This window comes from Gossypium hirsutum, chromosome A01, assembly GCF_007990345.1.
Source record: "Gossypium hirsutum isolate 1008001.06 chromosome A01, Gossypium_hirsutum_v2.1, whole genome shotgun sequence".
Classification (NCBI taxonomy): domain Eukaryota; kingdom Viridiplantae; phylum Streptophyta; class Magnoliopsida; order Malvales; family Malvaceae; genus Gossypium; species Gossypium hirsutum.
In genome coordinates this window covers 6,824,782-6,896,870 of record NC_053424.1, presented here as the reverse complement: position 1 = coordinate 6,896,870, position 72,089 = coordinate 6,824,782, and the positions used below count along the sequence as shown (strand labels likewise).

General features: G+C 30.7%; 3 protein-coding genes and 1 long non-coding RNA gene across 7 annotated transcripts; 3 read left to right on the top strand and 1 right to left on the bottom strand.

Annotated features, from left to right (window-relative positions):
* Positions 1-20,253: 20,253 nt before the first annotated feature.
* Positions 20,254-21,067, bottom strand: LOC121204716 (uncharacterized). The gene is made up of 2 exons (XR_005899914.1): positions 20,920-21,067; positions 20,254-20,638 (listed from the first exon to the last, which is right to left on the bottom strand). It is a non-coding gene; the product is annotated as an uncharacterized lncRNA (long non-coding RNA).
* A 17,408-nt stretch (positions 21,068-38,475) lies between these two features.
* LOC107917954 (transcription factor GTE4) lies at positions 38,476-42,013 on the top strand. 4 transcript variants are annotated; one of them, XM_041075128.1, is made up of 5 exons: positions 38,476-40,505; positions 40,601-40,646; positions 40,762-40,878; positions 40,959-40,988; positions 41,761-42,013. In XM_041075128.1, the coding sequence occupies exons 1-4, from the start codon at positions 38,844-38,846 to the stop codon at positions 40,982-40,984; spliced, it is 1,851 nt and encodes a 616-aa protein (XP_040931062.1). In that variant the 5' UTR covers positions 38,476-38,843; the 3' UTR covers positions 40,985-40,988; positions 41,761-42,013. The 4 variants fall into 4 exon arrangements, with proteins under 4 accessions (XP_040931062.1, XP_040931058.1, XP_016702885.2 ...); XM_041075124.1 differs by having other exon boundaries at positions 40,959-41,026; XM_016847396.2 differs by having other exon boundaries at positions 38,482-40,505; positions 40,765-40,878.
* A 764-nt stretch (positions 42,014-42,777) lies between these two features.
* On the top strand, positions 42,778-46,143 carry LOC107917736 (UBP1-associated protein 2C). The gene is made up of 2 exons (XM_016847025.2): positions 42,778-44,193; positions 45,865-46,143. The coding sequence occupies exon 1, from the start codon at positions 42,876-42,878 to the stop codon at positions 44,190-44,192; it is 1,317 nt and encodes a 438-aa protein (XP_016702514.2). The 5' UTR covers positions 42,778-42,875; the 3' UTR covers position 44,193; positions 45,865-46,143.
* Positions 46,144-49,687: 3,544 nt separating this feature from the next.
* On the top strand, positions 49,688-52,923 carry LOC107917950 (malate dehydrogenase, mitochondrial). Its single transcript, XM_041075118.1, has 7 exons — positions 49,688-50,176; positions 50,611-50,784; positions 51,128-51,296; positions 51,552-51,613; positions 51,754-51,875; positions 51,992-52,109; positions 52,521-52,923. The coding sequence occupies exons 1-7, from the start codon at positions 49,943-49,945 to the stop codon at positions 52,659-52,661; spliced, it is 1,020 nt and encodes a 339-aa protein (XP_040931052.1). The 5' UTR covers positions 49,688-49,942; the 3' UTR covers positions 52,662-52,923.
* The last annotated feature ends 19,166 nt before the right edge of the window (positions 52,924-72,089 follow it).

Sequence of the window (72,089 nt, the reverse complement as noted above, 5' to 3'; positions counted from 1 at the left end):
CCACTATGTGGGAAACCCATAATTTCTGCCACATTTTATTGTCTCTTTTTGGTTTTGTCAAAAGCCATTTTTGGGGGGGCTTTTAACGGGTGATGTGGGCAGAAATTTTTGTAAATCTAAACAAAAAAAAAATCTCAAATTAAAACAGAGAGAAAGAGAGAAGAAAATTTTAGTTTTTCAAGTTTGGTGCAGCAGTGATCAACTCTTTGATCGAAGGTTCATCCGTGGTTCGATTGAGCTGATTTTTGGACAGCAGCTAGGCGATAAGGTGTTCTTGACTTTGTACGATCGAATTTTTCATCCGAGTCTTGTAGCGTCGGAAATACCCATTTTTCAGCAGCTACGTTTTTGGTGATGTTCTCTCATTTTTCTCTCTTTTGCTAAAGATTACATATTGTTAGCCTTTGTCGGAGTTGAATGCTTGTTGTAGGCTTGATATTGTGATCTTGTAACCGAACATTTGATGATAGTGGAGCTCTTTATCGGACTCTAAAGTCCCGTGGTTTTTACCCTTGATTTAGAGGGGTTTTCCACGTAAAAATACCGGTGTCTCTATTTATTTTTATTGTGGTTGCATTAGTTGATTTGTGGTTGATTAAGGTTGCTGGAAAACATATCTTGTGCTATTGTGCTTGCCATAATTTTTGACAGGAGTTATAGGGAGAGAAAGAACACCGGTTGTGCTTTCGCTTTGTTTCGGTTGTTCGGTTTCTTCCCAACAGTGTTGTTGTTCATCATCATTGTATCGATGCTTGTAATGAAAAACTCTGATCTCGCCGGGAGGACCGGATACTAAGCATTATTCTTAATCAGCATGTCATGACCTGACCTATGGGGTAAGATGTCATAATTTGAAATTGTCCTTTTTGTATACCCACATTCCTCCTTTGACGTAGGTTCGAATCCGTATTTGCACGTCTGAAAGTGACAAAAAAGAGAGATCTATGGGTACACATCCTCTCATTTAAACTTGTAAAAGATGAACACTAGAGCTCCAGTAAGGATGCCGATGCGAATGAGATTTAAAATTTCGAGCACTACGGTGCAAATGGTTCCCCGTACAGCATGGACAGGTTACTTGATGTCTTTAAGCTTCTTGTGATTATTTGGTGATGAAACCAGTTCGCATGGAAGTTAATCCACTCTTGCATCTGCTTGTGGTAGAGAAGGTGTTATTCGGATCGGACATGGAAATCCATTCAAACGATTTTTTTAACATAAAAAAGTGTTAATTCTTTTTGGATAGTTCTTTTTTTCTTATTAAATAAATTAATTTAATATTTTTTAAAAAGTATGAACGATTTAACTGTAAAAAAAATTAAAAGAAAAATATCACACTATACAAAATTAAATATTTCTTTTCAATATGCAAAAAAGAATAACTAATATATACTAATAATTTCATAAATATCATTATAATTCCAAAAATTAAATTAAAAAAACTTAGCATTAGTCTTATTTCTCAACACTGGCCATCTTAAATTGCACCCTCCGCTTTTTCATAAGCTTGTACTCATCAATGATAGAATCTATTGAAAATTCTCGAGCTCTCTCTTTTTCAATGTATGCCACCAAGTAACTTGAAAAAAAATCATCCTTCATTCTATTGCGAAGCCTTGTCTTCACAATTTTCATGGCTAAAAATGTTTGTTTGATTGTTGCAGTAGACACGGGAAGAGTTACCACAAGACGAATTATTTTATCCAGAAAAGGATAAATATTTGACTTATTTGTCTTAGCTAGCACTTGATAAATGCCAAAAGTAACATGTTTTAGCCTCGTTCTTGATGCATTTTTGAATAATTATTCAATTTAAATGGTGAAATTTATGCTCCTAATTTTTTAAATTCATGTTTCTATACTTAGGAGAGCTTCTGGGAGCAAAATGAGTGAAAACTGAAAAATCAGAGTAGGTTTCAGGAGCCACACAGGATGGACATACGGCCGTGTGCGCTACACGAGCTGCAACATGACCATGTGCCAAACTATGTGGATTTCGTGAATCGCACTCCAAACACGTGGAAAAATGTAATTTTTAATTTTTTTGGGCATTCTAAAACCTATATATGAAGAAAAATAAAAAGATAGGGGAGAGCCATCAATCAATAAAACAACTCGGAAAATACCATTGAAGTCGAATCTAAAGTAGATTTCCATCAAGATTGAAGAATATCCTTTTGATTTCTTTGAAGTTTATTATGAGTTTCTTTATTTCTTATAGTTATACTGTTTTTAAGATGTTTTTATCTATTATCATGATCTAAATACCTAGGGAGATGAACCATAGGATGTATTCTATTATTTGATTTCTATTTTTACACAATAAATACTTGGGTTTTGTTCTCAATTATATGTACTTAATTCTTGGTTTAATATTTCTAGACTATTAATCCATGTTCGATGTACTTGAATCAGAGAAGGAATAGACCATGTTTAAGAGTAGATCTAGCGTAATTAGTGGAGTTGCATGTAATCCTCGAAATAGGACGACATAAATCTATCGAATTAGAGTCAAATCTAATAGGAGGATCTATAGATTGAGCTAATATGACAATAGAGGTTTTAATTAGAAATAAATTTTGATTAATCAACCTAGAGTCAATTGCTCTTGGTCTTGAAAAGAGATATTAATTAGCATAATTTAGAAATTTCTACAGATCAAAATACTAAGTGAAGAAATTGCGTAATAAAAATTGATAGTGACAGATGAAATCTAGGTGAATTCTTTTCTGAGTATTGTTTCGCTTCTTGGCTGTTTAACCTATTATTTTTCTAATTTGTTCTTTTTTTAGTTAATTTAATTAGTTAATTTTAATTTTTAATCAATCACTCCAATTTGTCAAATAAATAATAAAAAGACAGTAATTGTTAGTACTTTTAGTCTTTATGGGAACGATATCTTTACTCACCGTAGTTATACTATTAATTGATATGTGCACTTGCCTTAGTCATATTTTAGTTGGTTTACGACTGCAATCAAGATTTTGGCATCGTTCGAAGACTAAAATATTAAGAAAACTTTATTTCTATTAATTTAGCTATTTTTTTATTTTTATATGAAATAAAATTTAACTAAGGAGAGTGAATGTTATACAATATGAACACAAAATTTAAAAATACATGGTAATTTATATATAAAATTCAAAAATTTGAAAATTTCAAAGGAGTGTAAGTAAATCTATTACAGGCTCTTTTAGGTGATATATGGTTTTTTTTGGAATATGCTAATCGCCTGTAAATAAATTGGCAACGATGGTTAATGTTGAGCAAATCAAGCTATTGTACATATTAACAGTATTGATTTTTCGTCCACTGAATTGTTGTAGATGTGAGTTTTGATCCGATTCTCTGAGTTTCTTTTAAGAGTATCTATGCTATCCTCTAATTGTGTAATTTTGTTTGGGCGATATTTATTATTAACATAATTTATTTTATATATATATATATAAGACCAGCAATTTGGCGGCTCCAAGCTGGTGAAGATGAAGTAATTGAGTATTATCAGCAGCAAAGCAAAATCTCAGTTTCCTTTTTTATTTTTTATTTTTATTAAATTTCATCATAACATGCAGAAGGCTTTTCTTGTCAACTTTGATGCAATAGTTTATTTGGTAACAAAGAATTGAAAGTGGTTGATATTATTATAAGAATTAGCACGATTTCTTTTCGCAAGTCCTCAATGTAGTTCAATTGATTTATCGTGTAGAAATTTTTTTTTAAAGTAACAGACCATGGACATAGAGTATTTCAGAAGGAAATGGAAGTGCGTATTATATGAAAAGATGTATTCGGTGGCTAAATTAGCAATCACCCTTTGTTTGGCAAGAACGAATCTGAAAGAAAATGGAAATCCAGACCACACTGCTTTTCAACTCGAATTACCATAACCTTCATACTCACCAAATGGTCTTAACTAGGTGTTAACGGAACGGATCGGATCGAATTGGGTTCAAGTCAGATCTTTATAAAGAATCAAAATCAATTTTTTAAGTTCGTTCGAAAAATGAGCTAATTTTTTCCCGAAATTCGATCTAATTTAAGAAAGCTAAACTAGGACCCAGCCTGCCTATATTTAATTTTTTTAAGATTAATTTTTATTTAAAAAATCAATTAATTTATAAATCTAAATGCAGTAAAAAATGTTAAAATAAAAGCTTTCTAAATTCTAACATATTAAAAATACATTAAAAATTATTTATATTAAAAAACACTATCATAAATATAATAATTATTTTATTTATTAAATATAATTTTTAAAATTTAACATTTTGGGTTGGGTTATTTAGTTGGGTAAGTTTTTTTTTTAAGTTTTAGGTAATGAATTTAATTGTTATTAGGTTAGTGATTTAATATAAATATAAATATATAATTATTATTTCACATATATAGTTAATATAATATTCTTATAACATAATATATTCAGGCCGGGGTTAGGCCAAAAATTTTGCCTAAGGCCCAACCCATATAGAAAACAAGCCTTAAATTTTGCACAAGCTTATTTTTTGGGTCTTATATTTTGTCCAAACTCATTTTCAAGTAAGCCTTCAGGTCTAGGTGAGTGACTCAACTCATGAATACGTTTAGTCTAAACTTAACACCTCTATGATTCAAGGTTTTGTCACATTAACTCAAATCCATATCTGTAACAACAAAATACAAGATTTCTAAGAGGAATTCTAAAAATTACTCAAAAGAACCTTAATACTAATAGATGTCAAAGTCAAAATAATATCACATCAACAACAACAAATGATTGGATAACATATTTTGCTATTAGTTTTCAACGTTTATAAGAAAACTCAACATCCATGGGTGTTGAGTACCCTAAAAATGAACCTATGCTAAGAAATAATTTTAGACTAGACTTATTTTAGTGGGAATAACTTAAATTATAATGATATTAAAATATATAGTTTTTAAGTATCAATAAAATATAAATAATGTCATATTATTAATTTTTAAAGATATACAAATATTATTCTACACTCAATCACATACGAAATTATCTCTAATTTAATTTTATTTTAATTAAAATAATTAAATTTTGGGGGAAAATGTTGAAACTATTTGTTAAAAAAACATAAATAAATAAATAAAAATTTAAAATGCTTAAATCAATAATTAAAAATGAAAAAATTGATAAAAAAATTCACAAGCATAAATTGAAAAAAACTAAAATTAACCATTAAAAATATAGAAAAAAACACTAGAAAAAAAATCAAAATTTGAAAATTATAAGCACCATGCATGGTTTTATCAAATTCTGAAATTTGATTAAAAATTAAAAAAATTGAAATTGAAAAAGAAAAAGAAAAATTACTTGCCTAAAAATTAAAATAAATAAAAAAATTACTGTAAAAAAATAAAACACAATCTAAAAGCAAAGAAATAAAAGACGATTAAATTTTTTTAAAAAAACTAAAATAATTTAAAATTTATAAAAGAATATATTAAATATAGATGAATATATAATAAGAGTTTTACATTTTTAAAAGTTAGAAAAGAATATATTAAATATCGATAATGGATAAAATATTGCGTAAATCGATTTTTCATAGCTTACCAAAGTTAATCTAATAATATATGTATATGATCAGATTCATCCAAAACCTCAAAATTTGTTTTCCCTCAATTTTACTAATTCGACTAAAGTTACATTTAATTTTCATATATATTTTTTAAAATTTTATTGTACAATTTTTTTCACCCTCATCATAAATATACTATATACTAATATATATAATTTTTTTAAAATCAATTTTAGATAATTTTTGAAAAAAAATGGAAGTGGTGATCCATGCGAAGCACTAATTAATGTAAATTAATAAGTTGAAACGAATGACTTTTTGCAAGTATAAAACAAAGGGTTGAAGTGGGAGTCAAATGAAGCAAGCAAGATCCACATCATCCAAGCACATAACGACCTATTAGCATCCGTAAACTGTGACGGCGTGAGGTGGCAGTCAAGTGATTGGCCAATTGTGAGATCATATACTCCACCATCCCTTCTCTTGTTTTACCCTCCCCTTTTAATTGCCCAAACATCTCATCATCCAATTGATTGTTAAGGTGAATCCTTAAACCTTTTTCATATGCTTAAGCAATGAATTAATCATACGAGACTTGTTTGTTTCGGTAGAGCCAAGTTTGTACCCATCTGGAAGGATTAAGTTGCAAAATATTCAATAATGTAATATACATAGTTGCAGAGGAACTGTTCTACTTTGTTAATCTACCAAAATCACCGATGTTTTAAATGGTTAATCACATTAGTTGGTATCCACCATCAAATCTTTCCAAACCAATTGATGATTAGCAGCAATTTGATGATGAAAATTGGCGGCTACAAGCTGATGAAGATGAAGGAATTGACTATAATCATCAGCAAAGCCAAATTTCATTATCCTGTTCTGTATTTTTTATTATTTAATTGCACCATCAAGATTGGAACATGCACTACCCTTCTCTTACCGACTTTGAGGCAATAATTTATAGTTTTTTTTTACTTGAATTTTTAAAAAAAATTCAATAAATTTTGCCTTATTATTTAATTCACCAATTTAATTTGTTTGCTTTAAAAAATCGATTGAGATATTCAATCAATAATAAAATATCACGTGTCTTATTTCTCAATTAATTAATCTACATGGAATTATTGGGTAGACAAATGGATATTGAAAAAACAATTTTTTTTATTTACTAAAAACAATTAAACTCCATAAATTGCAAAATTATTGACTTTATTCTCAACATCAATCAATTTCATTTCTTATGATCCATCTTATTTACAAAAAGTTGTCAACGCTAAATATAGCAAGTTATAAGGTTAAATAGTGACGGGCAATATTGGACACTACTCGTAACACTATTTCAAGCATTTCTCGTAATTACCTCAAGATAAGAGAAGAAGAAATATTATGTGAGAAAGAGAGTAATATTAGAATATTAAGAAGATTTAATAAGAAATTTAGTTTTCATGAATATGGGGAATGTTGGGGTGAACTAGAAAAGTAATGTTGACCAGGTAAGCATCTTGTAGTAAGAGGAGTAGTTATGAACCTTGTAGACCATCCCCATGGGGGTAGTGAAGGGAGGGCTCCAATTGATAGAAAAAAACCCGCAACCCCTTGGAGTTATCCTGCAATTGGAAGAAGTAGAAAAATGAATAAATATAGTGATAATTTGATTCTTTATCGACAGAGTAAATAGGAAAGATTATTTCTTTCTTTGTCTTTACAAAAACAAATATATATATATATTTAAGTAAAGAAAATGGCGCGTTCACTAAAAAAAATCATTTTGTAGCAAGTCATCTATTAAAAAAAATTAAGAGGCTTAATACAAAAGCAGGAAAAGAAATAATAATAACTTGGTCCATTATACTCACAATGATCAGCTATATACTATCGCTATCCATAATGGAAAAAAATATTTACCCATTTATATAACGGATCGTATAGTAATGTTAAAGAAAATTATTAAAAATTTATAAAGAAAATAATAAAGAAAAATACGTGACATTTTATAATTGGTTAGATATTTCGGTCGATTTTATAATGTTAATAATGTTAGTTCTTAATCCGAAGAAAAAACTTTAAAAATCAAAGGGAAAAAAGCAAGATAGTTTAAGGACTAAATGATTCATTAGGCCATAATTTAAGTTGTTTAAACAGCATTGTGTATTTATTAAATGGTAGGACTGTGGAGTGGGAGAGAGTTGTTTAAGTAACAGAGCATGAATAGTTATTTGATGAAGAAAAAAGTCTGTATGTATTACACAAAAAGATGCATTGAGAGGATAAATGTTCTGCCATTTAATATAATTTCTTACTTTTTTAGTGGAATCAATTAGCATTCTTTAGTTTCCACAAACAGGTTTGTATGAAGGAATGTTAATTACTCGCCTGCTGTGTAAGTCAACGTCGATGAATTGAATTCCCTATATGAACTTAACATATTTGAAAGCAGGTTTACGTAGAGAAAAATTAAGAACACAATTTACGCAATCTTAATCTTCCCTCTGCCGGTTTTCATCAAATTAATAATGTTAAAACAGGGACTTATGAAATAGCAGAATTTTTTGTTTTTGTTCAAGCTCTTCTGATATTGAAGAAAAGGAAAAAAGGGCAATGGGAAAATGAAAAAGGAAAGAAGAAAAAAGAGAAGAGAGTAAATTAGCAATGACCCTTTGTTTGGTAAGAAAGAATCTAAGAGAAAATGGAAATCCAGACCACACTGCTTTCCAACAAATGCTGATGCAAAATGCCAAGCCCCATGACATGGAACACTTCATTTTTCCTTTTTGTCAAAACGCTAGAGGCTAGATGATGAAAAACTAAATGGATTAGTGGGGCATTAATATTATCTTCAAATCCGGTAATATGCTTTGGCAAAGTTGAAATAACTTTGTTGGTTAATGTTCATCTTCTTCATATACTTTAGTGTTGATTTAAGAATAAGTCAATGAGCACTGAAAATTTCATCTCTAGACCCCTCAAAAAGAAAAGAAAAGATCATTGGACTCCCACTTGACCAAACTTAACATATTCTGGAAAAAAGATGGCTATGAAGCTTATATATACTCTATTCATGCACCCCATGCTATGCAACTATCAACCCTGAATTTGATAACTCTCAATGGCGAGCTTCAAAGTTTTATTCTACCTTTCCCTGCAAGTTTTGTTCTTGGTTTCGAGTTGCGGGACTCGGTTGTTTCATCCGTTTTCGACTGCTGATCCGGCATTGGAAATGGAATCAAAATCACAGTATAAGGCTAGTAGTACACATGATGAAGTAGAGATAACTTATAGACATTTTGAATCCAAACAATTTTCAGGCACAGACCAGTTAGCATTGGCAGTTGCTGGCAAACAACACTCTAAAGCAAACATTATTGAAGCCAAGCGTCCATTGATCGAAGAAGGCAGGGAAGCCATTAAAGCAAGCATTCAAAGAAATGGCGGAATCCCATTCGAGTCGAAACGACTTAGTCCAGGGGGACCTGACCCTCATCATCATAAATAATCATGTGTTTTGTTAGCAGCCGGTGATTTGCACCATAAAAAAAAAGAGAGAAAAATGTTAGAAATTTCATTTTCCATACATTTTCTTTTACTTGCTTCTAGTGTAGATCATTTGGTGTGTGGATGACTGTTTGTACAATTGTTCTTCAATTACTTAGCTATTGGAGATCAAAATAAGGTGACATAATTTGACCAATAATATATCAGACTTCAGTAATCTATATATCCATCATTTTGTAGCAATTCAACTATCTGAAGCTTTTATTTTCTATGGATAGACTTCTTTTTGACATTTTTCTGGCTAAACTACTTTGGAGATGGTGGGATATTCGGATATCTCCATTACACTTACAAATCAGCAAATTACGACCACCTTCGTTTCTTTATTTTGGGGAGGGGGGGGGATCCATCTGTCTAGCTGCACTCTGCAGCACATGCATTTGCCCTTGGTGTTAGCTAGATTTTTGCTCAAATCATTTTTCACCACAAGTAAAATTAATATTTATTGATATCAAAAAGCACTTTTCTTTATTGAAAGTTGGATTCATGTCATGATTTTAAGATTCTTTTCATTGGATATAATACGATTATATTATTAGAAAAGATAATTAAAATAATACAAGATAAATACTAAAAAATGGATTGTATGTATATTGCACTGTTTAAACTACCAACCCACCTATGAAGGCAGGTCCAGTGTATATACTCCCAAGTCCCAACCATATTTTGTGGGTAAGTGTCAGCTTTCAAACGATTAAACATCAACTTTTGTTTCTATTTTGGATTCAATTTTCAACATCGTCTTCCTCGAACTCAAATTAGGAATAAGTTTTGACTTCTTTTTTGATATTATCCAATGTGAAAGAGGACAGCATTAACATAGATTCTAATCGTCATATTGATTCATTGATATGGTTGTTATTGTAATAATTAAAATAATTTTTTTAATTTAAAGATTAAAGATGAATTATGAATAGAAAATATGCTTTATATAAAAAATAGTTACACTAAAATCTGATTAATTTCGAAGTCAAATAAAATTGAACTCTTAAATGAGAGATAAACTCTTCTAATCAGGAATAGAATCAAAAATTTTGTTTAGAAAGAGTCGAGATAAAATTATAAAATTTCGAGAAGCAAAGCTAAAATTTTTATATTAAAAATACTTAAATTAAATTATATATCTTTTTTATTTTAGAAAGGTTAAAAAATCTAAATTGAATTTTTTTTTTAATTTTAAAAAAGAACTATAAAGCAAATTTTCCTTTTAAGCCAAGCAAGGCTAAGATATCTGTGACCCCCTTTAGCTATGTCCCTGCTTCCAATGTTATTTTCAATCATTAAATTTGAACCCAAACACTTAAAAAAGTCAAATTCCTTATACTCAATTAGATATTAATAAATTTTTTGATGCAATACTCTTTTAACGCATTCTAACTTATAATCTTATCAATCTTATCAAAAATATATTAATAATCTTAAACTTTATACTTATTTCATATTATATTATTTCATATCTATCTAGTATGAGTCACAATCGTCATGAATCCAACAAGGTTAATGAAGTGGGGGGTTAACTGGATCCTACTAAAGAAATCTGATAGAACCAAAAATAAAAAAAGTTTAAGACCAAAATCGTCTGAATGAGACCGACCAGACCCAACCAAGGGCCAATAGTATTCTTTACTTTTTCTCACATTTCATCATTTGATAATAAGGGGGACTATTCAAAACGGGCAAACGGTTGCCCTAATTTTAATTAGAAAGAAATTATTAACTCTTGAGATGGAAGGGCACAAAAACCTGATTGAATCCACCCTTTCAACATTAATCCACAAAATCATAACCTTTTTCTTTTATTGATAAATAGAGGTCAAGATGGGGGATAGTCTTCTCGCTCAGAAAATAAAGTGGGAACTTCCCTTTTAAATAAAGTATATGACGTTACGTAAACTATAAATATGTTAAATTAAATCTCGAATCGAGTTATTATATATTTTATTATAATTATATAATATTTTTAAATTAATTTTTAATCATTTGAATCCCTTCATTTATTATAAACTGTTTCGAGAACATAATGCTTGGATTTTCTAGGTAATTTAGTTTTTACATGAGTAAAACATGGTGTTTTAGGTTTGGTATACCAACCAATCCACCAGCAATAAATTTTAAAGAGTTCACATTAATTTTGCTAAAAAAGGTATTTGTAAAATCAATTAAAACTTAATTGCATCCTTAATATAAAATAAATTTAATTTAATTGAGGTCTGTCAATTTAAATTATGTTATATTAACAAATATTCGAAAATTTCAAAAATTCTATAAATAAAAATTCTGATTTTTAGGATGTTTAATTTTTTTTTAGAATTTATGAAAAATCAATAACAACTTACTTTTTTATTGTGAACGTGATTAAAATCTAAAAATAAAATATGTTTTCAGAACACAAATATAAAAAATAATAAAAATTATAATTGCTGGTAAAATTTAAATAAAATAATTATAAATATTTTTAAAACTTTCTTTTAATTGTCATATTATCTATAACATCATTATCGAAATAACACAAAATTAAATAATGTTAAAAACTTCCAAGAAAAATTTTAAGATTGTTCAATTAATACCTCAATTAATGTGATTTTAAATAAAAACTGAATTGAAATTTCATTAGTGGAAAATCTCTAAATAAAATAGCAATTTTATGAATGTGAACAAAGGTATAGGCGAATCCAGATGGATATTGAGCGTAAGGATAAGATGAAGACCATAAGAGGGAGGAATGATGCCATGAAAAGAATTGCAGACATTCATAACATCCTACATATGATGTCAGTGGATAAGATACTGTGATGAATGTCAAATCCCAATTAATGCCTACAATTTCAATGCGCAAAAACCTGATGAATTATTATAACTTTACATCAAGTAGTTGTTTTTCAGATATCATTTCCACCCATTGTTATACGGAAAAATTAGAATTTGATGGATTATTTGAAATCGATTAAGTCATTCCTTCGTTAAATTGCTAATAAATATTTACGTGCGTCTTTGAGTCATTATTCTATAATTATATTCGATAAGTTATATCTTTACATACTGTATTATTAATAAATTTTTATTTTATCATTCAAGTATAAGAAGTTATAAAATAATCATTAATTAATTAATTATACGGCACATTAATTCATAGTCTTAATAATTAATATGAAAATTATTTTATTTTTACTATAATGTTAAAAACATTTGAAATCTAACCTAAATTAAGAAGAATACCTTTAAAGGACGAAGGCATAATTTTAGAATATCTTATTATAGATTCTAACTATATCTGAATTTTTTTTATTGATACAATGTCTAAAACTACTCATAGTCCCTTTCTAATCCATAAATAGGAAGATAATGCGCTTGAACACACTCGAATCCATGTCCTCATGTATTGACAATAATATCCATGTCAATCGAACTAATACTCAATTAACATTTTTAAGACATTTTTAATATTTATGTTGCTTATTAATGAGGTCATTTCTTATCATTCATTTCTCATATATAGGTTTATAATAAAGCATTAAATATTCTAAATTAATAATGCAAAACCCATTAAAAGAGAAAATAAGACTCATATTATGCATTGATATTTGCAAACAACCTCAAACAAAGATAATTTGTAGAGTAAACGGTCACAGTCAATAGGAAAAAAAATTATTTTTTGGGGGAATTTAAGGAATATTTTTTATTTTTTAATAATTTTATGACATTATTTTTTGGCATATTCATACTTATAAGTATTATCTCCTTTGACTTAAAATCTCGTAATTTTGTACTACAAAAATATTCTCGTTAAGTATGAATTTAATCATTATATATTCTTATATTAATTTAATCATTTCCAATTTATATGACAAATTCTCAAATTTTCTTCAATCTTAAAATTTTGATTATAGAACTATTTTGGTGAAAGCATTTGTAATATATTTTTATTATAATTTTTTATTATATGAATTATTAAATGGATTAATTTAATTTTTTACCATTAAAAAATTAAATAATGTCAAATTGTAATAAATTTAACATTTATGCTATGTTTGATAGGAGTATTATTTTTCCACATGTTTTAATACATGAATTAGCAATAAACTAACTCCAATTGGTCATCTTTAGCCACTCACATGAGTTGTCATGGCAAAGAGAATAATTTTTTTTTTGCTTATTTTAAAGATGTCTTATTTTTTTACTACTCATACTTCTAATTTTAAGTTTAAATTTGTACTAATTATCTTTTATATTATATCTAAATATTTCAAAACATGTATATTAAATAAGTTTCTTTATTATGTTATTACACTAGTAATCAAATGGGTCATTATTGTTTGAGAATGACATGATTTTTTTTTTCATTTGTAAAACTATTAAAAGCTTTTAAAATATAACTCCATTATATGATAAATAATATTTTTAAAACAATAAATGTTAACACGGATCAAAATTAATCTTATTTAATTTTTTTAATAATATAATAACTAAATTAATTTATTTAATAATAGAGTGATTAATTTAATTAAACTTCTATAATAAAGGGATTTACCAAATATATTCACAAATATATATATGTTATTCCAATTTTTCATTCTCTTTAAAATACTTTATTCCTAAGAATCACTCTACATGTATATAGAGAGAGGCGGACCGTAATAGTGGCCATGGGTTAAGATCGCAAAATCTTTTAAAACTTTTCATTAGCCTTCGAAATTTTTAATTAAATCCTTAATTTTTTAAAATTTTTATTAAGCTGAATAAAAATTTTAATTAGACCACTTGAAAGTTGTTATTAAATCCTCGAATTTTTTAAATAAAAAACGTATTTCACACTTTTCTCAAATGTAAATAACATAGGTTTCATAGAAGGTGTAGCTAAGGGTAAGCGTATTCAAACGGTTAATTGATCGGTTAACCAAAACGAACTACTGTTAATTAAATTAACCAAAATTTTTTAATTCTTTAACCGTTAATCGAATCAAAATTTTTTCAAAAAAAATTAGCAGAATTGAAATATTTTGATTAATCCGGCCGGTTAACCGAATTAAACAAAATTTATATGGTTTTGCTTTTTTGGTTAAAACGAGTATAAAAAATAAATAAATAGATAATGTTCATTTGACTGAATTAACCGAATTAAAACTACATATAATTTGTATTATTAATTATTAAATTAGGTTAATTTGGTTAATTACCGATTTCAAACCGAATTAACCGATAACTAAACTTCCAAAAAATCATCAACCGATCTCTAGCCGAATTAAATCGATTCGGTCGATTAATTCAGTTTTAACCGAAATTTGAACACCCTTAGATATAGCCTTCACCTTTTTTATTAAATGATACAATCGCAATTTCAATCACTTCTTATATTAATTATTTATTTTAATCTATTTTAACCTCTTTGTTAAATGTAAAAATTCCATTTTTAACTTCTCTCAAAGGTTGAAAATTTAATCTAAGTCATCTTGATAAAAATTTAAGCTTTGGCTCTCCAAAATTCTTTGATTTTATCTCCAAAAATTTAGCTTTTTCCTTCTTGTATATTATGTGAAGTAATACGTGTTAAGATATTAGAAGTGTGGACAAAAAACTTTTTTCAATGGATCATGCATGCGTGCGGCTTACAAGTGGCCAAAGAACAAAAGAGAAACAAACAACCACGAAAACATTAAAAAAAAAAAGTAATATTTACCGTATTCATGCATAAGGACAACTTGAAATTCTATTCCTCTCTATTGGAGAAAAAAGTCTTTGGAAAAGACAAAACAAGATTGAATGTTGTATTGTCTTCATGAGCTTTTTGACTCAATTCTGTAATAATGTTAATAGAAGATAAAGCACTTGAGAGGAAGAACGACAAGATTTCCGAGTTGCCACAACGTAAAAACAGTGACCGCCCCCTTTGGCTGTTTATCATAGGCAAAGAACATCAACTTTGATTACGACATTAAAGCATCGTCATCATATTTTTTGTATCCCTCTCTAACGCTAATGGTGGTGAGTCAGGAACGCAGAAAATCAACTGTGTTTGTGGGGTTAAGACAAACATTTCCTGTCAAATTTTATCTGATTATACGTCGATGTTCCAATATCCATGTCTTATATTGAAGAAATAACGGACTTTTTTTATGGTAAATGTCATTTCAATCTTGTCCCATTGTATACCACAGTTTCTCCTCCGATATATATAAGCTTATCGACATGTTTATTGATGTATAACTTCGTTTCTCATTGTTAAAAAAAGATCGTATATTCCATGGCTATCGTTGGTTCAAGTTCTAGGCTGGTGGTGATGCTGTCGTTCATCATCATTGTATTGATGCTTGTAATGAACACTGAAGCGAGGCCTTATGGTCATGGACCTCATGGTAACCCAACAATGGCGGAAAAGATTGATGGCATGACTATGTTGGAGAAACTTGGTTACGATTTATCGAAAATCGACTATTACAGAAGGATGCTAAGCAGTAGCCCGGAGAGAATCTCGCCCGGAGGACCGGATCCTCAGCATCACTATTAATCAGCATGTCATGACTCGACCTATTGGGTTACGTGTCATAATCCGATATTGTCCTCTTTGAATATCCAAACTTGACATACACGTATTCAAGCTCGATAGGTCATGAGACAACAGCTGATCAGAAATTGCAGAATGTTATGTAGGGAACTTAGTTCTTTGCTCCATTGGATATGAAAATGTATAACATGAAGAATAAGTTAATTAATCCTCAAGTACTTTGAGATTTTCTGTTTTTGGTAATACGTATGAGTTGTAATATGTATGCAGTTTCATTTAAATAACACAGATGTTTATTTTCACCAGATTATTATCTTTCATGAAAGTTGTGGATATTATTAGATAATTACTTATCTAACTGAAAAAGCAAAAAGTTTGGATTACGTAGGCAAATGTTATCTGATAAAAACATGTTGCTTTCATCAAATTTCTAATCGACTCCTTGGCATAATAGTACGTGTAAGTTGCTGAATTGATGCTCTTTGCGCACCAACTCTCAAAACAGCGTTTCATTCATCTGCAAATGTCTTACAATAATGCTTTTTATTGGTGATTACACCAGCTTAATGCTACCAAGTATAGCTTATTGATGCTTCTTACAGCTGTTTGCTGAACATGTCAGCTGATTCATAAAGATTCTCCATAAAAACTTGAACTCGAGTGTGAGTTTCAGATACGAGGACGTTTGTAACATAGATATATTCATTTTTTTCCCCATTTTTTTCTAAGTTTTTGGAAGGTCCCCTTACCTATACCCAGTTAGTGTAAGTCAGAAAAATGTGTTAGCTTGTCTTCAATCAAGGTATAAGATCGAGGCCTTGAGGCCTCAATGTCGGGTTCACAAACACGTCGAGGGCGTTGTCAGGGGCAAAGCTAGAAATTTTTTTAAGGGGAGCCGGATAAAATTTTAATTTTTTATAGATTATATTTTTATAATTTATAAAGAATTAAATTAATTTTTTATAATTTTAGGGGGACTAAAGTAAATTTTACCTTTACTAATTTAAAATTTTTAAAAAAATTTAAGGGCCAAAATAATAATTTTACATTTTAGGGGGCTGAGCCCATGCCAAGTTAATAATCACCGGCTTCTCTTTCTCAATGTTTCTAGAGAATTCTCAAGCTTATCATCATCTATCAGTATCTAAACTTATAATTATATGATTTTATCCACAATTAGATAATGATATAACGATTCAATGTATGCCGACTTACATAAACCGTCATACAGAGCTTATAAATAGGCTGAATCCTTTCCATTTTGTAGGCGTGAGTTAGAAAAGAAACAAGTGAAATGTTTCCTTAAAGTTTTGGCATCATTGCTTTTTTGGCATTAAGTAAGCAAGTTTTGTTTTATTTTTAATTTGAGTCTGTTGCTTAAGTTATTTTACATTTGCTTCTTCAATTACTTTAATAAGTAGTATTAGAGCTAGTTAATTAATGGTACTTCACGACTATTATGAATATCAGTTAGCTTGATTATAGAAAGAATTTGTTCAAGTACCAATTAGGGATTACTCAGAAGAAGAGGTGCTGCTAGTTTTGCAGTTCAAGGTTGCAATAAATTTTTGGTCTAGGACCAAACATAATTAAGGTAGCACAAGACGTTAAGAAGTGTACATGGCAAGTTTTGGTGCACCAGTCAGCACAATTCAAAAGCTTAGATGGAGCAATTATAGCATTTGCAACCTTCAGATGAAATTTTATCTAAAAGGGAAAGAGTTGTGAAGCATAGTTGATGAAAATGAGGTTGAACCACCAACTCAAGCTAATGACATGGAAAAGTGGGAGGTTAAGGTTGCAAAGGTGATGTTCAGTCTAATCGTACAATCTTAAAATACGATGTTGAGACTCCAAATGAAGAATGAGATATTTTGGCAGCATTGTTTGGAAAGACATATAAGGCAAAGTTAAAAACCTTGGAGAATGAGCTAATGACTTCGATTCAATGGAGAATATCGGTAAGTCAATACTTTACCAAAGCTAAGTCGATTAGTAGTGAAATTGTAGAACTAGCTCCTGATGAGATGCCTAGTGAAGCCATATTACGAAGAATTAGAATTAATAGCTTAAATCCAAAGTATAATTGTAACACCCTCTATTCTAACCCTTATCCGATACCGAAATAGGGTTACAAGGCATTACCAGACAGTTCAGAACAAGAATGAGCAATCACATATTTGTTTAACATATACATCATAATTTAATTACAATGCTCCTTTAATGAGCTCTCGAGGCCCAAAATACGTATTCGGAACAAATCGGGACATAATCAAAGTCTTAGAGAATTTTTCATGAAATTTCAAAAATTTTCCTAAGTGCAGGGCTCACACGCCCTTGTGACCATAAACACACCCATGCTTTAGACCGTGTCCTACCCTGTATAACTCTCTGACTTAGGCCACACGGCCAGCCACATGCTTGTGTGCAGAGCCCGTGTGCCTAACACAGCCGAAACACACGCCCATGTCTCTACCCGTGTGCAAATTACTGAGCATTTTGTTTTGCATTTTTAAGGAGTAGGGGACACACGGCCTAACCACACACCCATGTGTAAGCCGTATGTCTCACACGGTCCCGTCACAAGCCTTTGTGCTAGGTCGTGTCGACTCAAAATGAGCCTTATACAACAAGTTTACCAACCTTACAAACCTTGAACAACAAGCAACTTAAAATCTAGTCTTTCAACCAATCCACAACATGATTAAATACATCTAAAACATGTCAGATCTATCAATATAAAGATCTAACTCATGCATGTTCATAGATATCTAACATAAATAATCTAATCAATTCATTTAAATATCATTCAACCAATTCAAACTAAAACCATATAAATGGCTATATTATAAGATATATGTTTATATATATAGATCAACCAATATCATCTTATACACCATTAATATTCACATATCTAAATGACATCAAAAGACAACCACGGTACATGCCATTTTCAAAAGAGAAAACACTTCACCACGTGATTTGAGTCCGGGATTAGCTTTGAATGTTGATTCGACGATCGAACTTTACCTAACCTGCGCACGAAAATAACCGTACGCTGAGTATAAACTCACTGGTATTTCCATAATCCGGATACTTATTATTCAAAAATTTATAATGTTTATATACAAAATCATACATAATAAAAATCGTTCAATAAATAATCAATTTTATAAACTCATCGTATCTTCTATTTCAATCTCACAATTGCTATTTAATAGCATTTAATAATAAATTTCTCAATTTCAATTTCAATATCAATATCCATTTTGTATTCAATATTATTCAATATCAATCATTTGATCAATTTATTCATACATCCCTATTAACACGACTAAGACTCTGACGGATACGCGGATGCAACCCAAACACACCAGTATGGCAGTTAGTGCCTCATTGGCTATGCCGAAGTAAAACAATACGGTACTCAATACCTCATTAGATTTATCCGAAGCAATAATAATACGACACATAGTGCCTCATCGACTCAAAGTCGAAGTATCCCTAAACACTTTCAATCTTATGGCATGCCAACTATATCCGACTTAGCCTGACATTGTTAATAGGGTATTTTAATACATAATTCAATTTCCAATCAATATACAATTTCAATCCATTCCAATTCAATACACTTTTCAATCATACACATACTTTCACAAAATAATTCAATTCAATATCAATATATCAAACTCACCTCAATTTCACTTACCATACATAATAATAAATACAACAAATAATTTTAGTTTTCGGATTATAAAAATACAAACCGTATTTTCCGAGCTAATTCTCGTTGACTTTCTCTTTTCCTTTCCTGGTCGAGGCTTCTGGATCAACGTTAGCTACGGAATTAAAACGATTAAAGTTTATCAATACACTACAATTTCATATTGAACATTTCAATTTATACTCAACTCTTGCATAGTTTTCAATTTAATCACTAACTAATACTAACTTTATTTTTTTACAATTTATTCTTTATTTTTCTTCAATTTATCACTTAAAACTAAATTTAACTCTCTAATTTCACCATAAAACCCTAATTTCAAATTTCTTTTAATTTAGTCCCTACTATATAAAACTTATGATTTACTTTACAATTCAATCTTTTTCTCAATTCTAACTTGAAATTCTATCAATTCAAACCCTAATTCCTTAATTAATTCAACATAACACACATCTAAAAATCAACTAACTTTCAAAACTTCCACATAAATCTAGTAGTTTTTTGCTCTAGGATTCTAGAAACGTAAAATTTACGAGAAAATGAGTCAATTTAGCTTACCAATTTGAATTTAAACCTCCAAAACCTTAATTTCCTTCTTGTTCTTTTTCTCCTTTTTTTCCCCTGTTCTTTCGTTTCAATTCTGTTTGTTTGTTTCTTTTCTTTCTTTTATTTCATTTATTTAATTATATTATATAATAATATATAATATATTATAATTTAATATCATTTACTTATATTATAAGTAAATATTTAATAATTACTAATATATGTTTATTATTATTCCACATGTATTTCACTATTACCACACACTTGGCACTTAGGGTTTAATTCCTAATTTAGTCCCCTGACTTTTCTCTATTCCATAATTCAACCTTTACCATGTATTCAATCTAGTCCTTACACTAAATTAACATTAATTCAAGCTAAATCACCTAGCCAAAATCTAATTAACCTCACAACTAACTTAGTGAATATTTCTAATAAATATTACGAATCTGTTTTACAAAAACAGTGACCCGAAAATACACTTTTCTGATACCTGTAAGCTTCAGGTCGTTACAATAATGGCCTCTCATAATTGTAAGACCCCTAATTTGCCCGGGCCAATAAAATGGTTTATAAACAGTCCATCTTACAACCCAACCTCAGACACCAAATCAGCCCAAATTTTAGACCAAATTAAAAATTAAAACCCTAGCCCAAAACAATGCAGCCCAGACCCATAACAAACAAAAAACAAAACCAACCCTAGAAACCCTAATGCTAGCCACCCTTAGCCTTCTGACCAGCACCGCCCTTGTCAGCCACCTGCTTCTCCACTTGCTCCACCGCCTGCAAGAAGAAAAGACAGCAAATAATAAAAAATGATGTAAAAAGGCTATAAAAGCCATCACAAAATCTAATGTTAGGGAGTTTTTTTAGAATACAATCAAAAAAATAGATTTAAACACATAAACAAAGACCACAAAAGAAGATCGAAAAAAATAGCGTGAGAAAGGTCCTTTTTCCATCTCTTTTATTATTATTTTTTTCTTCTCGAATCTTTTTTACATATAAACATATATATATACACACATAAAAAAGAATGTAAAAAGTAAAAAAAGGGGACTTACCTTCAATCTCGCTGAAAAAAAGTGATTTCTAGCATTTCTGCAGTCGCATACGGCGGCGCCGACGTCGGTGAATTGCAGCCGACTCGACAGCCAATGGCTGGAGACCATGGACGGTGAGGGTCTGCTGCAGAGAAAAAAAGAAGCCTTTATTCTGTTTTTTGGGAGAATGAAGGAAGAATGAAAATTTTTAAAAAAATTTTTTGTTTTTATACCCACATAAAACAGCGTCGTTTTGGGCTTGAAGCTCAGACGCCAAAACGACGTCGTTTTGCCATAACCCGACCCAATCTAACCCGATCCAACCTAGGATATGCGTGTTTTTTAAAGGAAGGGCTAATTACACTTTTAGCCCTTTCGCTTTTTTATTGTTTTAAAATCAAGTTTTTTGTTTTTTTAAATGTTCCCTATAATTTATTTTGGTTTTCATTTTGGTCCTCCCTTATGCTGCGCGTTTCAGAAGGGAGGGAATATTGCCCTTTTGGCCCCCGACTTCTTTCATGCATTGCAATATGGACCTTCCCTTTTCTTTTATTTTGAATTTGCCCCAAAGTTTCGTTTTAAGTTCGATCTAATCATTTTTCATTATTTTGCTATTTTATTTTCAAATTAGTTATTTTTATTTTTATTTTCTATTATTATATTATTACTACTGTTTTTATTACTGTTATTTCTATTATCCTTATTGACATAGTATATTTATTTTTTATTTTTTTTATTTTCTATTATTGTCATTATTAACATATACTATTATTATTATTAATATATTATTATTACTATTTACATGTTATTATTTCTTTTTCTTTTTATTACGGTCTTATTATTATTACTATTTTTACTATTATTATTATTATTATTATTACTATTAGTATTATTTTTATTATTTTTATTTTTATTTTTATTACTATTACTACTATTATTATTATATTATTATTATTACTATTACTATCATTTTTCAAAATAGTTTTACGCAATATTTATTTATTTACTACTTGTTCTTTTGTAATTTCAAATATTTTTTAACTTATTTATTATTTCCTTTTCTATTTTAGCTTATTCGTTTTCTTCATTTATTTTTGTTCTTGTCATTATCATTCACATTTGCGTCTATGTTTATTCTGTTATGCTTGTCAATATCGAAATTTGAATTTATTTATGCATTCTTTATTATCTCATTTTATTACAACTTATGTTATATTAACCTTTACCCGACCCAAAATTGATTCTTTTATAAAGGCAACGTTCCGTATTTGAAAATTTGAGAAAATTGTGCCCTAACTTACTGGGTTTCTATTTTTCTCATTTAACCTAAATAACGGAACATTCTTTTAAACTGCAATACGAGTTTTGAATAAAATGCTTACTCTTTGAGATTCGATGTGTCTTGCCCCAACTTACCGTATATAACATCTTGTTACCTCAAGATAAGATTTTGTGTAAATAAAGGCAATATTCGGTATTTGGAAGTTCGAGAGGTCGTGCCCTAACTTACTGGGTTTCGATTTTTCTCGTTTACCCTAAATAATTGAATATCCTTTTAAAAGGGGTTGAAATACAAGAATTTTAAATAAAAAGCAAGCTCACTCTCAAAAGTTCAAGATGCCGTGTCCTAACTCACTGGATGTAATATTTTATTACTTCGAGACGAGAAGGTTTTTAACAATCAAGTTTTTTTTTACAAAAAGAGGGATCGTATTTTAAAGTTTTTCAAGTTCTTAATTTTCGACAATAAGACACTAATTAATCAACTAGGTACCAATTTTTGGGCGTTACGAGGGTGCTAATCCTTCCTTGTACGTAACCGACTCCCGAATCTGTTTTTCTGAATTTCGCAGACCAAAATCGTTGTTTAAATAAATCAAATTGTTTATTAAACAACTATTTTTCTCCAGGTGACCCGATCACACCTCAACAAAAAGGATCGATGGCGACTCCCAATTTTCGTTTTCTTTTCAAAATATCAAGTCGACCGCCGTTTTTTTTAAAAATAGTTTTGACAATAACAACTACAAAAGGTTGGTCTGAAGAGTCGGTGCTTATTGAGTTGGAAAGATATTTGTAATACCCCTACCCGTATTCATTGCCGGAATAGGGTACGAGGCATTACAGGAGTTTACGAATTAAATTTTTTTATTCAATATAGCCATTTTATAAATATCTAACCTTCCGTGTAATATTAAATCGAGACCAATCCACATCAACCAAATCAATTCAACATATTTTCATGATAGATTCATGCATTTATATAAGATAACGTCATCACATATCTATAACCAGGTTTGTTAACCATACTAATGGCTAACTTTACATTCATTTCACGTTAACATTTACTTTGTTAGCTTATACATGCCATTGATTTCCAAAATAAAGTTTCTTTATATACCGAAATCCTGAGGTTGACAGTGTGATGTGTCTCCGACCAAATCCGACCTCCGAGCTCTTAACACTACAAAACAGGGAAAAAGGAAACGGGGTAAGCACTTTGTGCTTAGTAAGCTCATGTAACAAGAATTATACTTACCTAATATTTTCAATACAATACAATAAACATCCATATATCCATTCAATGCATTATTACCCTAATATGCACAAACTCAACATTCAAGTTAGTACAATAATTTCCATGTACCAATAATATATACTATGATTGATGAGCTCGTCAATATCATGATTTCCATTTCCTTGTTATTTTTCCATATTTATCCCGTTGAATTTCTTGGAATTTTCGATGGATTTTCAGAGGTACACTTTTAGTGTACAATTCCGGGTCCGTCAATTCATATTCATGTGCGCACATTTCCATTTCAGAGAGCACACTCCCGCGAACCTCAACCTTGCAGCAGGATTACCAGTCCAGGCTAAATCCCCTGCAATATAAACTCATAGAGTATTGTCGGGATTACCAGTCCAGGCTAAATCCCCTGCAACGACAATTACTCTAATGAGTTTGGATCTGAATTACCAGTCCAGGCTAAATTCAGACCCTAATTTGGATTACCCGTCCGGGCTAAATCCATTTTACACATATTCTTCGGGAGGGCTATATCAGGATAGGATCACCCGTCCGGGCTAGATCCTTTTTACCGTCAATTCCTTTTCAGATATCCATCGAATTTTCCTTTCATTCAAACGGGATTTCTTCCCATTTTATCAAATATATCAATGTTTCATTAATTTTCATACAATGAACATTCAATTCATATTCACATCAATAACATACAATCTCAAGCAATTTAAGAATATAATTCAAGTTACACGAACTTACCTTGATACTTGTTTGTAAACAGTAAAAATCTACTAATCCCGAACTTTTTCCTTTCCTCGATCTAGCTTCGTATTTGAATCTTCTGGATCTAAATAAATAAATTTAATTATCAATTTAATACATTTCATGTTCATATGCAACATTCTCTATAATTCAACTATTATTTATAGTTCATTCAAAGCTGTCTACTTGAGTCATAGTCACTAAATTATTTATAACTTGAGCTACGGAACTCCAAATTAAGATCCGTTAATTTTCCCTGAAACTAGACTCATATATATTTTTACCATAAAATTTTCAGAATTTTTGGTTTAGCCAATCAGTACAGTTTATTCTTCAAAGTCACCCCTGTTCTGTTGTCTAACAGTTCTGACCCTTCTTCACTAAAAATAAATTATCTCTTTATACAGAATTCAAATGATGTTCTCATTTGTTTCTATTAAAAATAGACTCGTTAAGAATTCTAGACATATAAATTTAAGTCCCTAATTATTTTTATTCAATTTTTTATAATTTTTAAAAGTCAGAACAGGGGAACCCGAATTCATTCTGACCTTGTCTCACAAAATTCATTATCTCTCAAAATTTACAAATCCATTGCTTACAATATTTCTTCTATGAGAAACTAGACTCAATAAGTTTTAATTCCATATTTGTTCATCTTCTAATTCGATTCCTACAATTTTTGGTGATTTTTCAAAGTTAGTCTACTGCTGCTGTCCAAACTGTTTTAGTGCAAGCTGTTTATTACCATTTTCCCCTAAGCTTTTGATAAATGATAATTTCGTCCCTACTCAATTAGCCTCTCAATTGAGCTGATTTTTCTCAATTAACATTTTATTCTATCATCTTAAACTATTTTACAACCTTTAGGAATCAGAATTTCAGCAATAGACTTTAATTCCAAACATTTTCACAATTAGGTCCTAAAAATCAATTTCCATTGAAATTGCCTAATAAAATCATCTCATAAACAAATTAAAGCTTTAATTTCATTCTATTTCATCATAAACTTACAGCACTCAACCATGGTGACTTTCAATTTCATCCATGAAATCCAAAACTAATGAATTCAATAGTAGGACCTAGTTGTAAAAGTCTTAGAAACACAAAATTTACAAGAAAAAGGTAAGGATTAACTCACTTGGTGCAAAGATTATGAAATACCAGCTTAGAGAACCCTCCTATGGCATTTTTAGCTGCTGTAATTGAAGAGAAATGAAGAGAAATCTAGATATTTCCTATTTAGTCCTAGTTTTATTTAGTTAATTTTGCAATATTCCAATTTTACCCTTAATTTATCAATTTTTTTGCTGATTTCATACCCTTGCCGTCCAGCCCAAATAAATTTTGGGTCTAATTGCCTTTTAAATCCTTTCTCATTAAACTCTTAAGCTATGTAATCATTCTAGCAACTTTTACACCTATTACAATTTAGTCCTTTTCATTTAATTGACTGCCCAAACATTAAAATTTCCTAACGAAATTTTAATACCACATTAATAACATTTCATAAATATTTATAAAATTATTTTCGACTCGGTTTTACGAAATAGAGGTCCCGATACCTTATTTTACCAAATTTTTTCAATAATTTCTTTTTCTAACTAATCACTAAATCGATAAAATTTTCCTATCAATATTTTCATACGATTTTCCTATCATATCAATTTTCAAGCAAAAATATTGAAATAAATTTCTCTTTAAATCGGATCTATGGTTACGAAATCATTGTTCCGATAACCTTGAATTTAGGCCATTACAATATTGGCCAATCAAGAAGATTTAGATAACCAAATGTCTAGAGTCTCAGTTAAGGACGAGGAAAAAGAAATGTTTAGGAAAAGATAGAATGCTCGAGGGCAAAGTCAACAAAGTAAAACGAGCATGGGCAAAGGGTGAGCAACCCAAGGCCAACAACAAAGATGGAAGAATAAAAGAAGAGATGAAAGTTCATAGAAATGAGAAGCTTAGTCAAAGCGAGATAATCAATAGGGTAAAAATACTCCTAAGAAGCAAGGTAATTGCTGCAATTGTGGTAAGTCCAAACATTTTGCTCGAGATTACATGATAAGAAAATTTTAAGGAAATGTCGCTTACTTCCATTCATGAGTGGGATTTTCAAGCCTTTTGTGTAATAATAGACGATGGTGAAGAAGATATTGCAGTTTCATGCATTGAGGAGCCACAGATAGAACATGGCCAAACAATAATAAGAAAAAGTTCAATCAACTATCAAAATGATTGGATAGTTGACTTCGGTTGCTCTAATCACATGACCAAAGATAAAGAAAAGCTATCAAGTGCAACAAAGTACAAAGAAGGGAGAATTGTGGTTACTGTCGATGATTCCATGTTACCAATATCCCATATTGGTGACACCGTGATTATCCATCGTTACATTCCACATAAGGTTAAGCTACAAAATGTGTATCTTGTACCTATGATGAAGAAGAATTTGTTATTAATATCACAACTCACGTTAGACGAAAACTACATAGTTTTCAAACCCAACAATGAGAAGGTGTATCGAAATCTAAAACTAACCAATACACAATAAGAAGATAATTATAGTTTGTCTATGTAATGTTTACACAATTAGCTTATATAGACAAGACTTAAAAAAATGAAACTATTGATTTATGACACGTAAGGCTTGGTCATGTGAGCTACTTAAAGCTAAAGGTAATGATAAAGAATTCGATACTAAATGGACTACCTCAGCTTGAGGTATGAGACAATGTAGTTTGTGTTGGTTATTAGTATGGAAAGGCACATCAACTACCTTACAATGAGCCAAACATTTGAGCCAAAGTTGCATTAGAATTGGTACACTTTGACGTGTTTGGACTAGTATACCGATCAGTTCTCGGTCCAATCAATTCATTAACTAATTCAGTCATATTCTAAAAACACTAGTTGTAACAGCCCGATTTTTCAATAGTGTCGAAAATAGAGGTTTTGGAACTCTATTTCCATAAATCGAGTCCGTAAATATTAAATATTAATATTTACTATATTAACATTCACTAGTCTATTATAGAAATATATCAAAGTTTGGTCCAATAATTTTTTCGAATTGATAGTTAATTAAAGTACTAAGAATAATTTGTAAAAGTCTTATCACTGTAGATTTTTAAATAGCTAAAGGACTAAAATGGTAATTTAACCATTATAATTTCTTAAATGGTGGTGGAAAGGTATTAAAATCCACTATCTTGTTATTTGTAATTAACTTTTAATTAATTAAAGTTTAAATAAATAATTATGATTAATTATATTTTAATTACAAGCATATAAGTTAAAGCATAAAGATGTCACCTTTATTTTCTTCATCTTCTTCAACCTTGTCATGAGAAAGAAAAGAAAACCTAAAAAATGTTTCAAACATTCAACCCTCAAATTGGTAAGCTATACAAGTAATTTTCTTATAATTTTTATGCTTTTTAGGTCAATGGAGCTTGATTTAGTTAGCTCATGTACCAATTTGTAAAGTAGTTAAAAATTTTAAAGTTTCCATTAATTGTTTATTGAAGAAATAGGTGTTAAATTGACAGATTTTAAGCTTAGAAGTGAAAAAGGATTGAATTGTAAAGTTTAATTGTTAGTTTTGTACAAAAGTACTAAAGTGTATAAATTGCAAAACTGATGCTAAATTACTATAATAATAGATAATAGAGGGTCCTAAAAGTATGTAATTAGATCGGTTTTGAAACCGAAGCTCAAAATTGAAAGTTATTGCAATTTTAGTTTTAGGGACTAAATAGCACAAAATACAAAACTTTAGGGGCATCCAGAAAATGAAATTAAACTGGTTCATGCATATTATGGGATACTATAAAAATGTTTGGTATTGATAGATTATTTAAAATAATTGTTTAAATCAATAATTGAATCAAACCGAGAATAATCGGAGAAATTATAGAATAGTCCTTGAAGATTCAATTTGCTTGTTGTTTTGACCAGGTAAGTTTATATGGTATGATTGCATTTAAATTTTTATATATTTGAATTATAAATATGTGTATGTTTGGTTGTAATTTGAATTGTTTGCAATTTGGTACAAAATGAGAGATATGTACGAAACTGTAAAGAAATGATTATATGTGTTAAAGATGCCCGAGTGAACGTAGTAAAGGATAGGATACGATTGACATGCCAATAAGGTTATATGTGTACTTGTGCAAGATATGTGATTGTATGAGATACTTGATTGTACAGAGATCATTACAGATTTATATTGGATCCAACATTTGTTCTGGATCATCGAGTATTGTATATCTCTAAAAAGACCCTGGTGTAGTGGAGGGATGTATTGTTGTATGATTATGCGAATAGCTGCTTATAGGCTTTGCACTTTGGTGCCCTTGTGTGTTGTAGTTAAAGTATTTACGAGCTATCGAGTGTGGTATGGTTTACCCATGTTTTTTCGAGTCTGTTTTACTAGGGTTCATCAGACCGAGTGGTTAATGAAAAATGAAAGATTGAAATGGCAGGAAATGAATTTGATATTCAAATGATAGATTATTGAATAATTAGAGTATAAAGCTTTCGATTTATATATGTGATTACATTATTCTTGAATTGAATGAGATTTAAGTTTGTTATGTATTGTGACATGAAATAACATGATATGTACTTGTAATATTACATGATTGATTATATGTTAAACACACCTTGTTGATGTTGTGGATTGTCATGTCTAGCCAAATGATGTTAAGCTTAGTAGCTTATTGTATTTAATTGAAAGATAAGGTAAGTTTTTGTTTAATGCCTGTGAACTTACTACGGATTCGATATGCTTACCCCGTTGTTTTTCCCTTTCTCTATAGATTTCAACTTGTGAATCGTCCAAAAGCTCACATAATCTTGTTTTCAAATTTGTAGCTTTTCGATCGTTTTAAGTCCAGTTTTGTGGCATGTACATAGGTGTTTTGTATTTGTTAACTTAAAGTGTTAGTTATAGCCTAAAAACCTTTCCAAGGTTTGATTTTGGCAATGTAATGCCTTGTTGAAATGGTATGTTTTGGTAAATGGTTTGTGATATGTATGTGGCATATGAAATGACATATTTGGATATGGAATTGGTATTAATGAAGTTAGTATATGCTTAATTGTTGACATGTATGCATTGGGGATGGTATGATATGTCTCATGGCAAAATAGATGTTATAAGCTTATATGAATTAGGTTGTGGTCATTTGCACTTGAATGGTGTGTATTTGAAGTGTTTTGATGCATGTGTTGTAATACCCTGAAAATTTTTACAGTAAGATATTATCCTTGATATAGTAAAATAAGGAAATAAAGTGCATAAAAGGAAATTTTGAGTTATGTCAATATTGAGAAGTATATTATGATATATTAATTCAAGAAATGACTAAATTATAAAAGTGAGAAAAGTTTTGTTGCACAAGAGTAGATACTCAAAATTTTAAGGGTTAAAGTGTAAATATGAAAAAGTTGAAGGACCAATAGTGTAAATATTTTAAGAGTGGAATGATCTAGAAACTAAGGAAAATGGATGAATTAGGACCAAATTGAATAGGTGAAGAACTATGGGGGACTAAATTATAATTTTACCAAATTAAATGATGACTCAAGGATGGAATTTTAAAAGATAATAAAGGGTAAAATGGTCAATTGGAAGAGAGAGAAATCTAGAAAGTAATGATGATGTTGATGATATTTTATGATTATTTAATTAGATATATATTATTTTAATGAGATATTTTATTATTTTATTATTATTTTATTATTAATTATTTAGTATAAAAGGAAGGAAAGATGAAGAATTTTCATCATCTTTCCATGCATGCAACCAACGTTAGAAGAGAAGGAAAAGAAAGAAATTTTCTTTTCTTTACAATTTGGTCCTTCCACAAAAAATTCACCTAGAAATCAAAAGAATTTCCATAGCTACTAAGAGAGAGAAATGTTAAGGAGACCATGGGGAGTTAGAATATCAAGTTGGATTCAAGAAATAGAAGCTGGAGGAGAGACAAAATCAAGTTAAAGATTAGTATCAATAGAACAAGGTAAGTATATCAAGATTTCAATATGTTTTTAAGTTTGTTATTATTGACAAAGCATGGAAATAATGTTATAGTAGAGTTTTCTTACATAAGGTCCTATGTTCTTGATATGTTAGTGAAGAGAAAATAAGAGAAAGTGATGAGAAATGGTGTAGAAAAAGAAAATAAGGGTGTTATAACATGGTAATTAATATCTTGTACTAAAACAGTTTTGGACAGCAGCAGTAGTCTAACTTTGAAAAATCATCAAAAATTGTAGAAATCTAATTATAGGATGAATAAAATATGAAATTAAATATTATTAAGTCTAGTTTCTTATAGAAGAAATGATGTAAGCAATGGAATTGTAAATCATGCGATATGATGAATTTTGTGAGACAAGGTCAGAATGATTTCAGGTTCCCCTATTTTGAATTTGTAAAATCATAAAAAATTGGATAAAAATAATTATGGGATTAAATTTATATTTTTAGAATATTTAATGAGTCTATTTTAAATAGAAACAAACGGGAATATCATTCGAATTTTGTACGAGAAGATAATTAATTTTTAGTGAAGAAGGGTCAGAACTGTCAGACAGCAGAATAGGGGTAACTTTAAAGAATAAAATGTATTTATTGGCTAAACCAAAAATTCTGAAAATTTTATGGTAATAATATATATGAGTCTAGTTTCAAGGAAAATTATCGGATCTTAATTTTTATTTCTATAGCTCCAGATATAAATAATTTAGTGATTATGACACAGATGGACAACTTGAATATTCATAAAAGTAAATAATAAAAATTATGGATAATGTTACTTACAAGTGTGTTATCTACATTAAGTATGTGGAATGGAGAGGATGAGGAGGAAAAATATGTATGAATATTCATCTAGCATGGCTAATTTGCATATTTTAGGCTCAGGGACTAAATTGAATAAAAATAAAACTTTATGGGCAATTTTGTAAAAATGTCAGAAATGACCAAATTGCATGAAATGGATTATTTTATTATTTAAATTACAAAATTTAATGAAATTATTAATTTAGTTCAAGATCGGGGGAAAAAATATTTTAGGGATTAAATTAAAAAGTGTTGAAATTATGAAAAATTCTGATATTTTATAGAATTCTTGGACTGTTATCAATATATATGAGAATAATAGCTGGAAATAAGGATCAAATTGCAAGAATTTTATTTTCTTGACCCTAAGGATGAAATCGTCATTAATTAAAAGTTTAGGGGCAAAATGGTAATTTTGCCTAGAGCATTAATTAAATGCATTAGAATATGAAATGAATGAAAATGATGATCAAATTATTTATAAAGATCCGGACGACTCAAATATGAGACTTGATCGTGGAAAAGAAAAGATATCGGATTAATGAAATTATAAACACAAACAAGCAATGAGGTAAGTTTGTGTAACTTGAATTGTATTTTAAATACTTGAAATATGTGGTTATGTGATGAAAATATGATTTGAATGTTCAAGTCATGATATTTGATGAAATATTGATGATACTCGATATAAATTGAAAATAAATCTCGGTTGAATGAAAGGAAAATTTCTTTGGATCTCTGAAAAGGAATTGACGGTAAAAAGGATTTAGCCCGGACGGGTGATCCTATTCTGATATAGCCCTCCCGAAGAATACGTGTAAAATGGATTTAGCCCAGACGGGTAATCCGAATTAGTGTCTGAATTTAGCCTGGACTGGTAATTCAGATCCAAGCTCATTAGAGTAATTGTCGTTGCAGGGGATTTAGCCTGGACTGGTAATCCCGACAATACGCTATGAGTTTATATTACAGGGGATTTGGCCTGGACTGGTAATCCTACTGTAAGGATGAGGTTCGCGGGAGTGTGCTCTCTGATATGAAATGTGTAAGACCATGGTTGAAAGATACCATGGCAGCCTGGTATGAAATGTGTAAGACCATGGTTGAAAGATACCATGGCAGCCTGGTATGAAATGTGTAAGACCATGGTTGAAAGATACCATGGCAACCTGATATGAAATGTGTAAGACCATGGTTGAAAGATACTATGGCAACATGATATGAAATGAACAAGACCATGGTTGAAAGATACCATGGCAACATGATAGAAAATGAGTAAGACCATTGTTGAAAGACACTATGGCATCATGTCAAAGATAAATAAGACTGTGGATGGGAGACGCTATAACATCTGTTGAACAATTGATATTCAAGTAATATGTATCAGATGACGAATGGTTATATGAAATAATTATGGAGATAGATAAACGAAATAAGTATAAGTACATGGAATATAATTTATGTTAAGTTTGATATAAGCTATTACCAGAATAAATATACATAAAATATATGGAAATGATGGAGCATGAAATATTGATATAATGAAATGAATGATAAATGCTTATGAAGAAATGGTAAGAGCATGATATGTTTCATGACATGTGCATATATGATTATCTTTGATATGTTGATACAAGGAAATTATGTAAGTTGAGACTATTATTAAACTCAAGTGCGATATGTCGAGAAAATAGATATATCAATGTTGAATTTATATGAGATATGTGCAAGTATACTAACAATGTTGCTGTTTGATGCTTATACAAGTGTCAAACTGTTGATTGAATGGTAATATATTTATTTATATGATGCATTGAATCGGTAAGTATTTAAATTTTTTTAGTGATCTGCAAATGGTAGTAATGCTCCGAAACCCTGTTCTGGCAGCGGATACGGGTTAGGGGTGTTGCATGTGTGGCTAACCATTTATGCTTAAGTTGATGAATTCTGAGATAGCATTGAAATAGGTACCAAATGACTTAAATTTTACCAAAAACAGAGTCCATGTCTTGATGAGCATTCTTTCTTGTCGCAACATCGACCGACAGTGAATCATATCAAGATGTTGAGTGATCTGGGGTCACGATGTGACAAACTGTTGGTGACATCATGACATGAAGGAAGTGACGTCAAGACGTAGGCCTTGAGATTTTGAAACTTCACAATTTGGTCCTATTTCATGCTCGGGTCACTAAAAGAGCTTTTGTAAGTTCGATTAAGACCAGATTTGATCGTGTATCATAATGTAAATGTGGTTAACATATTATTGTATATTTGAATGATTGTTACTGTATAATTGAATGTAGCTGCTCCGACAATAAATGTGGCGTCTTGTAGCTCGGACTTAGCGATCAGTTCGGGCAAGGGATGTTACATTGATTATGATTAAGCTTAATTGTTGGCTTGAAATAAAAACTACAAATCCACCATTATATTCCTTTGTATCATTGCCAACCTGAGATATGTTACTCTCTGCGCCTCCTTCTTTCGTTTGACCATTTAGATCATAAAAAATGGCACCCAATAACTTGAACCTTCAAAACCCAAAATGGGTATGGATCCTCTCGTATCTTTTACTTTTTGTTTTCATCTAATATATGTTGTGTTGAGTGTTGTGGTTGGATTTTGGATTGATGATGGTGGGTGAAAATGAAGGTTGAGTTGATCGAGTTCATTCTCCGTCAACTAATTAGAACAAAATGGTGAAAATATGTTTATCATATCATAATGTCGTTAATTATTTAACAGGTCAGTGATTAAAAAAATGAATTCAAATAATTTAGTGATTAAATTAAAAAGTTGACTAAAATAAAAATAAGTGAAAAGTTTAGTAAGGATTAAAGTAGTTTACCTCAATAAAATTTGTGATGTATACTTTTAACCCTAGCAGGAGTTAACCAAATATAAAATATGTTAATCTCATTTATAAGGGTGGATTTGGATGGACGGTTGGGTACGGTGTAGTGTGTTCAGTTTAGTTTTTGTCTTACGTTACAGTATTTAATCTCATCGCCACCGTTGTTTTTACACTAACTGTAGGTAAACGCATCGCCTATCCAAACCCACCCTAAGAATGGTCCGAATTAGACTTGTCTACGGGTTGGGTTGGGTTCTCTCGAAAAGTGAAAAGGTTTAGTAAAAATATAGACTTGAAAAATAAATTTGGAAAAAAAAAGGTCCATTTAGAAAACAGACCGAGCCTCGGGTAAGTTTTTTTTGGCCCGGTCCTGGGTCGACCCAGCCCAAATTTGCAAAAAAACCCCGCTGCTTTGTTGCTATTTTCCCAATATTTTTCTACTGTTATTTTCCTACTATTTTCCCATTGTTTTGATTTCATTTCACTACTATGTTGCTACTATTTTGTTGTTATCATTTGGATATTGTATAAGTGTAACACGCCTATACCATGTTCGGCTTAAGGAACCTAATATGGGAAAATTACATTTGGTGCCAAAGTAACTCTTGGCTAATTACTAATATATTAGAACATAAAAACGGACACTTGGAATATACTTAATATTTTACCTAAGTACATGCCATTCTATTCAAAATTTTAAAACATACCCTATTGTTGCTTGAAGATGTGATGTGATGAAAGCTTACAAATCTCAAAATTCAACTCTTCAAAAATTCTTGTACCTAATCTGCGCACGGAAATAAACCGTACGCTGAGTATATACCTAGTGGTATTACTATAATTCAAATACTTAAGGCAAAACAATATATATATACATTAAATCTTGCCACTATTTTAACTTTAATAAATCTTTCATGCATTTAAACTTTAATTTTTAATTTAATAATATGTATTTTAAATAGCTTTTCTTCATTTTAATTTTATATATCTTCTTACTACATCAATATCCATTTCATGCATTTCATCAATAACCATTTCATAAATCATTATTTCATAAATTTCATTTCTATATCTCAATTCAATAACTTATTCTCAAGAAAATATTCATTTCAATAACAATCAGTTGTTCAGTACTTTAACATAATCATTCAGTAATCATCAGTTATTTAGTAACATTAGTTTTACAATAATTATTTAAACCAACATTTTTCAATAAAAATAATTATAATTAATCCATATGATTATATTCAATTTACTCAAACACTATTTCATTATTTCCTATTCATCCTATTTTCACTTCTTATTTCGATACCTCAATTTCAATTCATATTTCAATTCATAATTTCACTTTCTCTTACTTTCAATAGTTCAATCAATCAAATTCATTCGATTGTCTCATTTCATTTATTCAACTGATTTCAATATCGATAATTCGATATTTAACAATTTCATGAACCTTAAGTTCATACTTCAAATCTCAAGTCTCAATTCAATTCACAATTCAACACATAATTTCTTTCTCATACTTTTAATAGTATAATTAATCAAATTTATTTAATTTTCTCATTTCAGTTATTCACCTTATTAACAAACCCAGACCTTGCCGGATACACGGATCCAACCAAACACACCAGAATGACACCCAGTGCCTCATCGGATAGTTCGAAGCAAAGTTAACACCCAATGTCTCATCGGCCTAGCCGAAGTAAAGTGGTACCCAGTACCTTATCGAATCTATTCGAAGTAAAATAGTGACACCCAGTGTCTCATCGGCTCAAGGTCGAAGTATCTCTGAACACTTCCAATCCTATGGCATGCCAACTATATCCGACTCAGCCTGACTAGTTAATAGGGTATTTAATTCACTTTCTCTATTTCAATCAATGTTCACATCAATTCCACTTAAATCACAATTTCTCATATATTTACCAATTCAAATACACTTTTCACTTACAAATCAATATGCAATTCAATCCCACAATCCAATTTCACTTTCATTTCAAAAATCCACTTTCAAAATCAAATACACTTTCCATTCATCAATCAAAATACAATTCAATACTAACACATATTTCTCATTCAATTCAACATCACTTTAAATCCCAAATTCTCTTTCAATTCAACAATTCAATCATAATCCAACACTAAAATTTATTTAACAACTATTTCAATTATCATTCAATACCATAACAACACTTGCCTCATAATTTACTTACCAATACATAATTTAATTTAACATTTAATTTCAATAGCCATAAACACTTTTAAATCAATTTCATTCAAATCAATACCATTATTTCAATTAGTTTCCTAAATTTATCTACCATGCACTTTAATTAAAATATAACAATTAATAATAAATAGATTTGAATTATAGTAATACAAACTCGGATTTATTCGATTATTCCTCGATAACCTTCTTTTTTGCTTTGTGTGTCGATGCCTCGAGTTCCTTGTTAGCTACGAAAATAATAATAATTTACACTATTAATTACAACATTAATTTATAATAATAATTGAATTTCTATCCAATTTATATTTTAGTTCCAATTTAGTCTTAACTAGATTAATAGATTTATCTACTTTTCTAATTTAATTCACACTCTATTTCCATTCAATTTCCTTCCATATTCTACTTAACTATCTAACGTTCATAATAAAACCATAATTTAAAAATTCTTTAAATTTAATCCCTACAAGACAAAACTTATAGCCTAATTTACAATTTAATCCTTTAATCAATTCTAACTTGAAATTCTTTCAATTAAATCCTAATTTCATAATTTTTCGAACATGAACTATGCTTATAAACCTATGAACTTTCAACGTATCAACTTAATTTCATCAAAACCTTGTTCTAAAGCTTCTAAAACATCAAAATTAAGTAAAAGGGACTTAATTGACTTACCTATTAAAAGTTTAAACCTTCAAACCCTAGTTTTCCCCTTTTTCTTTTCTTTCTTCTTGTTTTCGAATAGCTTCTGCTGTTCTTTCGTTTTCTTTTTTTTTTCTTTCGTTTTTCTTTTATACCTTATACATACACTTTATTTATTTACTTAACATATATTATAATATATTTATTCTAAATATCTATTAAGTATTTAATCATATATATATACAAATGTACACCATCAATACCATACAATTGTCATCATTTATTTTATTTTTCACACAAAAATCTTATAATTTAATTATTTAATTAAAAATAATATAATTTAATCTAATTATCTATTACTTTAATATTAAGTAAATAAATTATTTTATAACAAGTGTACATATATATTTATTAACAAATATTTATATTACATTTGTAACCTTTTAATTAGTTTGTCATAAAAAATCTTATATAAAAATTATTTATAATAAATAAATAATAAGTATCTATTTTAATAAACAATACATGTATTACAATTATATTATACATATTATTACACATGTATTTTATCTCCACCCTACATTTGTCATAATTCAATTTATTTGAAAACAATAATAATAATAATAGTAATAATTATAACAATAACTTAATAAATATCTATTTGCTTAAATAAAAAGTAATTAAATATTTTTGTTACAATTGTATACATATTATTATTACATTTGCATATTTTTATCACCATCCACTTGTCAAAGTTATATTATATTTATAATATAAAAATCTAATTATTTTAAATTAATTTAATATAATTTATTACTAATATATCTATTTTATAATTAAAGGCATATTTTCCATTTTAGTTCTTTTTACTTTCTATTAATCTATAATTCAACTTTTACCCCTTATTTAATTTAGTCCTTTTTTCCTAATTATTCTTAATTAAGCTAAATTCACTTAATTAAAACCTAATTAAACACACTACTAGACTTATAAATATTTCTAATAATTATTTACGAACCCATTTCACTAAAACAGAGGCTCGATATTGCATTTTTTTGATGCCCATGAATTTTGGGTCATTACAATAAGTCTTATTTTATTGTTAATTTTGCTATTATTTTAGAGTCATTTATTTGTTAAATTGTACCCTATTATAATATTATTTAAGTATAAATAATTTTTTATTTATTTTTAATTTGTTACGAAATATTTATTTTAATATTTTTAGTATTTTTAATGAATTATATTTTTAATTTTTTATAAAAAATAAAATAAAAAATTTTAATACGAGAAAATTGAGCTGAGTTTAAATTTTAATATTTTTATTCGAGTCGAATTTAAAAAAAAAATTTAAATCCATTTTTTTAGACAGATCCAAACCCAAACCCAAACTCAAACCTATGAACCAAAACTAGAATTTTATAAAAACTCGGCCCCACCCCATCCTGCCCAACCTACAAACAATTTTAGTCCAAACCAAAGTGGCATTGTCACCCTTCAGTCTCGTGCCGTCTTGTTTGACCGATTTCTCTGTCTCCGTGGAGTTGTTTTTCCGGAAAAGAAAAGAGGAAAAATAATAATCCATTAGGCTCAGCCAATTGTATTAAGTTCCCATCTGACGTGGTGATACCCTAAACATTCCTCCCCTTTTTAAGTCACTCGCTCTCTCTCGCGCGTGCTCTAGCTCATCTCTCAGATTCTCGCACACTCTCCTCTTCTTCAATATGAAAACAAACAAAAACCAAAAGAAACAAATCGAAGGATCCAAATAATCCCTCCAAAATTCCCTCTTTACCAAAAAATTAAAAAGGAAAAAACCCAAAACCCTCTCTCTCTCTCTCTCTCTCTCTTTTTACGTCTCTCAAAAACCCTAAAATTTTCATTTTTCTCCTCCCTCTCAAAAACCTTGATCTTTTCATATAACCCAAACAAAAGCCCCAACATGAAAACACCATTTCTAAGCTTTTACCTAATCTGGGTATTTTTCAATTAGGGGTTTCCCCCTTTCTTTTCCTTTGAAAATTTGATCTATTGGGTTTTCTTTTTGTTTCTCCTCTTTCTTATATGAATGGCTACAGGGAAAACTGAAGGTGAAGAATCAAAGAACAACAACAAAGTTTATACCAGGAAAACCCACAACAAGCCCAAAAATCCCTCTTTTTTCCCTCACCAATCTTCTCAGCAAATTGTACCCACCACTACTACAGCTGATTATCACAACTCCTCTCAGCAGCTGCCACCCCAACACTTCGATGCCGTCGCGTCAGATTATTCATATAGCCATAATCAGTTGCAGCGGGGTGCACAAAATGCTACCAATGGGACTGTAACTTCTGGGTATGTAAGATATGATAACCTTGTTAAGATTCACTTGAATGTTTTGTCCAAGAACGATGTTAGAGTTTTGCAGAGGAAGTTAACTAGAGAACTTGAGCAAGTTAGGGGTTTACTTAAGAAATTTGATGCTAAAGAAGGTAGGTTTAGTGGTGGTTATTTGAATTCGCGGGTCTTAGGGAATGAGGATGTTGATAGATGTGGTGGAAGTTTAGTTAGAGTGAACTCGGATGTCGGTTCTGTGGGATTGCCTAGTTCAAGGTCTTTTCATGGATTATCTGTGTCAGTGGCAGAGAATGATCGGAGTAACAATGGCAATGGTGTTGGGAATGGGAATGAGTTTGTGGAGAAAGAAAAGAGAACCCCAAAAGCAAATCAGTATTATAAGAACTCGGACTTTGTTTTAGGGAAGGAGAAGTTGAAGCCTGTAGAGAATAAGAAGAAGATGAAACTAAATGTTGGGAAGAATAATGTGAGACAAGTGGGAGATGGGGTTGCAGCGGAGAAGTTATCAAGTCGGATGTTTAAGAGTTGTAGTAATTTGTTAGGGAAGTTAATGAAGCATAAGTTTGGTTGGGTTTTTAATAAACCGGTGGATGTGAAGGGACTTGGGTTGCATGATTATTATTCAATTGTTAAGCATCCTATGGATTTGGGCACGGTGAAGACTAGGTTGAACAAGAATTGGTACAAGTCACCTAGGGAGTTTGCGGAGGATGTGAGACTAACTTTCAGTAATGCAATGCTGTATAACCCGAAAGGACAGGATGTGCATGTTATGGCAGATACATTGTCAGGGCTATTTGAAGAAAAATGGGCAGCTATAGAGTCTGAGTCTAACCTTAATAGGAGGTTCGAAAGGAGTCATGATTACAATTTGCCAACTCCCACTTCAAGGAGAATTCCAGCTTCAGCTCCAGCTCCAGCTTCAGCACCAATTCAATCTCATGGCCCTCCTGCTTTAGCTCATTCATCACTACCATTAGAAGCTAGGACTCTTGAGAGGTCAGAATCCATGACAATGCCTGTTGACCCCAAATCAAGAGATGTGGACTTGACTCCTACTGATAGGATTGGAGTACCAAAGAAATCCAAGATAAAGGATCCTGAGAAGAGGGATATGACTTATGAGGAGAAGCAGAGACTCAGTGTAGACCTTCAGAACTTGCCTTCAGAGGAACTTGATAGCATTGTCCAGATTATTAAGAGGAGGAGTGCGGCGCTTTTTCAGCAAGAAGATGAGATTGAGGTGGATATCGATAGTGTTGATCCAGAAACGCTTTGGGAACTAGATAGATTTGTGACCAACTATAAGAAGAGTTCGAGCAAAATCCAGAAAAATGCTGAAGTTGCTCTTCAAGCAAATACTGAAGATGACCATAATATTCAGGAGACTGTAAGATGATGGAGAAGTGACTTTTGAACCTCCAATTGTTTTGCCTATTTGGAATTTTTGTTCGCTGAAACATTTTGTTGTTATTCTTTTTGCAGAATCTGGAACCACCTGCTAATAAGGTATCAACAGTAGCTGAAACAGGTAATCACTGTGTACCTGCAAGAATTTGCTTTCCTTGGTATACTATTTACTTGTTTAGGTCTGAAGAAGATGAATTTTTCATGCACTCATTATTAAAACTGGTTGGATTGCTAAGCAGTGGAGAGGATTGTTCCTACATCACCTCCTATTCATGGAAAAAGGCAACAAAATGAAGAGAGTGGATCAAGTAGTTCAAGCAGTTCTAGCAGTGACTCTGGATCTTCATCAAGTGGTAAATATTAAAGTTTTTCTTTCATTATGCTTATATGAGTGTATATTTGCTAGATTTCTTACGCCCCTACTTTCATGCAGGTTCTGACAGTGATAGTTCATCTTGATGATGTGAGTAGTTCACCTTGTTTTTAATGGACTTAACTGAGGTAGGGCCATAAGGGTCATTATCTTGGCTAATGAATTCTTTCGATCCCTATTTCAAGTAGTGCAATTGTATTTTTTATTATGTTTGCATTGAATTTCATGTGAAACACATATCAAGATACAAGGTTACATAGTTTTTGATCCTTCTGATGCCTGTTTTGTTTACTTCCTTTGATGGCTGTCCTTATTATGATAGGTAAAAAAGGAACTCTAAGATGGTTTTGGTCTCATGTCCTGAAATTGGACCATAGTAGGAACATGTTCCATGCATGTTGAAGATGCTCTATAGCAATTTGAAAATTTTGATGACCAATGTTTTGCTGTTGTCATATTCTGCTCATGGATCATATATATCATTTTAAGTGCTTTCCTCTTTTACCCCCACCCTTCCCATTAGTCCATTCCTTCGGTTATAACATTTCTCAAGTCTTCGTTTCAGTTCAGATCATTGTATCTGTTGCTGAATTGCTGATTACATTTCATCCCGATTCATTTCTATCTTCCATCACATGATTGCCTATATCACCGAGACCTTAATCACAGCCATGAGAGCCCAATTCAGAGTTCATCTTTTTAATTTTTTGGATTGAATCTTTTGTTTTAACATCATGTGCATGGTTATTGAGTTCTAAGCAAAACTTAAACTGAGCGGAAATGTTGATTCATTTTAGATATGTATCATGCGGTTATCTTTGTTTCTCTACATTTGATGAGCTTCTTGTTGCTTTTTGTATAGATCATCTTATGATGGAAGGTGATTCAAGATCATTACAGAGTAGCAACCGACAACTTTAGAAAAATGTGATTCTACCATTTTAGAAGGGGGATGAATAACATTAAACACTCAATTTTGTTTTTGTACAACTGAAGTGTGCAAAGCTGCTTCTTTCAGTTAACATCATCCGAATCTCATTATCTTTGTTTTGGACAAATTGTAACATAAACATAGTTGTGGCAAGGGAAAACAAGGTTCTTTGTAGGCCGTCCAATGTTCCATGTTCATTAGCTCCTTGTTTCTATCATCTCTTCAAATCCTTTTTTGCACACTTCTACCTTTTAACAGAAATCATTGGAAGGGGATTTTTCAGATTAAACATGTTAACCCCAAATCAAGGTTTAAGAATTAAGTGTGATTTATCTGTAATGAGCACCCATATCTACCCTTCCTTTTATAACATCTATCATATTATTCTATATTTGACTGAACATTGACATTATTAATATTTTTTATATCAAATATACACCAATTTTCAAAAAGTAAATTATTACAAATAAATTAGGTATAGTGATTATAAATAAAAGGGATAAATATTAAAATTATACATGAATTATGGTTTAATGTGTAATTTTATGCATGGAATTTCGATTTGATCCAATTCTTATAAATTATTAACATAATTACTCATAAAACATCATTATATATTTATATATTTGATACATAAATAATTATATTTATCTAATATAAAATTAAATTGATATATTTATTTTTTTAGATGTGGATGATTAAATTAAAATTAAAAATTTAAATATACATTTGAACCACAATTAGAGTTTATGTATATAATTACACATTAAATTATATAATTTTGAGATTTATCCTTGAATAAAATTTAACTAGTGTTGATTAAGTTAAAAATCTCAGCCCAGAAAAAAAGGGTGAGCCCAAATTCCAATACAAAAGATGAGTTGTTGGCCCAAAACTAAAGTGGCTCACACAATCAGGTCCTTATAAAAATAACACACGCGGAGTTCTTAGGCTCTATCATCTTCAAGCCTCAAGTTGAAAGACGGTCTCTCTTTTCTCTGTGAATTTTGTAGGGTTAGGGTTTTAAGGGTAAAGCATCCTCCAACATGCAATACATGGATCCAACTAAGAAACGCAAGTTAGATGAAAACGGTACTGTTTCAGCGCTGTCGGAACCTGACCCTATCACCAAACTAACCCCACAAGATGGCCGCAAACTTATTGAGCGATTCACCGTCGACCAACTCCTCGACATCCTCCAAGACGCCGTTTGTCGTCACGTCGACGTTCTGTCAGCCGTTCGATCTATTGCCGATCAAGATCCGTCTCAACGGAAGCTCTTCATACGTGGGTTGGGTTGGGATACCACAACTGATGGCCTTCGTTCACTCTTTTCGGTCTATGGAGAACTCGAAGAAGCGGTTGTTATCCTCGACAAGACTACCGGGAAATCGAAAGGGTATGGATTCGTTACGTTTAAGCACGTAGATGGTGCTTTGCTTGCTCTTAAAGAACCCAGTAAGAAAATCGACGGGAGAGTCACCGTGACACAGCTGGCGGCGGCGGGGAATTCGGCGACGAATAGTAACCCGGTGGATATTCATATGAGGAAGATTTATGTAGCCAATGTACCGTATGATATGCCGGCGGATAAGTTATTGGGCCATTTTGCTCAGTATGGGGAAATAGAAGAGGGGCCCTTGGGGTTCGATAAGCAGACGGGGAAATCAAGGGGTTTTGCACTTTTCGTTTATAAGACAGCAGAAGGGGCTCAGGCAGCGTTAGCGGAGCCTGTAAAGAACATTGATGGGAGACAAATGAATTGTAAGCTGGCTATTGAAGGGAAAAAAGGGAAGCAAGGACAAGACGGGATGATGCAAAGTGGCGGTGGGGTTCCGGGAAACGCAGAGATGGGAATGGGAGGACATGGTGGAGGATATGGTGGGCCGGGTGGTTACGGTGGGTTTTCAGGTGGGATGCAAGGGCCGCCTGGTCCCATGGGTCATCCTCATCCCTTGAATTCATCAGGAGTTGGAGTGGGCGCTTTGAGTGGAAATGGCGGTGTTGCTGCTGGGGGTTATTCTGGACTTGGTGGGCCGTATGGTGGGTACGGTGGACCAGGTTCAACTGGCTATGGTGGACCAGGATCAGCTGGTTATGGCGGACCAGGTTCAACTGTTTATGGTGGGTTGAGTGGTGCTGGTGCAGGGGGTGGGTTGGGTGCTGCAAGTGGAGGGTCTTCATTGTATAGAATGCCGCCGAGTTCTGCTGGGATGCCAACTGGTGGCTATCCAGAGACTGCTCATTATAGCTTGTCTTCCTCGGCTGCTTTCCCTAGTCAGCTTCACCAAGGGGCCGGGACATCCCCTGCGCCAAGAGTTCCACCCGGTGCAATGTATCCCAATGGGCCACCGTTCTACTGAGGTTATTTTCCCTGATTTAGCATTCCTTAAATTCATTATACTACATGAGGTGTTACGTTTTTTTACTATCCGCCGATTGAGAGTGAGTTAATTTTGTGTTTGTGCTTGCTCATGTTCTTTGTTGTGGGTATTTGTTCCTTGTTTGTTCGTGCTTCAAAATCTGGGGTTCTTTTCCTGCTTTGTTTGGTCAGCATTCTGTTACTTGTGTGCTATATACCTGTATAGTTGTCTGCATATGGTGATTTTACTTCTTTTTGTAAAAGATACCATATATGGCCTTTTTTTTTTTCAAAATGGTTTTTCATTTTTTGCTGGTTTTCTTTTATTTTCCTGAATCTTTTGTGAAAATTATATGCCCCTATTGTGTAGACAACTTTATTTATCTATGGTTGGTGTTTAATATCTATGCTAGAAGCCTCTGATTGAGTTCCTGCCCCCAGGAGTCAGTTGATCTCTTTTCTTTTGTGAAATTATCTACAAAATTATAGTGAACCTTTAATATGAAGGACATAAGTGTCGTTATATATTTTTTTATTTTTTAATAATCAAGTATGCAAATGAGAAAATTAGCATTCCCATAGTTATGGAACCTTTTTCCCCTCCTGTTTATTATCGCTTACTTATTTTCACCTACATAGAGAGTGTTCTAGAATTCTTTTATGGTATGGCACTAAGGTTTCCTTCTTTGTGTCTCATATTTATTTCCCTTTTGACTTGTTGTGTTGGAAGGCATATTATGATCTTGTCTAATCATGTCTAGAGAACTGTATTCAGTACGTGGGTTTTACTATTTGTTGGTATGAACTGAATGGCTTGTTGTGTTGATAAAGTACAAATCTTTTGGGTACACTTAAATTATCTTGGTTGGTTCTATTTTACTGCTACCAATTGGAGAACAGATATATATACTATTGATATTGCATGAGATATCCATCTATGTGATCAGTTTTCCAGATAGGATAGCAGTTTTCTTTCATGTTTGAGTTTGCTGTCTCCTTTCAATGTTTATGCAGTTTTTTGAGTGTCTTCCTCGGTAGTATCATTTAATATTCCAATTCTCTATGGCCCACGCTTTTTCATTTCATTTGATTGCATCTAAAGAAAAGAAGAGTGGATTTCAATCTCTATATGGTGCCTCGTATTTATTATTATTTCCAGTTTAACTTGCCTTAAATATGTCATTTTTGCATTGTAGATTATAACTTAGTTGTTCATCTTTCTCATGATTTGCATCTGGCGCCTTGCATGCCTTTTTAATGTTTGTTTCAACTGTTAACTAATCAGAGGGAATATTATCTTCATTCATTTCAAATTAAATCCAGCTTTCCATTATTTGGTATTCCAAATTTTTTTACGGAAAAGGTTTCCATCACTGTGAAGTCTTAAGACATTTTTTTAAATGTTTTTTGTGCAATTTAGATAGACAGATGTTTATATATATTCTTACTATGATTATTGCAATTGCCTTGTGTTTCTGTTTGTTCTTTCTTGTTCATTTGAAAAGGGACAAATGTCTGAGCTTATCCCTACATGTAAGTACAGCGGGTATGCATGTGTTTTTTTTTCGGTAGTGTTACTTTAATACATTGTTTTCAATTAGTTTTTGACATTTCATTTTTTTGCTTGATGATGTGAAATGATGAATTTAGTTATAAATGGGTGTTTGATTCAGGTTTATGACAGCTTGTTGGGCGCAGATGCTTTTTGTGGTTCTGGTGATTGCCTGAATGCAGACTATATATACTCTGGCTTGATGAATGCATTAGCTGGGCTCTTACAGCCACTTCTCTTGATTTGCTCCTTTAAGATGTTTGTTTCTGAGTGCTGGTTGGCAAAACATGTGATCTAAACTAGTTTTTCTGTGTTCCGTTAGGAACTCTTGTTCCAGTGGTACCATTTAGTTATTAGTATATTTTTTTAATAATACAAGTAGTGACAGTTTTTTTGCCTATTTTTGCCGGTATCCGTGGTTGTTGCTTCATCTCCTCTACTTGGAAGTTTATTTTTTTCTTGGTTGATATCATTGTTCTTATTGATTTTCTATTAGGTACTCTGGTGGACTATACTAAAAACAGACATGCAGCTTATTTTTTGAAGTTAAATGTAGTTATTTATTTTGCTGTATAAATTAATGGGCTGTAGAGAATCTCTCTCCCAGAAAAGTGTTACTTGACTGTTATTTTACATAAAGTCGTAACACCATTTTCTAATGTCAACTTTTGTGTTCTTGTTACACTTCTGCTGTACTTGGCTTAATTACGTGTTAAAGTTGCCAGACAAAGATGACTTCAAGCTTATTGTGTCATCAAATTATCATATAAATGCGAGAGTTTTGGTAGTGTTGACTCTCCTCTCCACCTGATATTTGACTGATGTACCTTTTTTCTCCAAGTGGAATATTTCTCTTCTCCTTGTTGTGTATAAAATTTGTAGAACGCCCAAATATCATGGACTTCTTGGGTGGGTTCTTGTTTCAGTTATGAACCTAATGATGTGAGAGCAAGTATTTCATTAAGCATACCAGTAAATTGTCAGTTGCTTCTTGATCTGGTGCTGCTATATGTTGAGTGTTGGTGTACTTAATCAGCAGTTTGCTTGTATAATCTGTGTAGTTTTTTCCCCTTTTTTGGACTTGCACATGGACTCTTTCTGTGTACCACTTCATTGGCAACATAAACCGAGTCCCTCTCTCCTATCTGCCGCAATGTTCTTTGTTGACATATTTCTTTTGTTCAGTGGGGTTTGGACTGTGTGATCGCTATGCATTAGAGCTAGTATCTTGATAGGTTTTGTGGATATGGCCGGTTGAAAAGCTAGCTTTTATTTTCCTTTTCTTTTAACTATAGTTCTGTGGTTCATGAAATTTTAAGTTTACTTACTGAAACCTTAGGTCAATATCCAGTTCGAGTGGAGGTGATGTATCTGTGAAACAATTTCCTTGTGGGTTATGATTGTGCTAGCTGATTTTGATATCTGTACCGACTCAATTCTCTTGGCATGTTCCTCCAAAAGGAGGTTCTTGTTGTGAGTGCTTTTGAAGAAATCCTTGTATCCTATTTTTGTCGCGTAGTTGCCAAAAATGTGCCTCAAATACTATTTTGCAGACTGAATTATCTGAGCTTTTAACTTTGATTCTTCAATACCATGCTTCTTTGTTAGCTTTACGAAAATGGGATCTGTTTTACTTGATGAAAGATGAGGCTATTTGGTCTATAAGATTTAAATCAACACAACCATTCAACAAGTTTCATTGTCATCCTCTTTGGCTTTTTCCATTTGTATATCTATTTTGCTTTCAAGAAATTTTGTTTTGTCAAGGAACCAGGTGTATATTCCTCCCATTCCCCCTGCCCCCCGCCCCCCTTTTATTGATGGGTAGGTAGGGAAGTGTGTGACTGACATGTTTTTAATGGTGATGGGTGGGATTAATGCTCTTTATATTATGCTAACTGGCATTGGTACCTTCTTTCCCCCCTTGTTTTGGCCATCTGCTGTGGAACACCGAGGCATAAATAAAACCAACCTCGAAAGGTGAGATGGAAGGCGTATGGTTGACTTTGCTCCACCACAGCACTCAAATGAAGCAAGATTGGACACATTCACTAGAATGTAAAATTACCATTAGTTCCCAGGGGCGCCTGCCTATACCGACAAAATCAGCATCAGATGCCTAACCCGGAGTTATGCGGTAGTGTGCGTCTCAAGTGGTGTTAATTGGTTTCCTGACCATACATTTGTAGCCCTTATTTTCTTCTGGCCCAGCATATATTTGTAGCTTATCCCCTAGAAATTAAGTCATGAAGATTCCTTATTCCAGAGTATTGTGTATGTATACATGGATTTTTGTACCAAAGGAAATATATACATGGATTAAAAGTAAGAATGAAGATTAACATATTTCTTTGTCAATCCCTCCTATATTTTTAAATTCCTTTGAAAACGTCATATTTGAAAATTCCAATAATATGACCCAACTAAGGGTGAATAAAATTTGATTTGACTCGAAAAATTTAAAAAAAAAATTCAAATATTGAGTTACTCGAATAGAGTTATTTGAGTCACTTTGAATTTTTTTTTTCGAATTTTAAGTTCAAATCGAGTTGAGTTTTCGAATTCGAATAACTTGAATAATTTGAATATCAAACTATAATATTTAATATTTTTATCCTAAATTCTCAAGTCTTTCTATTTTTCTCTTAAAACTTTTACTTCTTCTCACTTTTTTCCCAAAACTTTTTACTCTCTTTCTGTCCCAACCCCCTTATCTACTCAAAATTCATTTCTCATCAAAATTTTACTCTCATTCATTTTTCCTCAAAATTTTACTCTCAAAAACCCTTAAAACCTTTTATTTTCCCCTTAAATTTTTACTCTCTCTCACTTGTCCCCCCAAACTTTTACTTCCTTCCCATCCCACCTATTTTTTTTAATATTTTCCCTCCAAAATTTTACTCCCCTTATTAAATTTCCCTCAAACTTTTACTCTTCAAAACTTTTTATTTTCCCCTAAACTTTTACTTCTCACTCTTTGCTCCCAAATAAAAAATCAAAATTATCCCAAAAAATCTCTAAACACAAATAGTAATAATTTTATTTATATCTACTATTTATATTATTAAATTAAATTTCACATTTTATATTATTTATATTATTGAATTATTTAGTCATATTAAATATTTATATTAAAATTAAATTATTAATAATACCATAAAATATTCGTGTTAAAATTTTATATTAGTATTAATTTCACATTTCATCTTTAAAATAACTTTTATTAAAAAAATCATATTTTTACATTTAATATATTTTTTAATTCCAAAATATATAGTGACAAGAATATAAAGATAATTGAAATAACTAAACAAGCAAAGAATCTAATCCGTATATAAAAGATTAATAAATAAATTATGAGGTTATGAAAGGTAATAAAAAATTTAATTACGGTGAACAAATTTTATTACGACGGGTGATAGTGATTACAATGACCTAAAATTATTTTTTAAAATTTAATTCGAACAAATATATTCGATTTGATTTGATTCGAATTCTATTTCACCCGATTCGAGAAAATTTTAAATTAAATTATAATGATAAAATATAATTCGTCAACTCGATTAACTCGAATTTTTTTCATTTGATTTGATCAAACGCTCCCCTAAACCCAACAAAACCTTTTTCTTTGTGTTTTTCATATTTTTCATGGTACCATAGTCCATTAACTCTTTTCTATCTCAGACCTTTTCCTTTTCTACTTTTTGGATGATATAAAAAGCTTAACAGAATCTGACATCAATGACCACCTGTTTGCTTGATTGGTGTGGGGAAAGATGCTAAAGATCAAAGTAGCATATTCCTCAAAATTAATTTGGTCGTTTTATATAAGAAAATGATTAAGATATCGAATGAAGTAATAGAAATATAAAATAACACAAATATGTATGGGTTTATTTAATTTTTTAAATTATTTTTTTAATACTGAAAATATGTTAGGGAATCAGATAATTATAGTTTTGAAGTTTAAATAATAACCCAAAAAAAGGTTAGAAAAGTAAAAATCATTTGGTAAGCTCAAAAAAAGGGGAAGAGGGACATTTGGCAGCTACTGTAAACCAGTAAAAGAGTGAAATTTCGTTCACTTATTTTCCCCATTGCTTCACTTGTTATAAATACAAAAAACCCAGACATTTCTTCCTCCTCGAATCTCTCAGTCAAGCCATTCCAACACTCTTCAGCTTGAACTCTCCGCAACAATGTTTCGATCAGTAGCTCGATCGGCCGCCGGAAAGCACCTCCTCCGCCGAGGATATGCCACTGAATCTGTTCCCGATCGGAAGGTCGCGGTTTTGGGCGCTGCCGGAGGGATTGGCCAGCCCTTGGCTCTCCTCATGAAGCTTAACCCTCTTGTTTCTCAACTGGCTCTCTATGATATCGCTAACACTCCCGGCGTTGCAGCTGATGTCAGCCACGTCAACACCAGATCTAAGGTCCATATAAAAATTACATCATCTTTTTTTTTCTGTTGGATTTAGAATTTGTGTTTTATTTTATAGTTTTTATTAAATTTATTGTCAATAAAATGTGATTTATCTGTCTACATTGCGAAGGTATGAGTTGATCTAATGTTTTGTTGATGGAATTTCTGTAATGATTTAGTTGCTTGATTCCATTCAAATTTGACTTTGATATTATGTTTTCATCTTCGCGGAAGTTTATATTAATGCATCTGATTTAATTTGAGTATTGTATATATGTCTTTTCATTTGGCTTGATCACTTGACTCTTCTTGTTTTAAAGGATTTGAGAGTTGGATTTTGTTGCTTGTTTATGCAATCTGTTTACCTTAGCATGTAGATCTCCATGTTCATTTGACTGCTTTGTTCCTTTAGCAACTTACATCCTTTTGTGCGTGTGACTTCAGGTTGCTGGATATGTTGGTGAAGATCAATTGAAGCAAGCTTTGGAGGGATGTGATGTTGTCATCATTCCTGCTGGGGTGCCAAGAAAGCCTGGTATGACTCGCGACGATCTTTTCAACATCAATGCTGGAATCGTCAAGGGTCTATGTGCTGCTATTGCCAAGTATTGCCCTAATGTGAGTTTGTATCCTTTTTTTTTTCCTTTAATTTATCTTCTTTGGAGAACTATTTTATTTGGATCCTTCATGCTTCTAAGACTTAAATTAGCTAGGTTCTGTTTCTTCTATATGACTGTTAAACTTGAACCAAAGAGGGATTGCTGTGCTAGTGATTGGATAAGCTAATATAGAATTATTTCTTATATACGATTTATACCCATTTCCTTGCTGTTTAAAATATAAGGGATAGTTTTGATAATTGAAAGATATTGCTTAGCATAAATGAATTATTTCTTTATGTTGTAAGCTTCTATAAGACTTTTCTTTCCCAACTATTTAATAAGCTGGTTTTATGGCTCAGGCACTTGTTAATATGATCAGCAACCCTGTCAATTCAACTGTTCCAATTGCTGCTGAGGTTTTCAAGAAGGCAGGGACATATGATGAGAAAAAGTTGTTTGGTGTAACTACCCTTGATGTGGTTAGGGCTAAGACTTTCTACGCTGGGAAGGCAAAAGTGAATGTTGCAGGTTTGTTGAGTTTCTACATAAAAGGAAGTTATATATATTTCTATAAACAAAAGGAAAAAAAGGGGGTCGTTTACCACTCCTCCATTTCCTCTTTTGAGAACTTCTGTTATGAAAAATAAGCAATATTCCAACTCTGAAGTAAACCTTTTTTCTCCTTCATGAGAAGTCCTTTACTCATAAACATATTATAGAATCAGAAAATTTGGATTATAGAAGTAACTATCTGATTGACAAAGTTTCTTCACTTTCTTGCAGATGTCAATGTTCCAGTTGTTGGTGGCCATGCTGGAATAACCATTCTCCCACTATTTTCCCAGGTACTTCCTTGTACCCTGTATCCCTTTTATCATTGCTTTTATTTGATATCGAAATGTATCTAATGCTTGACACTGCTGTGCTCCTTTCAGTTTTTTTGTTAATCATAGCCTTCGCTAAGTTTCATTTTAAATTTGTTTAGGCCACACCAAAAGCCAATTTGCCTGAAGAGGATATCAAGGCTCTAACAAAGCGAACACAAGATGGAGGCACTGAAGTTGTGGAAGCAAAGGCTGGAAAGGGATCAGCAACATTATCAATGGCGTAAGTATCAGTCTTAACTTCATCACTTTCATGTTTTGATTTCCTTGCAATTGTATGTATAGTTGTAAAATGAAAGCATATGATCTTAACCTAAGTTGTCCTGCTTCTTTGTACAGCTATGCTGGTGCAATTTTCGCTGATGCTTGCCTTAAGGGACTGAATGGTGTTCCTGATGTCGTGGAATGTTCATTTGTACAGTCAACTGTCACTGAACTTCCCTTCTTTGCTTCTAAGGTGATTTTTTTCAAAAGACCTTGACATATCTCAAGTTTTTGTCCATCCCGAGTTTGTTATTGAATGGTTCTTGTGCTCCACTTGTTAGGGAGTGTCTAATTAACTAATGAATGGTTGTAGAAGGGTTGGAAGATACTTTGTATACAGATGGATGAAAGTCTTTTAGTGCTCAGGCATCCAATTAATATTAGATTGGATAGATAATTGGTTGAAGTGCACCAAGTTCCGAGTTATGATTTTTCCCTAAACCCACCCCCACTCTAAACTTAAGCCAAACTCAGATAGCTTCTTGTCTTACACTTTACCAACCCTTTTGCAAACTAAGCCCGGTTACGATTTATTAGCTTGAATTGAAAGGGTTTCTTTTCCTCTCCCATCACTCATTACCGTAAATTCTTTCTGTAAATGCAGGTAAGGCTTGGAAAGAATGGTGTGGAGGAAGTTATGGGGTTGGGTCCTCTCTCTGACTATGAGCAGGCAGGTTTGGAGAGCCTTAAACCAGAACTTAAAGCATCTATAGAGAAGGGAATCAAGTTTGCCAACCAGAATTAAATTTATATTATTTGAGATATTCTTCCATTAGAACAATGAAAATTTTGCAGTTACTTCGGCTGCTATTGGTGTTTTTTTTCTTGCAGCAAGCAGCATCGGCTTTGCTGTTGTTAATAGGATAGCCATACCATAAGTTTCCACTAATAATTCCCAGTGGTATGTTGCAGGAAGTGTGTGATTAAAAACCCGTTTTTGTTTAGGTGGGGGATGTTTAATTACAAACCATTTTAAAATTGTGATATTACATTTAATCTTCCACGATTATTCCGTCTTTGGTGGTGACGAAGGCTTACTTTTTATCCTAAAGCATCTTTTCTATTGCTTTTTTGAATATATAATATTTTGACAAGAGAAGGGAAATATGGCTGATCATTGCAGACAAATTATTTTTAGTTGTTCAAAAATAGTAAAAATTTATATCCATCTAAATTGGTTTTTAGAATGTAATTATTCCAAAAAAAAATTGTAGGGACCTTTAAATATTTATTTTATATTAAAACACTATTCCATATATGGGTTTTTTTTTATAAGATCAGGTAAATTACATCATCATTTTTATTTTAAATTTTTTAATTCAATAGATGGTATATAACTTTCTCTCTGCATCAATAAAAAGTTTTTTTTTTCACTTTTCATCTACAATTAGTTTTTTTTTTCAAAAAATAATTTTTGGAGGTCACAAATATATAAATTAAAATTTAACAATTTATCCTATTACCATTCAATTTATTCAATTTAATGATTAATAATATAAATTATCCTATTAAAAATTAATGTAAAGTGAATTCATCTATAAATAAATAAATAAATAAATAAATAAATAAATAAATGATTCTAAAAAGTAAAATAAATATATATCTTAACAACTATGTTCTTATACTATTCACAAGGAGTATATTTCATTAAAGGTGAATTTATAGATTTAATGCATCAAATATAAATTTGATAGAAAAACATACATTATTTAATATCAAACTCATCACTATTATTACGAGGAGTTGATGTGATTAATAAAAAAATTCTCGAAAATAAAATATATGCAAAATAAGACTGTCTATAAAGTGGGACAATTAAATGTACTGTCTTTTGACTTTTCTTTGGACATTACTAGCTGTCAAATGGAATTTTGCGTTCAATGTCTTAGGGCACGTTTGGTTCGCTGTATTGGATTAGAGGCGTATTGGATTAGAGGTGTATTGGGATTAGAGGTGTATTGGATTAGAGGTGTAATAGCTAATCCACTGTTTGGTTGAATGTAATGGAATAGAGGCGTAATAGTAATCTTGTGTTTGGTTGAATGGAATAGAGGTGTAATAGCATAATAGAAAAAACTAAAATGACTAGAATACCCTTAGCTTAAATTTGTTTTGGTAAATGATTATTGTTATTGTTATTTAAATTATAATAAGATTTTTATTATCAATAATAAATAATTTAATCATATTTAAACATAATTATTATTAAATATATTTTAATTAAAATATATAATTTAATAAAATTCTTAATAATTAATATTCTTATATTAATTTACTGAAATCATAATATATGATACTGTAAAATATAAATTAACATAATTATTATTAAATATATTTTAATTAAAATATATAATTTAATGAAATTCTTAATTGGATAATATTCTTATATTAATTTACTGAAATCATAATATATGATACTGTAAAATATAAATTAACATAATTATTATTAAATATATTTTAATTAAAATATATAATTTAATGAAATTCTTAATTGGATAATATTCTTATATTAATTTACTGAAATCATAATATATGATACTGTAAAATATAAATTAACATAATTATTATTAAATATATTTTAATTAAACTATATAATTTAAAAAAAATTCTTAATAATTAATGTTCTTATATTAATTTACTCAAATCATAATATATGATACTGTAAAATATAAATTAACATAATTATTATTAAATATATTTTAATTAAACTATATAATTTAAAAAAAATTCTTAATAATTAATGTTCTTATATTAATTTACTCAAATCATAATATATGATACTGTAAAATATAAATTAACATAATTATTATTAAATATATTTTAATTAAACTATATAATTTAAAAAAAATTCTTAATAATTAATGTTCTTATATTAATTTACTCAAATCATAATATATGATACTGTAAAATATAAATTAACATAATTATTATTAAATATATGACTTGAAAATTATATTCTGCATAAACATAATTAACTTATACTAAGAAAAAGTTAGATGAAAATGAAATTGTACATCATAATCAATATGTTCAAAAGTTCTACAACATCAAAAAGTTTGAACATTGATATTTAATGGTGAGAAAGAAATCTTCTGACCCGTTCCAATCGGGCAACAGAAGGTAAACTGAAGAAAACGATCATTTGAGTTGGATGATCGGGAATTTTACTCAAAGCATCATACCGCTGATCGTCGGTTAAACCTTCAATTGACCATAAGGCTGAATATAAATTTGAAGCTTTCTCTTCCATCTTTTCTTCAGACTTCTGCTGAACTACCACCTCGGAGGCCATAGTCCTACTGATTTGATCGCCAACGGCCTAGATTTTTTCCCCCAACAAGGTGGCAGCCTCCTCAAATGAAGCATACACATTATCACGAGCATCATATTTCTTTTTTCTCTTGTTTGAAGATGAGGAACCCCCTTGATCTCTATCTCCTCGCGGATCCATACCGGAAACATCCATGTCGTCTAAAGAGACGTCAGCTTCGCAGTCATAGAATGTGTTTCTCTCTTCATTCATATCTGTAGTACGATCATCCTCAGCATGTATTTCTTCAAGAACATCAGCAGCTGTTTGAGCGTCTTTCCCAGTCGCCCGATCTCTTGCGTATATGGCAGTAAGTTGGTTGTAGTAAGGGAAAGAACGATGTCTGAACTGAGAGGCTTCTTTGTGACTCTAAAAAAAATGAGGAAATCATATTAGTTATAAGTTTTGTAAAAAAACAAATAAATACTTGAAATACATTTTACCTTTACATAGGATTCCCAAACTCCATCTTCAGCAACAACGAGCTGCCTATGCTCGTCCCAACCAAAACCACTGTTGTTTTGGCCATTAAGCATGTCGTAGACGACTGACCATTCCCTTTTTAGGCACCTAATCCGAGATTCAATATTTGGTTTCGCCTTCAACATTGCTCTTGGTAAAGCCTTTTCTAGCATTTTCTCTAGCTCGTTCAAATAACCGGCTTTGAACCCGGTATCAGCATTAAATGTTCCTACATTGTGCAAATCCACCATGCAAGAAACCAAGGCTGCATCCTCCTTTGGAACCCATTTTCTTTTGCTTACTCGAGAAGCTTGAGAAGAAGCACCCGTTGGTGGAACACCTGACATATTGTTCTTAAAAAAAAAACAAATTAACATTATTTACTATTTTGAATATCATTTAATTGTTGGGTGAACAGTTTATAATATTATATCGGTAGTTCAATACTAAATTTAAATTTATAACACATGCTTAATGAAAAGATAATTACATTATAATTCAACAAAGTTTCATAAAGTTTCATAAAGACCACCAAAGTTTCACAAAGTTTATACATAAAAAAACATCAACAAATCAATTCAAACTGAATTTGTCCCTAAACCTAACTAATTTCTAGATGCTTGCCATTCATCGAACATTTGGTTGGCTAGTTCCATCCTCCAAGTTGCCCAAGCATCCGATGGATGAATATTTGTGATATTCGGTTCATCGTCATCCACCACATTAGTAGGTAATCCTTCTCCCACCTCCGCTTCAATGGGATCAATACTCATATGGGTTCAAATAAAATTATGGAGCAAACAACATGCAATAATAATTCTATTGTGCACCCTTACAGGATAAAACGATGGACTCCTAAGTATTCCCCATCTAAGTTTTAATAAGCCAAAGCATCTTTCAATGACATTACGTGTTGAGGCATGTTTCATATTAAAAAACTCTTGCGGAGAACTTGGCTGATAACCTTGACGCCACTCGTTCAGATGATATCGCTGTCCTCTAAATGGTGCAAGAAATCCCTCACAATTTGTGTATCCAGCATCAACTAGATAATAACAACCTATAAAATAATTTTTTAAAAAATGATTAATTCAGCAAACAAAGTTTGATCTTAATGAGTAATTCAAATTCCTCTAAGTATACACTGTACCATAAGGAACTTTAAGTCCATGTCTTCTACTGATGGCATCTCGGAGCACCCGTCCATCGGCAACTGAACCTTCCCAACCAGGAAGAACATAAACAAATTGCATATCAGGTGTACAAACACCTAGCATATTTGTTGCTATGTCACCTTTTCGGGTTCGATATCTAGGTTTATCAGCTGTTGGCACCCTAATCCTTATGTGGGTTCCATCAAGAGCACCTAAGCAATTCTATATCACATGATATAAAACCTTGTGTTAGAATACTAATTTAAATCTAAGTCAACTAAATGTTGTACAAGCTATATCTAAAACTCAGTCTACTACCTTAAACCATTTCCACCTTGTGTCAGAAGAGTCGGCTGTAATTGGCTCCGGCTTTTTAAATAAGACATCTTGTAAGCGTATGACAGCATCTAAAACACTATGAAATGCTCTGCTTACAGTTTCCCCGGACCTTCTAAAGTGATGCTTGATAACTCGATTTTTCAGGTGATAGGAGATGATGTGTAAAAACATTGTTACTTGCTCATCAACAAGCATGAACCTTGACGACTTCAATCCCCCTATCGATTCTAACATCTCACATAGTTTACAAAAGGCAGTTCTATTCATCCTAACTTGTTCAATACAAGTCTCGTCACTAGCATATACAAGCCTCTTCACATAATCCCGTTTTGCATAAAAATCTAAGGTGTAGGACCTAATCCTTGGTTGATAAGTCTGTAGGCTAAGGCTGGCACCCATTCTAAACAAGAACCAAATCGCAATTCTACAGATTTCCAACCATAATGTCAAAGCAAGACCAATTCTTTTACGCCTCACACTTTGTGCAATTAAAGGCAGACGAGCCATTACTGCAACATATTAAAATTATAACACACACTATCAATGAATTGAAGTTGCAATTACACATTATAAAATAAAAATAAACAATACAAATTTAGAACACACGAAGCAAAATTACTTGTTGGTGTCAATGAATTGTTGGTGTATGTATAATTGACCTAAAATTACTTGTTGGTATATGTATAATTCAGGTTTTAAAACTTTTATAACATTTTGTTAAGTATTGATTAGTTCATTAAAGCATGTTCAAAGTTTTAGCATTGATTAGTTTAATAAAGCATGTTCAAAGTTTGAACATTGATTAATAAATATTTATTTATGATTAGTTTAATCAAAGATTGTCTAAGCAACATTATTTTTTTTGACTTTCATTCATTTAGGTCTTATTTTAATTTAGTTTTATTATATATGATTTATTTTGATCTAGATTTAGATATATATATATCAGTCAATTAGCTTACTTTGGTCGGTGAAATGTCATATAAAGAAAAATATAATGATAATTTAGCTTTAGAAATAGATTACAAACTCTTTCACCCTAAAACATCATGAAGGGCATGAAAATTAATTAAAGGAAAGGTATTTTAATGAAATTAATTACTTGCTTTTACAAGTTTTCTCGAATGCTTTTACAATTTTTTTGAAAGCCAATTTGAATGCTTTTTTTGAATGCTCTTTGATGAAATTAATTACTTGTTTGATTTTATGGCTGACTTTTTCCTTTGTATTATCATGGCCTTTGTTCAAAACACATGCTCTTGAAATCATACTCTTATCCCAATCTATATGATATAATGATTTAAGTAGTTGCAACGAGTTATTATTACTTCTTTTAGGAAAATCAAATCATACTAAGCCTATGATATAAGGGGTTTCTACAATTGTCGGCTTATCATATTTTTGTTAAGAAACTTGCATGTTTATTTTTATTTTTTAAAATTAGATTCTAGGTTTACATAGTATAATTGCAGTTAGGCTAATTGCCATTTTGGGACTTTAAAAACACCACAATAATTGCAAATAACATTAGCTAAAACAGAGAACAAGCCAAGTTCCAAAAATCGGCAAATAAAATGTTTAACACCGAACTTCAACATGCTTATACCTAGTTCAATTTATTCTAGCTGTCCCTTTAATGGTAAATCCACCCAATTACTTGACTGAAATAAATAAAAGTTCAATGCTAGATTCCCACTTTGGAAAAATCAGTCACCAATTACACTTGATAAATCTTGGAAACCTCGGTTCCAACTTGACAGAACAAAATCATTTTTGCAATGGGTTTACTTGTTTAGTTGGGGGCCATGGCCTATGTCCGTAAGGCAACAATTATCTTAGGTAAAAATTTCGAATGCAAAAAGAGAAAGGGCAAGTGTTTGTTCAATGCATAAAGCTAACAAACATGGCTATGCTCAAGTCAACCAAGATAAATAAGTAAATACAACTAGATAATCATTTCGCAGGCATTGAGCAATACTAAATTTATTGGACTAATGAACCAAAGGTGGGTTCCATAAACAGAATATTTTCGGCATAAGACAGTATGGTACAGACAACCTATGTTGTTCTGACTTTTCGTTTTTCTTGAACCACCCGTGTCCAGCACATTTTTGGACAAGGGTAGAAGGATATACCCCCCTCCAAGGACCCTCCAAATATATGGAAAAACTAAGAAAGAATTGAACATATCTGTGTTAGATACATACCCAAATCTGCCACTCACACCGAAGTCCGACTAACATAGTAGACAACCAAACATTAGAGTATTACCACTCAAAATTTTCCAGCAGACAAGGTCCAGAAGAACTAAAATAACAAATTCTATTGACTAACAAATCAAGAACAAGGTCCAGCAGACTAAAATAACATTTCATCTTCCACAACAGTTTCATCTTATACTCACTAACAAACTAAAATAACATTTTCCAGCAGACTATCAAAACAATGTCCAGAACAAACCAACAAAATCTTGTGATATTACTAGCTTTTCTGTTTATCAAAGGCTGAAAATATCAAATTTTATTCGTAATTTACAACAAAGTAGTTATATACATATGACTCAAATTCATATTTTGCCCAAATTCATAGATTAAAACACAAAAAGAAAATAGAATACAATTTCTCATATCAAACATCCTATTCAATCAATAACAAGCTGTCAAATTCCAAAATGTTTAATATCTTAAAAAAATCATATTTCTGTTCATCCTAATTAACTATTTAGAAAAAATGGAATACATGAAAGACCTCTAAGTACCAGTATCAGTATCTTCACCCCTAAACCCCAAAGCCAGACTACACAGTTCGATATCTAACAGCTTCTAGTTTCACTGATCTGCACTCAGCATGAAATTCAATATTCTTAACATTATAAATTGTTTTGAACATTCGTTATCATCTAACATTTTCATCTTACCTATTTTTGCTACTTTCAGATGACCAAATTACAACAGAACAAACAAATAAAAGAGGATTTGAGGCACTATTATTGTCTGAATGAGTCGGGAGTAATTTAGTTAGATGAATGATAATTTAATTTAATTCAATAAAGATTTGGAAACTTTTGTTCAATATCAAAAAGTTTCACAAAATAAAACCAGACTACGACAAAATTTATGGGCAAAAGTAGAGATAATATTGTTACTAAACAGACACAAGAAAATAGCTAAAATACAATATTACACAAGCACAAAAGCATATCAAAATCAATATAACACCACTTATTTTTAAAATGTCAAAACTTATAATAAATACATGACACCTTAAACATGATTATGACACAGAAAACAAATGAACAAGCCTTGGATACACAAATTGCAAATTCTAACACTAAATTATTTCATCGGACATCTTTGAGCCTTATGTTTTTTCCATTACACACTTTACAAGTGTTTTAGTGATTGCAATAAGTTGATGGATTGAAATAACTTGGTGATGAGCTTTTTAATTCTAGATCAATGACATAATCTCTGTTCATTGGGAAGGTCATCTATTTTGACTCAAGGAAGGAGGGGTATATGCAATTTAACTCTAAAGACAATCTCTTCCAACAAGGATGAATAATGGATATTGCTTTAAGGTTCTATTAGGGTTTTCTGTTGTACGGATATATTTAGAAGCTCAATTTATCTCATGGATTTATGGTCTATACCTATAATCACTTGCATATCAAGTTTTAAGCCTGTCCTCAGTATTGACGCTCTTTCAGTTCCCCATTTTCATTTACAATTGCATATCAAGTTTCACTAAAATGACTAGAATACAATTTCCATTTACTTTGACTCCCATTTTCCGTCTCTTTCTTTTCCTTATAGAGCATCAAGAGTGAGCAAGATGCAAAACGCAAATCAAATTGACAAAACTTTAGCAGCATTCTTACCTATTTTTGCTACTTTCAGAGGACCAAAAGAACTCAATGATCTTACCTATTTTTGCTACTCAGTTCAGGCACTTAAACAAACAAACATTGGAAGAAATCTCATTCGCGGTATTGAAGATCAGAAAAGGACTCGAAAATTACAACAGAACAAACAGAAATCGAAGATTAGCAGAGAAGAGAGAACAACTTCGAACGGCATGCATTTCTTAAGACTAACCAACAACAGAAAACACATTTCAATTCAACATGCAATACAAACAGAATAAAATTGGCTAAAACTAACCTATTAGCAAATCGGGGCACAATGAAGAACCTGAAAAAAGCAAAAGGGGAAACCGATTAGTGAAAAACAATAGATCATATTTACCTCGAAAGTATTGGAGCTTGTCTACAATAGCAAAGGATATTAATCTATCGGGAAACATAGACTAACCGATGACGTAAATCGGCAGAAACTGTGAGCAAATCGGCCGAAATAGAAAAGAAAATAATCGGGGGAGCAAATCGGCAGAAAAGGGAAGAAAATAATACTGGGAAAAAGCAATGAAACAAGGATGCAATTCGGATGAAGGTGGGAAACGGAAGAGAAACAGAGGGGTCGATTAGGGGCAAAAGAGGGAAGGTTTAGGGAAGGGTCATCTAATCTGAGAATAAGGGGGGGAGTAGAAATCGGTGTTTTTCACCGATTAGGGAAGTAAGGGGATAGACGCGTATTAGCAATACGCTCAACCAAACGGCGTCTTAGATTGGTATTAGGTGGGCCCCACCGATTAGGGGTGTATTGGCTTAGCCAATACACCAAACCAAACACGCTCTTAGATTCTTACAAAAGGATAAGGACACGAACAAACCACAAAGCGTTACATGAATGTTGAAATGAGATCATCATCAGTCTGTTCAATGAATGGTATAATGCTGAGTCCTACTAAACATGGATGCCTTGATTTTTAATTTTCTCTCAATTTTGAAAATCTACTTGAAAATTTTCTTAAATCTCCACGTGGTTGTTATTTTATCTTTTATCCTTCTTAGATATTGTCAAGGTTCCAAGTTTCTATCTCATCCAAATGTAGAGATTCTAGTGACAGCCTTGGTGAATTCCAAGTCTCCCACGTGTTTCTGATTTCATCAATTATGTGTGATGGATAATCATCAATTTCTATTTTTTAACAGCTTTAATGATTCTTCATCTCTATTTTTCTGGATATTTCCAGTGTCATCAGCTACTATCCTTCTTCCATCAGTCCAGAGTTTGTAAGTCTGATGTTGAAGTATATAATGAGCTTTTGTTACCAAATCAATCCCTGTTTTGATCTGATAATAATTAAAATTATTATAACACTTGTCAATATTTTTTGTCAAGTATTCTTTGTTTTCTTTGACAGATGATAACTTGGGGCTTCCAATCATTCTTTGAATAATCCATATTTGATATGGCTGATAAAATCTTTCTTTTTCAGCAATACCAATAAGACTACTTATTTGTATATAGAAATAATAGTAAAAATCATCTTGTTTTATTATTTCTGATAATATAGTTTTAATAATTACAGGAAAATCTTTTAGTAGATTAAAAGAAAAGTTTTGAACAACTATTTCTTTTACAAAACCCCATTCAATGCTTCTTATATCAAATGGTTCATGATCAAGCCTAAACTTTATAGTAGGAGTCTCTTCTCCTAACTCATTTGTAAAAACATATGCTTATAAAAAGTATTCAGAAAAAGTTTTTTAAAATAGAGTTTGCTTATTGCAAATAACTCTATTTATTTTTGAAAAAATATCTGCTGGTAAGATTTTTCTAGCTTTATTATATAAACATATTCTAAATACTTTATTTATAAGAGGACTATTTGTTCCTTTATGAATAAAATATTGAAATATATCAAGAAGATTATTTATCTCCTCAATATTCATATATTCTATTTCAAGCTCTTCCCAATCTCTATATAAAATTAATTTTAATAATAATTCATGAGCTTCCTCTTCTTTAGTTGTTTTTTCAACTAAGAATTGCGAAAGCTTTGTAAGAGCTCGTCTAAAATTTGCTCTTTGTTCTAGAATATGGGTTTTCCATATTTCATTGATGAATTTATAAATTTCACTTGGTAAACCTGGATTATAAAAATCTTTTATCTTTGGAATTTGTTGTTGTTTCAACAAATTTTCTGCTCCTTTGATCATTTCAGCATAACTGGCTTGAAATGCTGAATTTGGATCTTGAGACCAAGGGTATTGACTTACTGTACTTGGTGAAGAAAATAGTTGAGATCCAACTGTTGGTCTTGCTATTGGATAGGGAATATAATATCCTTGGTTGGAATAAAATGATGTTTGTGGAGATGGCTTAATAAATCCTTGATTAGGAGTTATTGATTTCCCTTTGTTGGGTTTTTTATGGACTGTGGTCCATTCTCCAACCTGTTCTAGAGGTTTTTTACCTCTATACATAAGGTCTGTTAAGATAATCAGCAATAATATTACCAGTGCCTTTTACATATAAAACTTCAAAATTAAAACTACATAATTCATTGTACCATCTAATTCTTCTAGGTACGGTTTCTAAACTTTTATTAGTAAGAAATTGTTTAACTGTAGAAATAGTAAAACAAGATGATTTTTACTATTATTTCTATATACAAATAAGTAGTCTTATTGGTATTGCTGAAAAAGAAAGATTTTATCATTTCAGCCATATCAAATATGGATTATTCAAAGAATGATTGGAAGCCCCAAGTTATCATCTGTCAAAGAAAACAAAGAATATTTGACAAAAAATATTGACAAGTGTTATAATAATTTTAATTATTATCAGACCCAAACAAGGATTGATTTGGTAACAGCAGCTCGTCATATACTTCAACATCAGACTTACAAACTCTGGATGATGGAAGAAGGATAGTGGCTGATGACACTGGAAATATCCAGAAAAATAAAGATGAAGAATCATTAGAGCTATTAAAAAAGATAACTGATATAGAAATTGATGATTATCCATCACACATAATTGATGAAATCAGAAACACGTGGGAGACTTGGAATTCACCAAGACTGTCAGCAGAATCTCTACACTTGGATGAGATAGAAACTTGGAACCTTGACAATATCCAAGAAGGATAAAGACAAAATAACGACCACGTGGAGATTCAAGAAGATTTTCAAGGTTGGCAGTAAATTGAAAATCAAGGCATTCATGTACAAATAAAAATATGATGGGACAACTGACAATATACGTGGAAGCAACAATAAATTTATCCTTATCAGAAACACTGTTGGGGATTGAAGAAAAAATTCAATAGAGTTTAGAAATTCTACTATAAATAGCAATGTAAGAAGCCTAAACAGGGCATCGAAAAATAGCTTAGAAATCTTTTCTTTTACTTTGAGTATTCTCTCTTTGTAAACACTCTCTCTTTCTAAAAGTTTTATCCTTTTTTAATTTTTCATATAAGTCATCTATTTTTTGAGATAAGTTAGGAAAGAAGTTTCTTCCATAATTAACTATTCCTAAAAATTATTGAAGTTGTTTTTGATCTTTAATTTCTTCAGGAAATTCTTTTATTTTTACTATAATATGATCTTGTAGTTTAAGACCATCAGCAGATAAATTTAATCCTAAGAATTCTATTTTTGTTTTTTCTAATTCTATTTTCTTAGGGCTCAGAATAATTCCATGTTTTATGAATTCTTGAGAGATAATATTTAAATGTTTTCTATGTTTTTCTAGTGTTTCTGAAAATATTAAAATATCATCTATATAAACTACACAAAATTTTTTATATTTATTAAATATAGAATCCATCTATCTTTGAAGATTTGAGGCGCATTACATAACCCGAATGACATTACTCTCCATTGATAATGACCATTAGGTGCACTAAAAGCTGTTAATGGTTTAGGGCCAATTCTTCATTGCTTTTGAAAAGTACTTTTAAAAAATGCTGTGGAGAAGTGCTTTTGAGAAGTACTTTTGAGAAGTGCTTTGAAAAAATTTAAGTGTTTGATATTGCTGTCAAAAAGTGCTTTTGAAAAGTAAAATGTCCATTTTAGACATGATATTATAAAGTAACAAATATGTATTTAAATAATGTTCAAATTAGTTAATATTATGATATTTTAGTAAAAATATAAAAAAATAATTTATTATAACTTATTGTTAATATTTTAATATATAATATTAATTTTAAATATTTCTAAGTAATTAATATTAATTATTTATTAAATTTAATTAGAATATATAAACTATATTTAAATATTTAAATATAATAATTAAATATTTGTAATTAGATATTGACACAATTGTATTATTTTAAAAAATATTTTTTATTTTTAATTAATGCTTTTAACACATTTGTAAAACTCATATTAAATAACCAAGAAAGAGAACACAAAATAATAGCATCAAACACATTTTAAGTCAAAAAGTAAGGTTAAAAAGGTAAAATAACAGCCAAAAGTGTTTTTTGGCTTAAAAAGCTAAAATTTACTGCTTTTTCATCTCTAAAAAAGCTCATCCCAAAAGCTAAAAAAGTTACCCCAATGATATGTGTTCTTCATTGCTTTTAAGAGAAAAGCATTTTTTTTAGAAAAAGTCCATCCAAAAAGCAATGGAGAACACACCATTAGATTCATCAGTTAGCATTATTTTCTAAAATCCTGATTTACAATCAAATTTACTAAAATATACATCTTTCCTTGGTATAAAGTATCCATCAAAAATAGTATTTTGGTTTAGTCTTTTATAATTAATTACCATCCTAGCTTTTCCCCTTTTTATTTCTACATGGTTTCTTACCATAAAAACTGGACTTGAGTGTGGACTATTAGTTTTTTCTATTAATCATTTTTCTAATAATTCCTTGATTTGCATATCAAATTCATCTATATCTTGTTTAGTATAGATCATAGGTTTAATTCTAATAGTTTTATTAGGATTTTTTAATTTTATTTCACAATATCTTGGACTATTTTGCCATAATTTTAATGGTTCTTCACTAAAATTATCTTCTAGAATTTTAAACAACCAATGATTTGTTTCTAGTTGTTTAATTTATTCCTTTCTTATTGGTCTAAATCTTTTATCATATAAAAAATTATGATTTACTATTAAAGGTATTTCTACAGAAGTTTTTTCTGTTGACAATATCACTATATTTTTATCTATAGAAAACGATAAATGATGATATATAAAATTATTTCTTAATAATATGTCTCCATGCATTTCAAGAAAACACAATATTTTAGGAATTACAAATCTTACATTATTTATGTAAATTGGTATATTTCTAGCCTTAAATTGGATTATGGTTTTTTTACCATCTATTCCTATGGCTCTAATTGGGTTTTTCATTAATTCTCATTTTTCTATAGGAATGGTGTTTTCTCTACAGCTACTTGTGGTAGCTCCAGTATCTAATAAGGCATGCAAAGAATATGTTTTGTATTCTCTAAATTGAAATGTAATTTCTATATATGTATAATATTTCCTAGGTTGGAAATTTGAAAATGTAATAATATCATTTTTTTCCCATTTTCATTTGTTGAATAATAGTAGCAGATTGTATTTCTTCCATTCTAGTATTTCTAGAATTTCTACTAGGTTCAGTTGGGAAAATAGGTATTTGAACTGTTTTCATACCTGTAACAGCCTAATTTTCAGTGGTATCAGGAATAGAAATTTGAGATCACTAAATCCAACGGGTGAGTTGAAAATTTAATAAATTAATACCTATGAGTCAAATGTGAATATAAAAGCATTTTTGAATTAGTGAATTTGGTGATTTAAAAGAATTAATTAGGTAAATTGGGTCCAGAATGAGGTATCGAGACCTCGACTTCATAAATCGAGCCATAAATATTTTTAGAAATATTTATGGAGTGCTGGTGAGGTCGTAATAAAATTTAGTCAGAAAATTTTGACGTTTGGGTGGTTAATTAAATAAAAAGGACTAAATTGAAAAGGTTGTAAAAGTTGCTAAAAGAATTAAATAGCTCAATTGTCAAATGAGGCTTAAAGTGCAAATAAGCCCAAAGGAGATATTTTGGGCGGCAATAGCTGAGAAAAATCAGGAAATAGGTGAAATAAGGGCAAAATTGGAAAATTGCCAAAATTGGCTAAATAAAAATGGGACTAAATTGGAATATCTAGAATTCTCTTCATTTCTCTTCATATTCATCAGCTGAAAAACAGCCATGGAGGAGAGTTCAAGCTGGTTTTCATACTCTAGCCTCATGTAAGTTTAATTCTTGCTTTCTCCTTGAAATTTTTGTGTTTTTGTGACTTTTACAACTACATCCACTTGTTGAATTCATTAGTTTTTTATTCTATGAAAGAAATTGAAAGTTGCTATGAATATGTGCTGGAAGTATATGATGATTTGGCATGGAATTAGAGCTTTAAATTGTTTATATGCTGATTTTATTGAAAGAATTGAATAGAAAGTGAATGTTTGGGACCTAATTGTAAAAGAGTTTGAAGTTAGAGTTTTATGTGAAAATTATGAATTTCAATAGTTGTGAAATAACTTATAATGTCTAGAAAAAGTATTAATTGAGAAAATTTTCTTAATTGAGGGGTTAATTGAGTAAGGACTGAATTGTATGAATTGAGAAATTTGGGGTAAAATGGGAATCAACATTTTGTACTAAAACTGTTTTGGGCAGCAGCAGCAGTTCAACTTTGAAATTTCACCAAAAATTGTAGAAATTGAATTACAGGATGAATAAAATATGAAATTAAAGCTTATTGAGTCTAGTTTCTTATAAAAGAAATTATGTAAGCAATAGAATTGTAAATCATGAGATACAATAACTTTTGTGAGACAAGGTCAGAATGATTTCTGGTTCCCCTATTCTGACTTTGTAAAATCATAAAAAATTGGATAAAAATAATTAGGGATTAAATTTATATTTTTAGAATCTTGAATAAGTCTATTTTCAGGAGAAACAAACTAGGATATCATTAGAACCCTGTACGAGAAGATAATTAATTTTTAGTGAAGAAGGGTCGGAACTGTCAGACAGTAGAACAGGGGAGACTTCAATGAATAAACTGTATTAATTGGCCCAACCAAAAATTATGAAATTTTTATGTTAAGAAGACATATGGGTCTAGTTTCTGAGAAAGTTTATGGATCTTAATTTGGAGTTCTGTATCTCAAGATAAAAATAATTTAGTAACTATGACACAAATGGACAACTTGAATATTCACATAAGTAGATAGTGAAAATTATGGATAATGTTACCTACAAGTGTGTTGTTTATACTAAGGATGTGGATGAAGAGGAGGAGGAGGAAAAATATACATATATATATGAATGATTCTTGTATAAATTGATCGCATGCCAGATTATAATCGATAAGTGTTGAATTAGAAATGATATAATGATTTATTTGGAATATTTATTATGAAATTATGATTATCGTTATGATACAAAAATTGAACTTGTTAGTTTATATGGCTAAAATTTTAATGATTATTTGTTAATTTTATGAATTTCATGATGTGTTATTTCATATGTATTGATGATAAAATCGTGAATAACGTAAAAGCATAAAAATTGAATAAATGATCAAATTGAGCATTTCAATTCAGTGACAAGATGAATTGAAAGAAAAGACCATGGTTGGACCATTGCAACAAGTGATAAGTGATAGCTTCGGCTACACTTATCTAATCAAGGAAAAGTGAAAGTGATAAGTGATAGCTTCGGCTACACTTATCTGATCAATGACAAGTGAAAAGTGGTAGATTCAGCTACCTGATCAGTGAAAAGTGGTAGCTTATGCTACCTGAACAGTGAAAAGTGGTAGCTCCGGCTACCTGATCAGTGAAAAGTGGTAGCTCCGGCTACCTGATCAGTGAAAAGTGGTAGCACCGGCTACCTGATCAGTGAATAGTGGTAGCTTCGGCTACAAGAGACAAGTGACAAGTGATTTTCGTATAAGACCATATCTGGGATATGGCATCGGTGTGATATATGCTACTGTATAAGACCATATCTGGGATATGGCATCAGTGAGATATGTGATTCGTGTAAGACCATAGCTGGAATATGGCATCGATATATGAATATGTGTAAGACCATAGCTGGGCTATGGCATCATTATGTGAAGATGTGTAGGACCATAGTTGAACTATGGCATCGAGAAAACGAAGTACTCAATTCCATAAAACGTTCACTAATTTGACAAAGTTTGGTAAGTGTTACATGGAATTATGTGATACAAGGAAGTACGAGTTGATAAGATACGAGTATAGAACTTGGTTAATAAATGAATTCATTTGTGATTATACAATTGTTCATCTTGAATGTACTGTCCATATGTATTGATAATTCAAATGTTTTAATGAATAAAATTCCGATATGGAATAAATTGAACACGAGACAAGTAATTATGAAATTGAACTCGGAATTCATGAAAATGACGGTTATTGATATCTTGAGATATGAGACATTGATATATGAATATGGAAAATGTTTGATAAATGTGTTTATTCATGATTATAGAATTATATACCTCATGTGTACTATTTGCATAAAGATGATATTTCAAATACTTTGGTTATTTAAGCTTAAATATGAAATAGTATGAAATCAAGATAAGTTGTTATGAAAATATATTTAGATTACAGAGATATGGCTGATATATGTTGTATGATTACATAACGTGAAATTGTGTATATATATGAGAAATTTAATGAGAATTAAGCCCATACACGTTTTTTGTTATTTATATGAAGTGTACTACTGACAAGGGTGATGAAATTATAAACAGAGAGTTACACGGGTTGAAAACACGAGCGTACTACTGACAAGGGTGATGAAATTATAAACAGAGAGTTACACGGGTTGAAAACACGAGCGTGTGACTCTTCAAAGTGTGAAAATTTTATAAGTGTTGCAAAAGTTTCATATGTTTACGGTTTGGTCTCGAACCACCCTGAATGTATGTTTTGGGCCCCGTAGGCCCATATAAGGGACGTTAAACATATGTATGAAAGTTTTTAATTTAGAAGAAATTTTATGGCTGATTTTTTTTTCATGATTGATCATATTAAGTTCGGTAATGCCTCGTACCTTATTCTAGGCTCGGAATAAGGGTAGGGGGTGTTACAATACCTATTGGTGTTGTTGAATTTGTACTAATATTATCTTCTTCTTCCTCTATCTGAAAATTAAAGGGTAAAACTAAATTATCATTTGTATTTGTTATAGCATTATTTTTAAAATATAGTCTATCTCCAGATGACATATATTCTTTAGTACTTACTGGTTTTGAAGTACTAGCACCACTTATTCTATCAATCATCCAATCTTTTGGTATTGACAGATCTTTTAGATGTAGTAATATTTCTGTAGTAAATTTATTGGGTTCAAATAACTCAATTATTTTATTATTAATTTCTTTAATTTCTACTTCTGCCGTGTTGGTATATTCATTAATAGCAGTCCAACTTATTGCTAGATCGTCTGCTAAATCACTAATTTCAGAGTTTTTTGTCTGAATTCTTAAACATAAACACTCTTCTATTAGAGGATCTGTAATGGATATAAAATAGTTTGGTTTAACTTTAAATCCTATTTAACCAGTGTAAATTAGACTGAATACCACCAATAGGTGCTTTTATCGGGTTTTCAAATCTTTTATCTAATAGAACTGCTATGATAGGTATATCATGTCCTTTTTTAAATAAAGCTCTAATTGTTATCATAATTATACCTAAATGTATATATCTAACTTAAGGGTATTTCTTTTTAATCCTCTTAATTTTTTCTTTAGTAAATAATGGAATTTCTGTTAATCCACCTCTAGTATCCTTAGCGACTGTGTTGCTACTAATTTTTTCTATGTGTCTTTGACTCCATATTTTAAACTTAGATATTTTATATATTTCTTCTTTAGAAATATGATTTTTATTTATTTTTTTCTATCATTTCATCAGAAAAGTCTTTTTCTTCTCCAATCAAATTTCCTAATTTTATATCTTGTTGTTCAGACTTAGGAATTTCTTCTAATTCATTTTTAGAACCACTTCCTACATTAAACATAAATATATATTCCTCTTCATCTGAATCGGAATCTGTTTCTGATATTAACTCATATAATATTTCTTCAGGATTTATTTCCTCTTCATAATAAATTTCTAAATCTAGTTCTTCAAGACTTTTAATCATTTTTTAGCACTTTTTCCTTTATTAGGACAGTTTGGTGCTATATGACCTTCTTCATCACATATAAAACATTTGCATATTTGTTTTTTAGATTTTTTAGAAGTTTTTCTTCTAACAAATTTTTTCTTTTTCTTATTATTACCAGTATATCTTTTATTTCCTAGTTTCCATCTAATAAATTTATATTTTCTATTTTTCTTTCTATGTTTTTTATAAGTATTAGGACGTATTGTTTTACATCCAAATTCCCATTCATTTTCTAGAATTTTTGTACAGTGACTATAACTTAATTTATTTTTTACTTGTTTAGCAGCTTTAGTCTGTAAACAATGTAAAGTTATTCTTTCTTTCGCAAAATTAATCATATTTCCTATAGAATCTATATTTTCTTTTGCTATGCCTGTTTCTTTACTATATTTATCTAAATAGCACGTATATTTTTTTATACATATCTCGTCCCATGGTGGGGGTAGTTTATGAAAATATTGGTTTTTCCAAAATTCTATATTTTCATTTTTTAACTTTTGATATTCATGAAGAAAGTTTTTAGAAAATTCTTCTAGATATCTAATATCGAATAATTTAATTTTTGACAAAGTATAACTGGCTATACTATCTTGATCTTTTTTATCAAAATAACCACAAAATTCTATTCTGAGAATATTTGTTAATCCTTTTAAAAGATCTTTAGGAGTACCTATTTAATTAATTAGTTGTCCTTTTTGGACTTTTTTTACTTCTGATTCTTCCCAACGTCTTAAAAATTGTAAAACATAAAATTCTAGAAGATAATTTTAGTGAAGAACCATTAAAATTATGGCAAAATAGTCCAAGATATTGTGAAATAAAATT

Coding starts and splice junctions, on each gene's coding strand:
- LOC107917950 (XM_041075118.1), top strand. CDS start 49,943: ATGTTTCGATCAGTAGCTCGATCGGCCGCCGGAAAGCACCTCCTCCGC. Junction 50,785..51,127: donor TTGCCAAGTATTGCCCTAAT/GTGAGTTTGTAT, acceptor TTTATGGCTCAG/GCACTTGTTAATATGATCAG. Junction 52,110..52,520: donor TTCCCTTCTTTGCTTCTAAG/GTGATTTTTTTC, acceptor CTGTAAATGCAG/GTAAGGCTTGGAAAGAATGG.
- LOC107917954 (XM_041075128.1), top strand. CDS start 38,844: ATGGCTACAGGGAAAACTGAAGGTGAAGAATCAAAGAACAACAACAAA. Junction 40,506..40,600: donor ACCATAATATTCAGGAGACT/GTAAGATGATGG, acceptor TTCTTTTTGCAG/AATCTGGAACCACCTGCTAA. Junction 40,879..40,958: donor CTCTGGATCTTCATCAAGTG/GTAAATATTAAA, acceptor ACTTTCATGCAG/GTTCTGACAGTGATAGTTCA.
- LOC107917736 (XM_016847025.2), top strand. CDS start 42,876: ATGCAATACATGGATCCAACTAAGAAACGCAAGTTAGATGAAAACGGT.